The following is a 72,089-nucleotide window of genomic DNA, read 5'->3' on the forward strand; positions in this document are numbered from 1 at the left end:
TGAAGAAAAGAGAACCCTAGGATTCAAAATGCACACACAGGTTGCTGGGAAGGGGTAAGAATATGAAAAGGGGCTGATGTCTCTAGAAAAGAAAGACAAGAATTAAAACTTTAAAAAGGTAAATTGAGTGATTAATTTCCCATTCAAAAAACCAGTTTACTCCATTTGAATCATTGTGGAATAAAACGGAATTTTCTAAAATTCCAAAGGAATTTGGTAGTAGAAGAAAATATCTTTAGTTCAAAGGCCCTCCTAGAGCTCTCTTTCTTGCATCCCCCAGAGTCAGAAGTGTCACCAGCTTTTGAAGCCTGGTGTAGAGATCAGTCTCTCTGTGGCTTGTGTCACTACCTCCCCACAACCACACACACTTGTTCTACACCCAGGTCCAAGGCTTTACAGGTACCTTTCATGTTGATGCTCCACTGTTAGAGTTCGCCCTCTCCCACAATGGCTCAATCCAGTTTTCCCACTTCCTTCCTATGTAACCAGCACCTCAATTGTTACCAGGACTCCAAAATCCTTTCTTCCAGTAACTACCAGTTATTTTCTTTCCAGACCAAAAGCCTTTCTCCCAGTAACTCTCTCCCTGCAAAGGTAACTGCTATCCTGACTCAGAAAACCAGAGAATAATAAAATTTTATATAACTGATATAATATAGTATACACTCTTTACGTTTGACTTCTTTTGTTCAACTTATATTTGCTTTCATTTTTTTACTTGTAACAAGAGTTTGTTCATTCTCATTGCTGTATAGTATTCCATTATACTAATAAACCACAGCTTATTTATCCATTCTATTATCAGTGGACATTGGAGTTATTGCCACCTTGGGTTTATTAGGCATAGCGCTGCTATGAAAATTTTTGTGTATTTCTTTTGGTGAATATATGCATACATTTTGGAGGGTATATACATAGAAGTATAATTACTGGATCATAAGAGATGCAAAAGTTTAGCTTTAGTAGCTACTTCCAATCACTTGTCAAAGAGGCTGTATCCATATACTCTTTCACCAACAATGTATGAAAATTTCAATTGCTCTACATATTCACCAGCACCTAATATTTATCTGCCTTTTTTATTTTACCCATTCTGTTGTGTATGTTATGATATTGTACTGTGGTTTTAATTTGCATTTTCTTAATGATTAATGAAATTATTCACCATTACGTGTGATTACTGGTTGCTTAGAAATTTTTTGTAATATAGCTATTGAAATCTTTTATTAGTTTTTTAGGTTTCTGTCTCTGCCTTATTGATTTGTAGGAGCTTTTCATATATTCTGGAAATGCGTCCTTTATTAGACATATTTATTGCAAGTATCTTGGCTCATTCTGGTTCTTGTTCTTTTACATTCTTATAGGGTCTTTTGGTGAATAGAAGTTCATATTTTTAATATAGTCCTATTTATCAATTTTCCTTCATAGTTAATATTTTTTTGTGTCTTAAGAAATCTAGCTTACCCCACATTCATAAAGATATTCTCCCATGTTTTATTTTAAATTATTTTTTACTTTTTACATTTAGATCTTCAATACATCTGGATTTTTTAAATGATGGGAAGTAGGGGTGCAAATTTGCTTTTCTCCTGTGATATATGATTGACCCAATACCACTTACTGCACTACACTATCACCTTTGTCACTTATGGACTAACCACACGTGTGGCAGACTGGAGTTTCAGGTGATCACTCTCCCTACAAAATAAAAAATGGAGGAGGAGGGAGCAAGAATGGGAATGGGGGGACCAGGTAGGAGGCATCTGTAATAGTAAAGGTTACAATGGCGGTGGCTTGAGTTAGGAAAGTAGCAATAGAGAGGGAAAGGGGTAGGCTCATTTGACCTATGCTTTCAAGGTCTATATAATGGTATTAAATGCAAAGTGAGATGGAGGGAGGAATGAGAATGAGGAGGGCAATAGAAAAGCACTTTCATGTTTCTGGCTGAAATATTGAGGTGACAGCGATGCTGTTCATTGAGGTGAAAAAGAATTTTGATCATCTACGTTGATTTTTCAAGAATTTACATCTTCTGGACTAGAAGGTTCTTATACCTCTACTAATAACTTGTAGAATTATGACCCTTTCATAGTGCCCTAAATAAAGTCAAGAGAGGGTTAAAATGGTCGAATCAAGGACTATTAAATTTATCCTCATTCATTTTCATGGATAGCAAAGAAGAAAAGAAAGACAAAAATTAACATTATTTGCAAATAGAAGCCACTTGTGGACTACATTAGTACACAATTAGTCTGATCCTCAGCAAAAACTGATTGTCATACAAAGTACAAACATCAACTTCAGCATAGCCCTGGCTCACAAATTCTTTATTTGTGAGTTCTGAAAGCACAGCTCGAAATCTCTTGGAGGAATGTAATTACAACTTGAAGCATATCCATTCCTTTTAATTTCAATTGTACTCTGGAGAACTACCCTCCCATATTACCCTGCTACATGCATCACGGTCTACAGAGGCTTTTACATCCATGCTTGAACCAGGGACTATAATAATAATCCATTTCCCACTCGTATGCTGTGAGGTGAAAAGTACATTTAGAAATGGTAGGCTGAGAGTAATAATAATATTAATAATTGATGTGTCTGCAGTTCCTTTAATCTTTGAAACCCACAGCTAAGTTGTCATATCATATTATCTAAATTTCAAACAGAAAACCTTCACACTGATTTGCACATCAAGGTAAAGATGCAACTTGGGAAAACCTGAGGTGGTTTATTATTCAGTTGCATGTTCCACAGCCGAGCTTTGAGTGTGTGAAAAAGAGTTCTTTCCATCAGCCCTGGGACGGCCAGGTTTGGCCTTCAGGCTGATCATCTCAGATCCCGAGCAGCCTCTTCTGGGGTTGGGTAATGTCTGATGGCATACCCGATAGTTCTGTAGCCAATGAGCACGATGAGTGACGTCTGGCACCTGCTGCTTTGCCATTATGTGCTAAAGGCATTCAAAGAGATGATCTGCTGGAAGCAAAACATGCCTCTGTCTGTGGACAAGGGATGCATGGTGTGGTTGAATGAGTTCTTGTTTCAGTTGTTCAAGGATTACAGCAGGCATTTCTAAGCCAGTGGTGGTGAGGAGGTGGCTGGTGATGAGCAGAGGAGCCTAGAGGAGGGCTTCTGATGGGCCCCACTCCAGGCAGCAGCCCTGAATCTCTGTCTTTGATTCTTCTCTCAGTTAGGTTTGGTGGACGCTTTTAGTGGGGTCCTAGCTAGTTGTCAAGTGACTGCTTTAACAATGTGTGTACTTAGAGCTTCATCATTTTGAGATACTTGATATAAGAAGTTTTGATGAGAGTCTAAAACTATTTGCATTACCACACAAAAAATTGACATTACATTTTTCAATGAAAGAAAATGAAGAGCTGTTTATTTCAATATGTCGTCAACTGTTGTGAACTTTGAATGATTGATTTTCCTATCACTTATTTGGGCAAATTTTCTCTTCAATGTACACTCAAGAATTTAAAGAGATTATCAATAGAAAATCTTGATCAAGAATTGCATGTTAGCCATATTTATCATAAAATTTGATGTGAAAAATTATGTTCATATACACTGGTGTGGGTTGAATTATGGCCACCAAGAGGACATGTTGGAGTGGACCCAAGGAACTGAGGCACTTGCTGTGGCCACCAACTAGCCCAGTTCATCATGACTTTCTTACCCTCACAGAGTAAGCTGCTGCTCTCAGAGTGCTGAGTGCATCTCCATCTCAAGCGCACTTAGTGAGTCATTCGCAGGGTCAGTCCTTGTCATGATTAAAATGTGAGCAAAGGTAAGGTTTGGGTGTCTGCCCCAAGGATCTTCTGAGAGTTGACAAATATTAATTTGTCTAGTGTTCAGTCAATCATGATAAATGTCAACCTAAAAATCTCCCTGGGAAAAACAGCCACACATCGAGCATTGAATCCATATACCAGGGGACTTGGTTCAACCTAAGGGAAGAATTCCCTTTCTTAGCCTGCTTTTGATTTGACATGACGAGTAAATGGTCAGTGTAGTGGGAACCAGAGGTAGGTGGAGAAATTCCTTTTTGCTTTGCTCTTTCACTTTTTCCTCACCTATAAATTTCAAGGGCTTATTCACTCATTAATTGAGTGATTAACTACAAACAATTATTTTATGTTATTGTCTGCTTCCAAGGTTTCCTTCTACTTTCTGAACTCAATGCTGAGTCTCCTTTTGGGTTACCTAGACTTCCTTCTCACTATAAAATTTTCTTATTCCTATTCCCAACCCATAGAAGGACCATGGAACAAACCTCAATAGCAGTTACTTACAATTCCATAACTAAGCAGATGGATCCTATTGCAAAACAATATCATGCAAATGGCCCTAGCCACTCCTCTGCAGCATCTTTGCATCTCACTCTTTCCTTGGCTTTCTCCCACCAAAGTTGCCCTGGACTGTGCTGATGCCTAAGCCACTAGATCCTCTTTCCTCAGCCTTTAAATGCCAGGTGGATATTCTAACAGAAGACTTATAATGTCAGTTCTCAGAATCTGAGTTTCTGAGACATGTTACTTACAGCTAGTGACCCTTTTTCACATACAAGACAAAAACCAGCCATCATAATTTGCTCCATCTTTCCTCTTCATTATCCCACCCTAGATACAACCATCTCTGCAGCTCCCCTCTGAGCCACCAGAGGCTAGAAAGAGAAGGTTCAACTTTTCTTCTTGTCTTACTTTTGTAAAGCTAATCCCTCTAGTGATCTGAATTGTATGCCACCCCACCTACTCAAAGATCAGGCTTCAACTCAACCCATTCTTCTCCAGCACCTTCTTTCTGTGTGGTTCCTTCCTGTTTGCCTTCAGTCCTGTATAGTTCTCCCCCACATTGGAAACACACATAGTCCTTTTCCTGGTCCCCTAGCCCATTTAGTTCTTCTCTTTCTTGTAATGCAAATTCTGAACACAAATACACTACATGCTTGTTGCTTTCCTGCCTTGACTCTGACCCTCCCACTACCACCACTGCAGAAACTACTCTCTCTAAGGACATCAGAAGCACCTTTTAGTCAAATCCAATAATTTCTTTTTGTTTCTTCTTGTTCCTCATTCTGTACTACCTATTATGGATTTGACAAACTTTTGTTGATACCATAGTAGGTAGAGTATATGTAACAGTCCTTGGATAATTTGAGCAGGAAAATTGGGATAAAGAAAAGGGAGTAGCCTTCCATGGAATTTAGTGGTTTAGTTACTGCTGCTGACATGTTTAAAAGGCTAGGTAGGCATTCATTATTCTACTTTTTGCAGCAAGTGGACCTATACTCTGGTCCTTGGAGTAGGGAGTTAAGACTTGTTTTGTTGTGTAAAATTGGGTGCCCTACCATAGCACCCTATGCCATGGCAGGGTGACCTCAACATTGACAATCTCCTTTCCAAAACCTCTACTCCCAGCTCCTGACACCCTAGGTCTCCAACTATCTCCCTGGCAGTTTTTCTTTTGTGTTTCACATCCTGGCCCCTCTTTTAGTTGGCGAAGAGTTTGGTTTCATACCTAAGACACTCCAGTTCTCATTTTCAGAACTGAATTGACCAGCAGACTGAGTCATAACGTAGTCTGGAACTCCAAGAAAATCAATCATTGGGATTGGAAGTGTCCAAGGGAGGGACACTGGCATTATGTTCTCCCCAGTCGATGCTTGCTGTGCTGCAGAACCTGCAGGTGCACATTTGTGTTGTCATCAAACTGAGAACTGGAGAACATCAAGAAGCTTATGAATCAAAATGACAAAGCACATGCTTTTTACCATTCATCCTCCCCAAAGTCCCATTGAAATGATAAAGAAATATAAAAATATAAATTAATAATTTCTAGCGCTAAAAAGTCAAAAAGAGACTATCAACAGATAAGAACCCTCGGGGGCCAGCCCCATGGCGTAGCGGTTAAGTGCGTGTGCTCCGCTGCTGGTGGCCCAGGTTCAGATCCCGGGTCCGCACCGACACACCCCCTGTCAGGCCATGCTGTGGCGGAGTCCCACATAAAGTGGAGGAAGGTCAGCACAGATGTTAGTGTAACTCTTCCTCAGCAAAAAGAGGAGGATTGGCATGGATGTTAGCTCAGGGCTGATCTTCCTCACAAAAATAAATAAATAAACAAACAAACAAACAAATAAATAAATAGATAAGAACTCTCAGAGTATTTTTACTTCAGTTCAAAGTATAACATGGATACTCCATGTAAAAAGGGAGATCCAGCTCTGGAGAGAGCCAGAGAGTTAGGGGTCCAGAAGCTGGAGCTTTGCCCCAGATAACTTCTAGCACTATGACAAAATGGAACCTCCCCACCCTAAAAGGAGACCAGCTCCTTCTCATTTTCTCCACTGATACCACGCTGGTCCAGTCATCTTCCTCCCTGGTCTGAATTTGCAAATACCTCCTAACTGGTGTCCCCACTTCAATGCATGCTTTTCTAAATTTTATTCTCCTCAGAGCAGCCAGTGATTCTATTAAAACATAAATAAAATTATGTCACTCATTTGCTCAAAATCTTACACATAGTAAATTCCAAAGTTGTAATAGTGACCCCCAAGACCCTACAAGGTCTCACCCAGAACAGGCTAATGGACTGTGTGGTTTTTCACTCTATCAGAACTTGCTTTAGACAATGAGAAGGAAAATAGCTAGTCTCACCAAGGGTTGGCAGACGTGAAGAAAAGGAGGAGATTGGAAAATTAACAAGAGTATGATTAAAATAATTGACTGTAGAATATCAATTGTATTGGGAGAGCGCACAGGGGATAGTGGATTGAAGTGACATGGGAGTTGCCCAAAATGATGACACGAGTTGGAGGGAAGTCCTGCAGCCTTGATTAAATGGGAAGTAGTGGGTAAATGGCAGCTATGATGAAAGGTAGATGGAGTTATGTCAGGAGGGTGCTTTGAATTAAAGGAGCTGGGGTTGTCCAGGGGCACGTAGTAGTAATGATCTGGAAGCATTGTTGTGGAACCAGGAAGGGAGTAGCTCTGACTCCAGCATGAGTGATATATGAAATTGGAGAAGAGGTGTGACTTGAGAAGGTTGAAAAGGAAGCAGTGTCTTCAAAGGTTACACTGGTTCCTTGAAATTAATGAATTGGAGGGGCTGTTTAGGAAAAGCATTGAAGAAACAGAGGATATTATTGTGGAGAATTAATTGTAGCAAATTAGATAAAAGCATTTTGGAAGGAGGCAAGAGATATATTAAATGTAAAAGCAAGTTTCAGAAAAGTGTGTATGATACAATACTATTTTACTTATATATACATATATATAAGTACATGTATACATATATGTCAAAGTATATAAGTATATAATAAGCATATACATATATATGTATATGTCAAACCTCATATCTATATGTGAAAGGATGCAAACACCAGAGTCCTAACAACAGATTTCAGGAAGGTTTCACTGTCAACAATATGTATCTCTGTATTGGTTTTACTTTTAGCGACTAGCATGTATTACCTTTGTGAGCAGAGTAAAGAAAATGGAATTTTTAAAAAATTACCTGAAGCACATCAGAGTAAATATGATTAAGCCTCTAACAAAGGTGGAGACTGTCATGGAGTTGTCACAAAATTTTAAGGAACAGGTGCTGAGTGTTACATTTCTAGAGGTATGCTTCTCTTTTGACTTAAAGGTTTATGGGTAAAGTTATTCTCTGGGTGGCAGATGAGTTTAGTGAAATTATCTTTCAAAGATATTTTATTTTATTTTTAAAAAGGTCAGGACATCACTCAACTTTCTGAAATGTTAATTTATCAGTTAAAATACAATATTTTTGTAATTAGAGCGTTCTGGATTCAAATCTTGGCTCCACTCCTTACTCACTTTGTGACAGTGGATAAGTCACTTAACTTTTCTAAACCACTGTCTCCTCCTCTATAAGATGGAGATAGTAATACCCACCTTTAGGTTTGTTGTAAGAATTAAATAAGACAAGTATGTAAAGTTTCCCATACAATGCCTGACACAGGCTAAGTTCTCAATAAATCGAGCCTGTTATTAGCTATTCCTACATGAGTTAACTCTGAAAATATCTTCAATATGTCAATTCTTTGTAAATTGTATTACATTTGCAAAAATTTGACAAAAAATGTAAGCAGAATAAAACTGTAATATGCAAAAATCTATGCAGTTTGTCAAGAAAATCATTGGTTTACCTCATTGATCATTATTACTGGAAGTAAGGAGATCTGGAGCTTACCAAAACATTGTAAAATTGGGCAAATGTTACCTGAAATATTCATGTTGGTATTAACTAAGTTAAAATGTATTCTCTTTATAACCTTTCTTACCACATACTAGGTGTTATAGGATTTCTTTCTAAAGAATTTCAAAACGAAACCAGAGACATTTTCAAATGTCTCATTTCTACTCAAGAGATTTTCTTCAAAACTGGAAGCCATAATTCATTGTTTATCGTCTGAGAGAAATTATTAATATTTCAAAACTTTCAGCAATAGAACAAATCTCCAAATCTTCAAATATTTCAAGGGCAAAAACCTACTCTTCAGGAGAGAAAAAAAATTCTGAAGAAAATATACCATGACAATTCAGACTTTTTTCTACTTCACTATAAGAACAGCACAAAACTATTTATTACTGAGTATTGGATGCTATATCACTAAATTTAAATTTATACTTCCAGAGAGCATTAATAGAAAAATTAAATAAACTTTGGAATTACTTCTGCAATGGAAGAAGCTATTTCATGAAGGAAGTATTTTACAGGCAATACAAATATAAACCCAAAACTGCAATTTTGCACGAGTGACATAAAACTCAAATTTTTTTGGTGATCATATCCAATACTTACTGGTTCTTATTCAATGTGGCTTTGGGAAAGAAAACCTGTCTCTGTCTCTTGGTATTGCTGACTTGGTCAATCACTGTATCAAGCATAGAATGAGAATTTCTTATTATATGCTGCCTGAATATTTCTTCTGCAGTGCTGTAGGGGTGGGCAGATAGAGATTTGATACTTTTATCTATGAAGCAGAAATTGGTAAAAAATGTTTATGGAAATTGAACATTTTGTCATACCAATTAAGAAAAAGAAAGGGGGAGGTGAATATAAGACAAGAACAAGATAAACATTAATAGTCTGCAAAAGAAGTTACCTGGATTCTAGAATTATCTTACATAGCAAATAGGTTTTCGCTCGATTTTCAATTAAAGTCAGTTGATATTGTCTGACTGATGCACTGGCTCCAAGGCTCAGCAAGAAAACGTCCAATGATTAATTAGTAATGTCTGTCATGGGTACAGATGACAAAGTGGAAACGTGCAGAGACGGTTCGCACAGTGATTCTCAAAGTGTGGTCTCTGGAGCAGCAGCAGCACCTGGGAACTTGTTAAATACAGATTCTCAGGCCCCACCCAGACCTACTGAACCTGAAACTCTGAGGGTGGGGCCCACCAATCTGTTGTAATAAGCCCTCCAGGTGATTCTGGTGCATGCTAAAACTGAGAACCTCTGGCTTAGAGTAATGCCAATCATCAAACTCCCTAGATTTATAGAATCATCTCAAACAGTAATTTTTTGTGTTTCTTAGCAGAAACTTCTCATTATATTTGCCATTTTAAAAACTTCGTTTTATTGTCTTTCAGTTTTCCCATGCTGTGTTTTATTAATCCTTAAATTCTAATTTAAGGCAATTTTAGAATGGGCTATACTCTGCTGGAATTTGACAGAGGTACTCTCTGGGAAAGTGTGATATTTTAGACTGATAGGCATTTCATATATTCAAAATAAAGGATAGTGTTGCAAAAAATGTTATTGGAAACTACAGAAACTGCCTGGAGTCAGGGACTCCTAAAAACTAGTGAAGTTCCTGAGATTAGGAGAAGGAAATCAGGAGGAAAAGGTTTTGAAGCACACGCAGAAAGTGGCTCCGGCCACCATGTATCCCTTGGTTCTCTATCACTCCATAACACACTGCCCCAAAACTTGAGTGCCTTAAGTAACAACTATTTTGCATGCTGTGGGGCAGGAATCGGGACAGAGCACAGCAGGAGTGGCTTGTCCTTCCTCCATGCGATGTATGCTGTGGCTGGAATATCCAATACTGTTCTCATTCACATCACTGGACCCCCAGCCAGGACAGCTTGAAAAGCTTCAGCCTGGCCAAACATCAGTCTCTCCAGTAGGGTGGAAAGGGCTACCAAATGGGAGGAGGCAAAACTGCCGCTTAAAAGATAGGCCCCAAACTGGCATAGTAGTAATGTCCATTTCAGTTCAAGGGGTTAGAGCAGTTAACTCCACATTCCAGTGGGGAAAGTGAAAAAGAATTTATTGCCATCTCTAATCTCATATACCAAAGTTTAAATTCTGTCTGTTGGAGGATCTTACTAAGTATTTTGAAAAACAAAGTAGAATCTATTTTACAGAAATCGCTTTATTGCCACATTGAATGCAATCTACACAATGAACACGTCAAGGACAATAATTGGGTCTTTCTCATCTTTGAATCCCTATTATCTAGTACTGTATCTGGCACACTGTAAGCATTTATAAATGGATGTTGAGAAACTGAATAAATTTTGTAAATAAGGGTGTATCAGTGTAGGCTAGCTTATGCTGCTGTTGTAGCAAATAACCCCCAATTCTTACAATCAGTCTGTCTCAGGAGAGTCAAAGCTCTGCTCTAAGTTGTCATAGTTCTGGAACCCAGACTCAAGGAAGAGGCACTCTTTAAGACATTGCTGGCTTTGTGGAAGAGGAAAAAAAGAACATGGCAGAAACCCAAAAGGCTCTTAAAGCTTCAACTGGAAATGGCGCACATCACTTCTGCTCACATTTCATTGGCCAAAGTAATTCAGTGACCAAGCCTGATATCAACAGGTAAGGAGGTGTGATCGTCTCACAGGGAGAAGCAATGAATATTTTGAGTAATAACATAGTCCATCATGAAAAAGATGTCTATGTTGATTATAGTACATTATAGTGGGTTTTATTTTTTCTGAACAATCACAAGATTGTAGAAACGTTATCTTTTATAAGGATTGTTAGCATATGGTTCTCATATAATACTGTTCCAGATGCTCTTTAAAAAGAATTACTGAGAAGTAGTTCCTTCCTTGAAAGAGGATAGTGACAGATAATCACAGCAGAACAAGTCTACTAAACTAGGACTCTGGTAGGTAGTAACAAGTTGCCAAATTGCTCCTAAAGGTCATCTTTTCGTTGAAGTTAATAGAAAGTGTATGTCAAGTCCAATAACATGGATTGTATTGACAGCTGCTTCCTGAAACTGAATTGTCTTGAAGGGCAGCTCTGCAACCAGGCTGGGCCACTTAGTGTAAACAAGTTGGTTTGATTTTTAAGTTGCCTTTATGTGATTCTCGTTTCTATGAATTCCAGCTTAGTTGTGAATGAAATGCCCAGAAGCCCGGAGGAAATATTCCACATGTCAGTTGGTGGCTTCAGAGGGGGTGGAAACTTCTGAATCACGTCACATGCAATTGATCTGAACTTTGCTGAGGCTCTGTTTTTAAATACATGTAGTGGGCCATTATTTTGGGATTTATCAACATATGATATTTCTTTCCCATAGGTTTGAAAATAATCTGATGGGCTTCAGAAAATCTTTTCAAAGGATTAGATGGAAATGCTGCATGTAACCTAGAAACACGGAAGATCATTAGTAAATTTCATTTCTTACAAGTGCAATTTACATTCTTTTTCATTTTCTGCCTTTGACCGCAAAGGCCACAATGCCTGGAAGGGAAATAGTCTCTCTAATTGCAGATGCCTGTGTCTGTCCCGTTACTTTCCTGCCTGAGTTGCTTTCAAAAAGGGGAAAAGCATTTCTGTCAGCCAGAGAACCGATTACTGCTCTGAAGTTGGTTGGCAGGTTAGTTTACAGATTAACATTTTGCGGATGCATATTTATGGCCTAGAATCCCAAGTACTCACTTTATAATAGAACGTGTGAGAGAGATGATAAAGTGGCACAACCCGGCACATTATCCCCATAGCAACCGTATCACAATGAAAAGTTACTGCTGGTGTAAAGGCAAGATGCTTTTCTCCTTGATGCAAAATATTGCCTTCAAAATCTGCAAACTGGGAAGGGGCTCAGAAGAGCTATTTCTCTCTCCATCTCTTTTTTTCTCTCTCTCAGCAGCTTTCTTTTCTCTTGCCTTCTCACCTTCCACCAACCTCTCTCTCCTCTCTTTTATGTGGCCATAAGTAACCAAGGAAAGTGGGCATCTTTTTTCTAGGCTTTCTCATCATCCCTAAGCTTAATGGCCATGAACACAGTTTTTAGTGATGCAATTATCAGAGAGCAAGAAGGACACCTCAGAACCGAGCAGACATCCTAAACGTTTGGGGGTTTTATTTCCTCTGGAGTGTTCTGCTCCTCCAAATAAGTGCTCTGACTAAACACACAGAAGTGTTTGCTGAATGATTGCTTTGCACATCCATCATTTGTCTGAGTGAATTGTTCTAAGCCCGAATGGGGGAAGCTTCCATTCATGCTGATGAAAACATATGATGTGGTCAGTCACATGTGTGCAGAGTGTAGGTGAAGGAATCTGATATTATGAACCAAGTGTTATTTCCCCTCCCTCGTACAAAAAACACATCTTTTCCCCTGGACAAGGTTACAAACTATTTCTGTGTGGAAAGATTGTCAGTTTCCCTAAATCAAAAGGCAGAAATTTCACTAAACTTGATGTAACTCTTCCATTAAGTACTGGATAGCTATTTCTCTTCTAAGTGTTTGGTTATTTCCCTCCTTTCGATATATTGGTCATTCAAAGTGCCCCCTAATTTCAGATGATGTTTTAAATCTGCTACTTTTGTCTATATTAGAGGAGGAGGGGAGGGAAAAGTCCCTTTACTGTTGTAACTCCATAAACGCATTTATAGGGGCTGGCCTCGTGGCGTAGTGATTAAGTTTGACACACACCGCTTCGGTGGCCCAGGTTCACAGGTTTGAATCCTGGGCATGGACTTACACCACTCCCAGCCATGTTGTGAAGGTGACCCACGTACAAAGTTTGGCACAGTTGTTAGCTCAGGGCTAATCTTTCTCAAGCAAAAAAAAAGAGGAAGATTGGCAACAGATGTTAGCTCATGGCTAGTCTTCCTCAGCAAAAAAAAAAACATATATATATACATATAAATGCATTTATATATGTGACTATATCTGTAGACACTTATGTCAGTACCTATTGATGATAACCACCAAAGACCTGCTCTTTTCTCTTTGCTCAATGCATACTCAGCTCCCCAGGCAGCCACTGCCGACTGATTAGAACTAACCTGTAACTTAAACATATTTACTATCCCTAAACAAGGCAATGCATTAACTTAAAGCAGCAATATAGCACTAGATCAAATTTCCGTCAAAGCCAGAACACAGTTAACAGAAGTTCAGCTACATAAAGAAAGTCAAAGTCTTTGTTACTAGATACAAATTCAGAGGAGTCTTGGAATGCAGCAATAAATAGAAGTGGCTCCTAATTACAGTAGATGGTGAGCTCCTCAAGGGCAGAGTGCATGAAATATTTATCTTCAGATTCCCAGACTCCCACTCCAATAACTTGAAATAGTTGTCCTAAATCAATGCTTGTTCAATTGAATTAAAATTCTAGAGTAGCAGACAAAGAACACAGCATGTAGACTATGTAGTCATTTAGGAAAGCAGGTGACCACTAAGATAGTCACAAATCAAGAGACCACTCTACTTAAAGCTATTGCCCCAGGGCCGGCCCCTTGGCTTAGGGGTTAAGCGTCCATGATCCGCTACTGGCGGCTTGGGTTCGGATCTCGGGCGCGCACCGACGCACCGCTTCTCCGGCCATGCTGAGGCCACGTCCCACATACAGCAACTAGAAGGATGTGCAACTATGACATACAACTAACTACTGGGGCTTTGGGGAGAAAAAAGGAGGAGGATTGGCAATAGATGTTAGCTCAGAGCCGATCTTCCCCAACAAAAAGAGGAGGATTAGCATGGATGTTAGCTCAGGGCTGATCTTCCTCACACACACAAAAAAAGCTATTTCCCCAGTTGCAACATCTGTGCTAGTCCTTCTTTTTCTTCTGCCAATTCAACTCCTTCTTTGCCATAAGGGTGAACATATGACCCATTCAGGTTAACCTTAGCGTTTTCCCCATGGCCACGGGGAAATGTTCAAGGAATAGGCATATAATCTAAGCAAGACCAATCAGAACACTTCACTGGAATTTTTCAAACTGGAGCATATCAAGAGAAGCCCTCTTTCTCCTCTGATCACTGAGCTGTAAGGATGGTAAGTCTGAAACATCCAGTGGACACACCTCCTATTAAGGAGAGAAAACTAGCATGAGATGAGGAAGCTAATAGAAATAATTAAGGGGCGAAGAGAGCCATGAGGGCATTTGAGAATCTGGTTCTCATTTTTCTGAACCCAAAATACCCCTGCCCTTTGTATAATTTGACTCTGCTGGCTGACACCTCCTTTTTCCATAACCTAGTTTGGGTTGTGTTTCTATTTCTTGCACCCAGAAGAGTCCTAACTAGTGTAGCCAACATTGCCATGGTCTATCAAGAGGTGCCGTGCAAGCGTGTGAAGCAATTAATCAAGCATGTCTAGAAGTTAGCAGCATCTGGAGAGCTTTTCGGGCAGGCTGGTTGCCAGACCAGACAGATGGGAAAGCAGGAAGCAGGACCTAAGCTGTGGGAATGAGACTCAAAGAGGGAACACCAGTGTTTGACAGGACTAGAGAGCAAGGCAACACCTTGAAGGGAGTGGTCTATCAAGCAGATTATCAAGAGAGTCGTTTAACGGCCAGGAAGCTGAGTTAGAGGCTTAGGCATATCTCAGAACAAAGCGAATCCTGTGCTATGACTGGGGGTTATGATGTCAGAGAAGGATGAAGAGCAGGATTTCTTGATCCTTTGCTGCTCAACAATTGACCTCGTTGTTTTATTCACGCTAGGGCCCAGTAACAGCACTGCACTCAGAGGCTAGGGAGGAGTCAAGTCTTGCAGAGGACCAAATGAATTCAGCTTTCAGAAATCTCGGCCCTGGAGCTGCAGGGTCCCTTCTTACAAAGTGAGAGCGTTTACATATTCATTGCAGCATTATTCACAATAGCCAAGACATGGAAACAACTTGAATGTCCATTGATGGATGATTGGGTAAACAAGATGTGGTATGTATATACAATGGAATATTATTCAGCCATAAAAAAGAAGGACATCCTGCCATTTGAAACAACATGGATAAACCTTGAGGGCATTATCCTAAGTGAAATAAGTCAGACAAAGAAACACAAATACTGTATGATTTCACTTATAAGTAGAATCTAAAAAAGCTGAATGTATAGAAACAGAGAATAGATTTGTGGTTGCCAGGGGCTGGAAGGGTGTGGAAAATGAGGAGATGTTAGTTAATGGGTACAAATTTCCAGTTATAAGAGGAATACGTTCTGGCAATCTAAGATATAACATGGTGACTATAGTTAACAATACTGTATTGCATACTTGAAAGTTGCTAAGAGAGTAGATCTTAACTGTTCTCACCATAACAATAACAACAACAACAAAAAATGGTAATTATGTGAGGTGAAGGATGTGTTAACTAACCTTATTTTGGTAATCATTTCACAACATCTACATGTATCAAATCATCACATCATACACCTCAAACCCATACAATGTGATATGTCAATTTTATCTGAATAAAGTTGGAGGGAAAAAAGTGAGGGCATTGATGGAGAAGGAATGGGATCCTGAAAATTGGATTGGGAACATATAGGAAGATCTTGATGAAGCTGGGGAACTTCAATCCCTAAATTCTGCTGAGTCCTTTGGCAACAGAAGTAGTCCTTCCATTCTATCCAAGGAGCTCAGCCCTCTTTTGCCAGAAAAATCTATAATGGCCTCTCCTTGTAAGGCCCTACTGATCCTCCTTAGGACCTACTCCCATGACCCTCTTTGCTTTCAGACTTACAACTAGACTCTCAGCAGGAACCAAAGTTTGAGGTACAAAGAGCTACCTGTGAGGAAATCAGCAGACAACTAAGAACTACAAGGGTTTTTGAATTTATATAGACAGAGAATATTTGTAGGAATGGACATTTAAGATGTGGGATTATGGTGGAAGAAATATGAAATTGGATCAGGCTATAATTATTGATATGGGTCCATTAAGCAAAGATTCTGGATTTAATATTTTAGCTCAAGGGGCTAGGAATGGGTCTAACAATTTTGGGGGGCAATTGACTAAAATATGGAGCCAATGGTGGTCTGCACTAAATAAAACTAAAATGCCAGAACTGCCTTGGTATCCTGTAGAAGAAAGTTTCCAAAGACAGGGTGCTTGAAGTGTGAGAGTGGGTATATGCAAGACCTGCTCACCCATCCTGGGAGGGCTCAGAGGACACACCTTTCTCCATGACTGTGAGGAATCAAGTGAGGCTTCCTTGAAAAGCTATATGGTGGCTCTTCTGTGTAGGTCATAAATTACAGTAGGAACCACTACCGTTGAACTGGGATCCCTAAACGCAATGGGAATAATGGGATCCTGGGATGTCAGGGACAAAGTGAAGGCACTAATTGCCAAGGACAAGGTGAATGTGGTTATCATAATGGACAGTGGAGCCAAAGTAGTAATCAGAATAGTCTGATTCACAGAGTTCCATGGTGTTGGCCAGCTGATCAGGATGTTCCTAGAAGAGAAATAGATGGGATAGACTGGGAGGGTAGTGGTGAAAGGAAATCCTCCCATCCACAGAACTTTGAGCAGTGTATCTGGTTGTTCATCTTGCCTGGAAGGAGACATAGCCAGAGGTATGAGTCTATATCAATTCATGAGCTGTGGCCAATAGTTTGGCTAGATGTTTAGGGACTTACAAGAAACACAATTAGAAAATTGGTGGCAAGGAGGTCTGGGGAAGAGATATGTAGATAGACCTCTCTGAGCAGGCATAGAACACGAAGATATTTGCGTCCCATTTGAACACTCATGGAAGGATGACCACAGGAGAGGAGGATTTTAATAAATAAGTTCAGAAAATGACCCATGCTGTGGATACCAGTCAGCGTTTTTTCCCAGAAACTCCTGTCATTATCCAATGGGCTCATGAGAAAAGTGGCCATGGTCGTAGAAATGGAGGTTAGGTATCATGGACTTTCACTGGTCAAGGTCAATCTGGCTATGGCTAGCATTGACTACTCAATCTGCCAGAAACAAAAACCAACACTGAGCAGCTGATATGGCACCATTCCTGGAGTGATTAGCCAGCTACCCTGTGGCACATTGATTACATTGGACAGCTTTCATCATGGAAGGGATAGCACTTTTTTCTCATTAAAGAGGCATTCTGGGTATGGATTTGTAATCCTTCTGCTATCTATCAATCTATCACCAGTGGATTTATAGAATGCCGTACCCAATGACATGATATTTAACACAGCATTGATTCTAGTCAAGGAACTCACTTTACAGCAAATGAAGTACAGCAATTGGCTCATGCTCACGGAATTCATTGGTTTTACCATGTTTCCTAGTACCTTGAAGCAGTTGGCTTCGATAGAACAGTGGTATGATCTTTTGAAGACTCAATAATGGTACCAGTCAGGTGGCAATACTGTGCAGGACTGGGGCAAAGCTCTCTGGGAGGCCATATGTGCTCTAAATCAGAGTTTAACACGTGAGGCTGTTTCTCCCATAGTCAGGATTCACAGGTCCAGGAATCCAGGGTAGAAATGGGAGTGGCTCTATCCACTATCACCCCTAGTGACCCACTAGCAAATCTGCTTCTCATCCCTGGACCTTAGGATCTGCTGGCCTAGAGATCTTAGTTTCAAGGGGGAGAATTCTTCCACCTGGATGCACAACAATGATGTCATTGAACTGGAAGCTAGGACTGCCACCCAGCCACTGTGGGCTACCATGCCTATGAATCAACTGGCAAAGAAGGGGGTTACTGGACTAGCTGGGGTGACTGATCCTGACTACCAAGAGAAAATTGGAATGCTAGCACATAATGAGGGTAAGGAGGAGTATGTCCCCCGAGGCATCTCTCAATACTACCATGTCCTGTGAGTAAAGTCAATGGGAAACTATAGTCATGTGTTGCTTAATGACCAGGATATGTTCTGAGAAATGTGTTGTTAGGTGATTTCATCATTGTGCAAACATCATAGAATGTACTTACACAAACCTAGATGGCATAGCATACTGCACACCTATACTATAGTGTATAGCCTATTGCCTCTAGGCTACAAACATGTATAGCATGTTACTGTACTGAATACTGCAGGCGATTGTAACATAATGGTCAGTATTTGTGTATCTAAACATAGAAAAGGGACAGTAAAAATATAGTATAAAAGATAAAAAATGGTATACCTTTATAGGTCACTTAACAAGGAATGGAGCTTGCAGGACTGGAAGTTGCTTTGGGTGACTCAGCGAGTGAGTGGTGAGTGAATGTGAAGGCCTAGGACATCACTGTACACCACTGTAGACTTTATAAACACTGTACACTTAGGCTACACTAAATTTATAAAAAAAATATTTCTCTTTCTTCAATAATAAATTAATCTTAGCTTACTGTAACTTTTTTACTTTATAAGCTTTTTAATTTTTTTCAACTTTTGACTCTTGTATAACAGCTTAAAACACAAACACATTATACAGCAGTACAAAAATATTCTCTTTCTTTATATCTTTATTCTATAAGATTTTTTCTATTTTTAAATAAATTTTTTTTTTTTTTTACTTTTTAAACTTTTTCGTTAAAACCTAAGACACAAACACACACATTAGCCTAGGGCTACACAGGGTCAGGATCAACAATATCACTGTCTTCCACCTCCACATCTTGTCTCACTGCAAGGTCTTCAGGGGCAATCACACACATGGAGCTGTCATCTCCTACAGTAACAATGTCTTCTTCTGGAACACCTCCTGAAGGACCTGCCTGAGGCTCTTGAAGGTGTCAGTCTTTTCCAAAACATGTTCATGGTGGTTTGCTTAGTTTGCTTCTTTTTTTTACCATAGGTTTGCTTGTAAGCAGATAATAGACCATGAACATTCCTTTCTATTAATGAAAACCTTTCAGAGTTGGCATCCATGTTTTCAAACTTTTTAACGAGCTTGTTGAAGTCTGCAAACCTTCTGCTAAACCCTTTGTTGTGAATTTTCTTGGGGGTTGTTTTTTTCCTCTGGAAGTTTCCTTTTCTCTTACTTCTTCCTCAGCTATGCATTCCTATTTCTGTTCCAACAATTCCTCATTAGTCAATTCCTCAGGAATCACCCTTAGGCGCTCCTCAATGTTATCCTCATCCACATCCAGGTTAAAGTTGTTTGCCATCTCAACCACAGCCTTGTAGATTTTTGCAACCTTCTCATTCTTAGCAAATCCTTTGAAGTCATGGACGAACCTCTTGAGTGTCTTCTTCCAGATGTCATTCATAAACTCCTTGGTGACATCAGGCCAAGCCAAGCAAGGTTCTTGATGTAGCCATAGTTGCTGTAATCCTTCCAGAATTGCATCAGTGTCTTCTCAGTGTTTCCTCAGTTGCAGCAATAGCCTAGGCAAAGGTCCTCCTCAGGTGGTAGGCCTTAAAAGCTGCTATAACTCCTTGATCCATTGGTTGGATCAAAGAGATGGTATCTGGAGGGAGAAACACCACTTTGATATTGGGATGAATATCACCAATAAAAGGAGGATGTCCAGAGCATTATCAACAATAAGCAAAATCTTGAAAGTATGTTATTCTCCAAATAGTACTTCTTTTTTATTATTTTTTTTTGTGAGGAAGATCAGCCCTGAGCTAACATCCATGCCAATCTTTCCCCCTTTTGCTGAGGAAGACCAGCCCTGAGCTAACATCTATTGCCAATCCTCCTCCTTTTTTTCCCCTTTTTTCTCCCCAAAGCCCCAGTAGATAGTTGTATGTCATAGCTGCACATTCTTCTTAGTTGCTGTATGTGGGACGCAGCCTCAGCATGGCCAGACAAGCCGTGCATCGGTGAGCGCCCGGGATCTGAACCCGGGCCACCAGTAGCGGAGTGCGCGTACTTAACCGCTAAGCCACGGGGCCAGCCCCCAAATAGTACTTCTTTATTTCACTGTCATAGCAATTGAAGAGAGCATCTTGGAAGAGGAGCTGGGTCATCCCTGCCTTCTTATTGCTCCTGTAGGATACTGGCAGATCCTTTAACAGCTTCTGTCACTTTGTTCTTGTTCTTTAAGATTGCAGCTATTGTGGAATGGAACATGACTGACTGGTGAGCAATAACCATCACTGATTTTACACCTCATAGTCCTTAATCACTTTTAATTTTATTTCCAGGTTAATAACTCAACGTGACCTCTTACTGGCAACAATAGCAGTAAATTTTGCACACTTAGGGGCCATGATGAACAAAATAACATGAGATTAAATCAAGCACAAGGGAAAATGATACAATCAAGAGACATGAGATACATGAGGCTGTTGCTGGCGTAACACACATACTGTTTAAAGTAAATTTTTTTTATTAGTAGAAAGAGTCACTCTAAAATAACAACAAAAAGAATAGTACATTGGGGCCGGCCTGGTGGCGCAGTGGTTAAGTTTGCATGCTCTGCTTCAGCGGCCTGGAGTTCGCAGGTTCGGATCCTGGGCACCAACCTATGTACCACTTACCAAGTTACGATGTGGCAGGTGTCCCACATATAAAAAAAATAGAGGAAGATGTGAACAGTTGTTAGCTCAGGGTTAATCTTCCTCACTAAAAAATAAAAGCATAATATAGTAAATACATAAACTGGTAACATGGTCCTTTATGATCATTAGCAAGTACTGTGTACTATACATAATTGTATGTGCTATACTTTTATATGACTGGCAGTGCAGTAGGTTTGTTTACACCAGCATCGTCACAAAGCACGTGAGTAATGCAGTGTGCTACAATGTTATGGCAGCTATGACATCACTAGGTGATAGGAATTTTTAAGCTCCATTATAATCTTATGTGACTGCCATCATATATGTGGTCTGCCATTGACTGAACGTCATTATGAGGTGCATAACTATACAACAATCCAATTGAGGAAGGACTGCTAACGGCCCAGACCATTCAGGAATGAAAGTTTGGGCATTCCACCGGGCAAAGAACCACAATCGGGTGACATGCGTCCTCAGGGCAAAAGATATATGGAATATGGATGGTGGAAGAAGGTAGTTATAACCAGCAGCTACAACTATGTGACCAGTGGCAGAAATAAGGACTATAACACTTATAAATATTTCTTTCTTGCTTTGATATGAATATGTTTGTGTCTATATTTGCATGAAAAGGTATGTATGAATACGTTTTTGTGTGCATACATATATGTATACATGAAATATTTTTCCTTATTTTATCTATTAACATATAGGTATGTTAATAATAGTCAACTTTATATCTCAGTATTTATGTTACAGGATATTAAAAGTGAATGAGAAGACTAAATGTCACCCAACAATTTTGCATCTTGTTCTGAGAAAAGGGTTTGCAGGTTTTTGATTGTTTGCAGACATTTGTATCATGTTTGGCAGATACTTGACTGTTCGTTTTCTTTATTTGGAAATTTAAGTATGGTTTAAGGATGTGTGTGCAAGTCGATAAGGGGTAGATATGATGGTTTTTTTGATGTGTCAGTTTGGCTAGGCAATAGTTCCCAGCTATTCAACTGAACACTTATTTAGGTGTCACTGTGAAGAGATTTTGCAAATGTAATTAGAGTCCCTAATCAGTTGACTTTAAGCAAGGGAGATGATCCTGGATAATCTTGGTAGCCCTTAAAGGTTGGACTGAGGCTTCCCCAGAAGAAAGGGAAGGAGGGAGAGAGAAAGAAACAAGAAATTTCACCTGTGGACATTTGGCTCATGCCTCTGGGTTCCAACCCGGCTGTGATCCTCTCTTCCTGAATACCTGCCTCTCAGAGTACAGAGTTTGGACTTTTGGACTTGCTAGCCAGTTCTCATAATGCCATAAGCCAATTCCTTGTAGTAAATAACTTTTAAAAATATACATATATGTGTGTATGTGTGTGTATCTCCTACTGGTTCTGCTTCTCTAGTTAAACCCTGACACATGTGGTTTGCAGAGCCCCACCCCCAGCATCACAGAGCAGATTTTAGAAGAGTGGGTTTAACACTGAGAGACAATAAGGTAGTAACCAGCACATGGAGCTTTACTCATGAAGGGTGGATTAGTCACTCTGTGACTGGAAATGCGAGTGAGCTTGGAGAGTGCGGGGAGATTCCTCTCCTGAGGAGTTTGGAGGAGAAAGGCCCAGATAAGTGGCTGCAACAGAAGTCCCTCAGCCTAGCCATTTAGGAGCTGCAGAAGTGCCCAGGGAGGCTGACTATGTGATGTGTGGCCTGGGAGAAAGAGCTCAGTGGCCAAAGGGCTGCGTGGTGGGCTACCAATAGTAGCCTGGTATTTCCAGGGGCAGAAACTAGCATTGCACAGGGGAACAGAGAGATGTCTTTTTCCGTCCTTGCTCAGGGAGAGCCATGGGGAGATAGCCCCGTGGTGGAGGAGATTGGCTCCCTGGTCTTCCTACGTCCTCCAGGCCAAGCAGTGTCCAGGGCCTTGAACTTCTTCCTAGCCCCTGCCATGCTGCTGGCATGATGGGGAGAGCAGGAACCACAGCTAGGTCAGCATTCATGGCAAAAGCTCTTCATAAAAGCAGCTTGTCTGAGCCCCAGCCTTACTGCAGCAACACTGCAGTAAGGACTGCCCTCGGGTAGCTTGGGAAACCTAGGCAAGATAGAAAGAATTAGGGGAATATTCTGGGAGTAGCATGATGTCTCCAGTATATTCTAGGACTCCCAGAATTATCATAATTTTATCCTGGTAACCTTAGTATTTTATAAAAAACAAACCAAGGATCTCCACTCCAGTAAGTACAAGGCCCAGACACGTGATATAAATGCAAGAAGTGGATCAGCTGTGGCCTCTGACAAACCAGAGAACACACACTCCATCCAAAACAGCCAACTTCACCCAGCTCTGCCTTATTGATGCCAAGAGGGAGTTTGGCCTATTGTTGTCAAATCTTCTGATTTACTTTTAAGACAAGCCAGAAAAACATCCAGACTTTGATGAGACATCTTCCAATATTTAAATGTACATCAATTTTTTTCAAGCACAATGTAGTTCAAAGAAAATACGTCTGTGGACACCTGTTTGCAACTTAGCTCTAAGCATTAGTGAAGTTGGAGATAAAGCAGGATTAGCTTAATCTCATTCCCTTTCCTTTCTTTTTTCTCTTTCCTGTCACTTCTGCCCTCCAAGTCTGTCTGCCATGTAATCCCTTGTTACTTTGGTTTCTCCACCTAAGAGCATTGACTGGCCATCTCAAACCATGTTACAAAGTAACTGAAAGGGGAAATAGTCCTCGTTTTAAGAGCCATGAAAACTCAGACAAGAAACCACACCGGCAAACACCAAGACCCAACACATTTGGTTTAAAAGGATCTAGTGATAAATTCAAATGGAGCTTGAAGTTTTACGAAGTATTTCTTGTTTATTTTTTGTGTTTTTGTTTTATGGTCTCTCTCCCAACAGCACCCAGCATCATGCAGATTGAAATCAGCTGTTAAGGGAAGTACTTAGAACACTCTTGAAAGCAATTATCTGAAAGTGCTTATTTTGATGTCGCTTCTTTGAACACTAATTAACAGCTGGCTTACTGAGGGTAGCTGTCAGTTCTCTCTCTTATCTGTGAAATGTGCTATCTAACCTCGGTTATACAAACCCAATTCAATCTGCAGTTAGCACTTTCCCAGATTCCTTCTGAAACACCGCTTCAAAACTGGATCCCCAATCTATCTGTGGGTTATGTTGATTCCAAAGAAAAGAACAGAGGAATTTTAAGTAAGACCCTCGCAGAGAAGATGAGTATCAGTTAAGTTACCTGCTTCCAAAATATTCTCTCCCAACATGAATTTGAATATTGGCAGATGTTTAAAGAGGATGAGCTATTTCAGACCAAGGAGCACAAAGGATAAATTTACCTCAGATAATGCTAGCAATAGAGAATAGGAGTTTGAAATGGATTTTCTAAAATGTGCTATGAATGAAAATGTCTTGTTTTTGTTTTGTGTCTGAATGTTTCCCCGTAACTAAAATCGAACACAAAGGAGTTTAAAAAGAAATCTGAACATTTCCCTGTGGGGGATTTTAAAAATAGATCACTGCTTTTACTAAGGAAGAAGAAAAAATAAAGTTCGGGGCTAGAGGTGTGAATTTTACAAGGTAATGAAATTCAAATCCAAGGAGACTAAGTCATGAAAATTATATCCTCCTTCACATTTCATAATGCATGAATACCTTCATTATAAATATTGATGAAGATTTTTCATAAATTATTTTCAGATTATGATGTTTCTAAAGATATTTATACTAATAATATTTATTAAATATAACAACCATTAAGCTTGTCACAAAGGCAAAATAAAACAGAGAAAGGAGATATGCATGCAGCTAATTCACGTAGAAACCAAATTATTCAGGGAAAGAGAGATTTTGAGATCTCCAAAATCCTCTCAACAGTTCCCATTGATCATATGCACCAGAAAATAGCTAATTTCTTCACTTTAATTTGCCTTTCTGTTTCCAGTTATGTTCAGAGACTGTCCAAACAGGCTGTGTTCAGGCAAATGCAGTATCTGATTCATCTACTGATCTTTGTGAGTTCCTTGGCCAGCAGAATGAACCTGCTGCATCCACTTGAAATCAGTGTGCAGACATCTGCATGCACCGTAGTTGGTTCCTTGTTTTCAATATGCCGTGTGGTTCCCATCATGGTCCTCAGTTAAGCTCAAGATGCTTAAGACACAGGTAAATGAGAAGCAGCATGAATTTTCTCAGTGAGGATGGAATAGTCAGGAAGCTTGAAGCTGTCTCTCCTCCTGTCCACTTACTCGCTGTACCTGTCTGTGAAGAGGCTCAGCATGTATCTCTGTGGAGAATAAAGCACCCCATGTACAAAGCCAAACGCTGCACTGCCTATGCCCCTGAAACCTGGGTCCAGCCCTCCTCAGCCCTTTGTCCCTCCAAGTTGTCTGAAAAGGACAAGTGAGGGCTGCCCAGCATCAGCACAAACAAGGAAATATATAGGTGTTGGGGGAGCCATGCTTGGGGCACTTGTGCCTCTTTCCTTCCTCTTAGCCTTGGGAACCTACAGCACAGGAAAGCAGTCAGCCCCAGCCTCGGCCTGAAGAGACCTGACATGTTCTGCGTTTTTCTTTTGGAACCCAGGCCATCCTGTTGGAGAGGCCACATAGAGAGAGTGACCATGTGGAGGAGAACCAGGGCACTCAGCTGACAGCCAAGACCAAAGCCCAGGCCTGTAAGTGGGGCCATCTTGGATCCACCAACCCCAGTGATACCTAGCCAACATCATTCACCTGTATTGTAAGCATCCTGAGGTTAACTGAGGTAAATCTTCTTCTTTGAGCTCCACATAAATTCTCAACTCATAGAATCATAAGCAATACAATTGCATTGTCTTGGGCTACTAAGTTTGGAATGATTTGTTATGCAACAGAGGCTGACACACGAAGATAATGTTATTTTCCCAAATTTCTAAAGATTTTTAAAAATCAAATGAAATAATAAATATAGATGCCCTTCTAAACTTAAAAGTAAATTGTAGAGAATTAGTAAAGTATAACTCATACTTTATATTACACTAATTTAAGACATCTAGAACTTTTACATAAAATATTGGCACCCTTCACAGTACTGAGGGCAGGAAAGGAGAATGGAAGCAAGGAGATGAGGTGCATATTCTAATAATTGTCATAGTAGCTATTATTTTTTGACCACGTGCTAAGTGCCAGGCACTCTGCTGGCCAATTCACAATGCCCCAGGGAGGTATGATACAGTGACCCCATTTTACAATGAGAAAACTGACTCTAGAATGAATGTATCACTTAACTTCATGCAACCAATAGATAGATGAGTCAGGATTATCTACTTATCTCAAGCCAAAGCTGTTTCCAGTGTTGAATGTTGACTCTGTTTTTTTGTAGCTCTTTCACAGGTGCTTAGTGACACAGCATCACTTCTGTTGAATCCTCTTGGACATGGCAAGTCAAATGCCAGATTCAAGGGGAGGGAAAATAGACTGCACTTCTTGGTCAAAGTGTGGTGTGTGTGTGTGTATGGGGATGGATGGATTATTGGCAGTCGTCTTTGCAGACGATCTACTATACCTTATTTTACACAGGAGGAAACTCAGGCCAAAAGAAGTGAGGGCACTTATTTAATGTCACAGAGTCACTGTATTGCAGAACTGGAGTGAAAACTCAGCTGTGAAAGCCCAAGTTCAATGGTGATATAGAGAGGATGGTGAAAAGACTTTTAGAGAATAAATAGTCAAAGGGAAGAGAACAGTCAACCTGAATAGCCCAGTTGGGGAGGGCTTTAGATACTTAGAAAGATCTACCATTTTTCAGTGGTTGGTGGTGTTGGAATAGAAAGTAACAGTGTTGCCCATCAACTGGTGTTACGGTGTTTACAAGATGACAACCTGTAGGATTTGGAATAGCAGGTCATGATCTCCAACTCCTGGATTCTAATTAGTACAGCATCATGGGCAAACTCCATCATTGCCAATGTCATTCTAGGGAAGTATTTCATTTAAATAATGTCTATTTTGGCTTCCAGAGATGGATAGTAGAATTTTATTCATCTATAATCAAAACAGCAAGTGTTTCCCAAGGTTTTGCACTTTATTATAATTACTCTATATGCTGGAAAGAAAATAAGCTTAAAAATGTGCTGAGATACAGAATAAAATTAATTCACAGAATATTAGTTTGGTCATCAAGCAACCATTACTCTAATTCTTTTTATTACTTTATTTCAAACAGACCTATTATTCCCAAAGAAAAAGCAAATGACTAGAAGAATAAGAGAATGGGGTCTCTAGCTTAATGGTCAGAAAATTCAAACAGGAGCCAGATGATCCAGGCCTTATTCAAAGACATTTCGAGTGAGCACCACAAAATAATTGAGAAGTCATTCTGAGTGCTGGCTTTATTGGCTACTCAATTGTATGTGTCAGTATTAGCCAGCTGGGCAGCCCAGGGTGCCACTGTGGCCGCTTCCTTTAAGAATGAGGCTCAAGATACCATGTGGAGGTAATAGAAAGATCTAGCTCTTTCAACTTTAGAAAATTATATTTCCTCTCCTCCCAAATCACCCCTGGTTAAGCAGTCATGACACACAGATTCTTAAACAGAGGTCTGATTAATTCTGGTGTGTATGGACAAAGGAGGTGTTATCTCTTTCTTTGGTTCCCAATCCCTTGGCATTAAGCTAGGACACTCAGATGTGTTTTTTATGAATGGATATGATTAAAGATGTGTGGATGCTCAGGGATCTTCTCACACCAAGCCTGGGCTGCTGCTGTATCTCTACCTACATAGCTTGTATAAGTAAGGGAATGTCGTGGTATAAGGTTGGATTTCAGGACATCATCCAATGAGCAAGAAAGCTCAGCTGACCACTGCAACCCAGCACGTGAGGGGCCAATCTTGTACTTTTTTGCTATCATCAAAAATAGAGACTGGCCTCTTATGTAGAAAAACTCTGTTCTCTGTTTCCTCTCCACACTGACACCAACTAAAAGGAAACTCTATTTCTTCCTCTATTCTCTCAACTCTACCCACAGAATACTTCTGTGTGTGGGGATTTTTCCCACACCAAGCAATTCTCCAGTTCTCTTCAGACACCAACCGAGTATCCTATAATTCAACTCTGACACTGTCTAGTTGGAGTTAGCATCAGATGCCACTGGTTAAGGTTAAGGGCTCAGTCCCACAAGCCTGACTTCCCCCCACACGCTCAGACACCAGTCTCAAGTAGTGGGTCCTCAGGTTACTCACAACTTCTGTCTGACTTGCCTACAAATCGGGGTTCCCACAACCTCCTCCTCAGTTTCAATGATTTGCTAGAGTGGCTAACAGAACTCAGGAAAACAGTTCACTGCCTAGATTACTGGTTTAGCACAAAATGATATAACTCAGGAACAGCCAGATGGAAGAGATGCATATGGAAAGGTACATGGGAAAGGGCACAGAGCTTCTATCCTCTCTTGCCACCCCCCCCACATCTCCACATATTCACCAACCAGAAATCTCTCCAAACCCCTTCGGTTAGGAATTTTATGGAGAATTCATTACATAGGCATGACTGATTCAATCATTGGCTGTTGGTGATGGAACGCAATACTCCCTACCTGGAGATCTAGAGTGGGTGAGTGGGGAGGGGGGTTGAAAATTCCAACTCTCTAATCACATGCTTTATTCCCCTGGTAACCAGTCGCCATCCCTATCCAGGAGCCCCCAGCCACCAGTCATCTCCTTAGCATACAAAAATACACTTACCATTTTGGAAATTCCAAGAGTTTTAGGAGCTGTGTGCCAAGAAAGGTGGGGAGCAGAGACCAAATATATATTCCTAACTACATCATACCTCTCAATGGCCCATCAACTCTAAAATTGCTCCATCAAAACCTGGGGCTTACTTCTGTTCAGATTAATTGCTTCTCAGATTTCTCCATTAAATGAAGGGCGTGTCTACTGGCTCAACTGCTTTACTTTTCCTTTTAAAATATACTAATAACTAAAGCTTTCCTCATCTTTACATTGAGAACATCTTTTAATGTTTAATGCTAAAAGTGTAATTTTAAAATTTTGAATATTTTCAGCTATACGTAGTTCTCACTTCCTATTTCTGTCTCCAAGGTCAATAACTTTGTAAATATTCTTCGAGGAACCCCCTATGCACACTTGAAAACAACTGTCCCCAGGTAAGTGCGTCCTAGAGGCCCTGAGGTGAGAGCCAGGTGCTGTGTGCTCGTGGCCAGTCTCAGACTTGTGGATAGGGCATCAATGGCTCAGAGTGGAAGGAGTTCTTAGAGCGCGGCCCAGAAGGCAGTACTACCTTGTGGAGGAAACAAATCCTTATAACAATGCTCCCCTTCACTGAATGTTTTCTACGAGCCATTCTGCTGTGTAATTTACATACATAATCTCAGTTCATTTTTACAACTTGGGAGGATGATGCCATCTCCGTTTAACAGATGAAGAAACTGAGGCTTACTGAGTCTAATAATCTATCCGCTGTAAAAGAGCTAGCAAGTAGAGGAACTGGGATTTAAATCCAGTCTGTCTAACCCCAAAGCGTTAAATTTCATCCTAAAAATAATATAGCAAAACAAAACAAAAAAGAAGTAGTTCAGTAGACTCTCCAAACCAGTGTTAAGAGTCAAGGGAGAATTTGGTGACAGATGAGAGTGAAGGTTTGAAGTGGAGGACAGGAGGGAGAGTCTGGAATAATCCCCCAGCACAGTTCTTGTAGCAGTTTTTAAAGTGTTTCTGCAGCTGGGACTCGGACAGAGGGCTTAACGGCACAATTTGAGAGTTAACAGAACCCTCAATGGCACCCACTAGCACAAAGCAGCATCCCTGCCCAAAAGGTACAGGAGATTGCACGGGAGATATGTGGACGTCTTCCTCTAACAAGTTCTGAAGGTTCTCCATCTTCTTTTGGGCCTTGCCACAGTTAATTTTTGCTTTAAAACCCTCAATTTTTGTTAACAGTGAAAGGAATTACATGCAATATATTCTTAAATCCCCCAAATCCACTTTAACAACAACCACAAAGAAAAAAAAGTGGACAGGGGGTTCTTACACCATAATACATTTTTTATTTATATAAATAAAATTTCATAAGATGATAAAAGAAATGATGAAACTAGAAATCACTGCTTTATTCTTGGAGAAGAGACATATAACAATAACAATAATTATGGTAAATAATAGTTATTCAGTACTTACCATGTGAGACACTGTCCTCAATGCTTTACACCGTGTCATTTATTCCTTTGTGCAATCCTGTGAGGTAGCTACTAGCCCTGTTTTACAAGTGAAGAAACTAAAGTTTAGTGATGGGGCCAAATCTTCTGATTCCAATAGCCATCCTCCTGTTAACAATTAAATTCTATTCCTGTTAGCAATACATATATCTCCTTTAGTGTTGGAAGTGGTTCTTCATGTATCTGTCTCTCTCTCTCTATATATCAATGGCTTTCAGAGATAAGGCTCATAGGGTAGACATATAAGTTGCCATCAAAACATGGCCTGGATGCTTGTCCCTTATTGCATTTCCTTCCATAGCAGTGCTTTGCAAACTTCATGTGCATATAAATCACCTAGGTATTTTGTTAACATGCAGATTCTAATTCAGCAGCTCTGAGATGCTGCCTAAGAGTCTGCATTTCTAACAAGCTCCCAAGTGGCTGGTTTGTGGGCCATGGTTTGAGTAGCAAGAATCTGAGGCTTTGCTTCCAAGATTCAAACTTATAGTGTTGAATGAATCCCGGGTGTCGCTGAGAGCCTCCCCACATTAGGTTATTGTGTAGGTTCCTGGGTGTTACACCACAAATATCATCAAGACATGGGAGCTGGGGCTGGGAGGACAGCACTCTCTGAGGGTACTTGTTCACAGCTGAGGAAGGGAAGATTTTACTCTCCCCTCTCTCTAATGGCAGCTACAGATTTGAAGTACTGTACTGCTATAAGCTCACATTAGAATGTTTACATCAATACCTGGCCCCAGGGTTATTTATGTTCTGTCGGGCTGGTGATTAAGTGCTATTGTAAGATTAAGAGTTCACAGCTGCATGGCTGGTATTGGTAAATAAAAGATTCTTGATGATGATTTTTAGCTTTTCCTGGAGGCCAAATAGAGACCAGGTGCCCTACATTGATGTGAATGGCAGCACAGTTCTGCTCTGTGAATGCTCAGTGAGGGGTGGCTACAGGCTTGCCTCACTTACACGGCTGTTGTAACTTATCTTTACATTGAATTTGTGTAATGTAAGTATAATTTTCCCAATGACTTACACTATGATTTCAGATTGAGCTTATATTGTTTTATATTGCTGTATAATGGGCAAGGAGCCTTAGCTTATTTTTTCTCTTTTCGTGTAATTAATTTTGTAACCTTGAGCAAACTGTCACCTTCCTTGAGAAAGAACATACTCAAGAGGATTAGCAACACAGTATTGCATACACACAACCACACACAGCACACGCAGCGCTAGGACAGTTTCCTTATCTGCTAAGTGGGGTACTCCTTTCCACCTTTATGAATCTGTAATACTGTGCTTCTAGAGCAGGGCTTCTTAAACTTTAATGTGTAGAATTTACTTGGAGGTCTTGTTATAATGCAGATTCTGATCTAGTAGGTCTGGGTCAAGGCCCAAGATTCTGCATTTCTAACAAGCTCCCAGGTGATGACAATGATGTTGTTGCATGGACCAAAAACAGGGAATGTTTTTTAGGGAAATAAAACTACTTTTTTAATCAGACGGTAATGATAGATACATGACACTATGTATTTGTCAATATCCATAGAACTTTATGGCACAAAGAGTGAATGCTAATGTATGGAATTAAAAATAATCATTTAGAAAGTTGGGAGACCCAACTACAGAATGTAAAAAGCCGAATTTTTACAAAAGAATCTGTATTAAACAACCTCTCTAAAGAGGGTGAGGGGAAAAGGCGCTGAACTAAATCCCTTTGGAAATGAGTAAAGTCTGTAAGACGAAAGGCAAAAGGAACTGTACATAAATGCCGGACTCTAGTTGATGAAGTTGTTGTTTCCCATGGGTTAAAAATTATGAAACTGCTATACATGTATACTGGAATTGACTAACTAAATAAATTAATGGCAGATGGTGGGAGCCAGATTTCTCACTATGGGAGTGGGAGTTTACAGATAAGCAAGGGAGGGATGCTAAAATGATCCAAAGAGTAATGGTTTAGAGTTGGAGGCATCAGTACAAACTCATCTTTAGCTTAATATAGAAACATATGTTTATTTACAGAAATATTTATAGATATATGTATATATACAGGTTGGTATACACACATATATTTCCTTACTCTATCGACTGAGAGCACCTGAAGCACTAAGACCCCAACAGCAACAAGCACACTTTGCACCCACGCCATTCTACAATAAAGAAAACCAAGGATCCTTGGAAATGGCTGATTCTGGAACTAAGGCAGGAAATATACAGCATAGCCTGGAGAACTGTGTAATGCCAACAAGCAAGGAAGTGCTAAAACAACAACAACCATAACAATATAATCCCTACAATCATGCAGGTATGTCAAAGGAGCACGGGAGCCAACTGAAAGAGCTCCCAATTGCCAAACTTGGAACGATTTGAGCAAAAAAATAAAGTTGTATTTGATTATAATTTAGAGTATAAAATAAATATCCATGATTCCATTCAACTTGCCAAAATCAAGTAATGTCATTGTGGGGCTGACTTTGATAAACAATTTGCCTTTATACTGAACTTTTATCTCTACTCTCTCTGTTAAGTAGATATTGGTCTCCCAGCGACTGATGCTTTTTGAACATAGACTCTGCTAATCTATCAGCCAATCACTCTAGAAGTTGGCTAGCTAAAGGTACTAAATTTGAAGATGAGTGATCATTATGCGGCAGTATCCAGTTCGGTGAATCCTTGCTGGTAAATGTTGTCCTCAGTCTTGGGCAGGTGTTCTCACAGAAGCACAGGCTTACAGGATATTATGGCTTATCCTTTGTAAGAAAGGGTAAATGATTATGTAAAACTAATATGTATGATAGTCCCCCAGCTCCCTATAACCCTTCTCTGCTTCTGTCTGGAAATGCTAATGCTTAAATGAGAAATTTCAACCAAATGAAACTCTTGGAGGGAACCATCCTTCTTCTTTATTGTGGCATGCTGAGATCTCCTTTATGGAATAGCTCAAGGAAGCAGAAGTAGCAAATCAGATACTTCTACCACCCCTGAGACATATTCTTTTCTTTTCTTTTTTTTAACTCGCCATGAATCTCAAGCAAATTATAGGCTTTGATTGGTCCCAACTTGAAATGAAACCCAGGAAGGTCAGGTGAACAGTCTCACTGGTCCAATTTCCTTCCATTACATGCAGGCTACATCCTTCCTATTTGGAAAGTGTGTTGATGATGTTTTGTCACTAATGATTCTGGCCTGCTGGGAATCTCTGAGGACAGCAATGGTTTTAAAGGTGGTTGTAATTGTTAGGCTGTGCTAATGCTCTTTGAGATCTTTGTTGTGCACAGCAGTTACCTAATACCCCCAATGCCCCTAGAGAATTAAACTAAAGCCTTCCTGTGCCATCTGGTGTATAATGTTTTTAAAAGGAAAAATGAACAAAACCTCTAGTATGAGGTTGCAATGCAATTACAGTTTAACCTAAGGAAGGAAGAAATAGGAGTGATAATTAAATCAGGAACAAATATATAATAAATGTCTTTGTACCTCAAACTCTGCTAGTGAGAAGGACATGCAGCGCTAGAAAAATATAGTCTCTGACCTCAGTGAACTCAGAATCTAGTGGGAAAAACAGATGCACAAAGGCAAACTGTAACACAATGAGACCAGGTGCTAAATTGTGTTTAGGTGAAAGGGACTAAGTGTACAGTTAATGACCTCCTCTCACCCAGAGGTCAGAAATCAGAGACACTCGACATTGACTGTTAATGTCTGTAAAAGCAAAAAAGACCAGGAAGTCTGTGAGTTCCCTCAGGAAATCCTGGGTAAACAAAGATTACAAACCAGGTTCCCCAAGCTCCCACCTATGAGCTGTGATTCTTTCCTGGAAATGGCTCCGGTTTTCCATGTCTCTTAATATCCAGTGGTTCAAGGAGAGGATATTGGTCTTGACAAAATGAATAAGCTGTAAATAGCCTTCAAAATAGTTAAGTTATCCATGCTCTTTCTGAATGTGGTACTCCTGGTGGCCTTTCTTGCTCCTTTTGCTATAACATGGCAGACACAGGATGGGAGCCCTACCACCCTGACATTAATAGTGATATATTAAGCAGTGACATTGGCAGCTCAGGACAAGCTAACTAATGCCTCCCAAAATGTCCACTATAGTTCCAAGCATTGGGGGGAATCTGGCTTCCTAGTCAATATGTTTTATGGCTTCATTGATAGAATTTACGATTCGAACTATAATTAATGATAAATTTATTCATTTATAGAATTACAATTCTTTTGACCCAGCCTTGGTCAAAAGAAACCTTTTTTTCCAACTAAAATGCACTTTTCTGATTACTCCAAAAATCAAGTGATGGTTTATTTAAATAACAGAGAACTTCTATTTTATTTACTTGGGATGTTGTATTGTCAAATATAGAGCATAGGCCCTCATGCTGATTTATTGATATTGCTATTTTATGTCTGAGATGGTGTGTGTGTGTGTAAACATGAAAATTAATCTAACTAGTTAAATTTAAGAAGTCCTTCCTGCTTGTTAACCCTTAAAGAAATTCCTATTTTTCAGGAGAATTCGTCATCCAGGGGCTGGAAGAGTTCGCTTTGGGCTTTGAAATTTTGATATCAGCCCGCAACATGCTTAGGAAGATATAACTGGAATATGACAACTGCTTTGTTTGTTTTTGTGGTTTATAGTGGTAAAAATGACTGAATTTACAAACTGAAACTGTACAGGAATTTATCCTGGGTCCATGAGCATTGTCTTGGAGAGCGAGATTGGTTTGGATCTCCAATTGATCTGTAGCATTCCTGGGGATGAGGCTGATCATAGCAAAATGAATTTATAAAAGGATTAAGTGAGTCTGATGGTCACTGGAGCCCCATGGAGAACAGCCAGACAGAAAAGATGGTGAGAGCAGCCTGGCTAGCCTGCTGTCCCACGTGCCCATGGGTTAGGAGCACTGTGTAGTTCCAGCTGTGGTGGGCATTTGGCCACTGCTCACCTCAGAACAGCAAGCCCACTGTCTGCTCTGAACCAAGCAAACTGGCCCTTTGGAGAGAACATCAGATGCCCACAGCTCAGTGCTCTCAGCAAATGATGTTTGATGGTGCTAAAGTTGGGGAATGAATTTGCCCTGAAGCATCAGTTGCTTTTCATTAGATGGGAAGAACTCAGCAGTGGATTCTCCTGCCGTCTCCATTGTCTCCCCATTCTTACTTCCTCAATTCCCCTCACGATGCTCGTCACCACATGCTGTCCATTCTACCTCTCTTTGATCTATTTGTGCTGCTACTGCCACTGCCTGATTGAGGTTGCCAAGAGCAGGAGATGAAACTGGAAAGTGAGGCAAGGGACATATCTTATATCGGGATCCCAGTGTTAAACCTCGAGAAGAGTCTTCGTATGCGTGTAGTTCATTAAGGAAGTACACCAGAGAGACCACTAAAGAGTGGGGGAGGCAGGACAGGGAAGAGAGGAAGCCAAGCAGAGGGTTGGTCTCAGGCACCGTGCACAGAGGGGGGAGCTCCAGCCCGAGCCCAAGGGAAGCTGGAGTGTAAGGTGTGCTAGCCATTGACACTGTCCTAAACAGATACAAACTTTGGCACCAGCCAATCATTAATTAGCTGCCACCCTAGTGGGGCACTTCCTGCTTTCTGCACCTGCTGGTCAAGTGGTTCCAGCAGCCTGAAGCAGGTTCTGTGAGGAACAGCCACAAGCTCTGGCCATGGAAAGCACATGGAAGCCAGAGAGGGCACACAACCGTGGTTAAATACTTGTCTGAAAGGATCCAGAGATCCTCAGAGCACTGACCGAGTCCTCCTTAGGGCATTTGGCAAAAGGTAAAAGAAAACAGAAGACACAAAAACTTCAATTTGTTAAGCTCTCCACTATGTGTGAAGCACTGTTCTAAATACTGACATACATTATCTCATTGAATTTCTACCAAAAGATCAACATTACTGGTCTCCCCATGTTATATATGAGAAGGGTTAGGATCAAAGAAATTAAATAACTTTCCCAATATCAAACAGCTCCTAGGCTGCAAAGCTGAAATTTACCACGCTCCTAGGTACAAAGTGTGCCTTCTTCTGCAAACACTCTCACATTACTCAAGATTTCCCAAACATCGTATGAATTTTGACACGTCTTTGCTTGGTGGGCCTTCTCTCGAATGCCCTTCCTCTCATGTCAACGTGCTAATATTCCTCTCCTTCATCACACCCTGCCTCCCTCCACTGTCAAGCGTGCCCTGATAGTGTTTCAGACAATCAGTCACTCCTTGTTTTGTACTTCTGCAGCTCCAGGTCATCCCAATGTGTGCAACCCTTTCACATTGTGTGGGAATTACACAGACCTATGTTTTCTCTGACATTAGACTACAAATTCCTTGAGGCTGGGGACCATGCCTTGTTCATCTTTGTAACCCTGGCAACAAACAAGCACCTGGCACACAGTAGGTGGTTAATAAGTGCTACGTTAAATGAGTCTTGGTATAGTATGGGAGATCAGTGCCCTTTCAATTGCATGGTAATCAGAGGGTCAAACAAGTGTTAGATTCACAGAGGAGAGAAATGTATTCTCATTCTGGGTTATTGAAGAAGGCTCCATGGAAAGCTTGATATTTGATGGAGATTTTGATGGTGAGAGGTGGGGGAAGACTTTTGGGGTGGAAATGGCAGAGTAGGCAAATTCAAAGCTTAGAAAATGCAAAAGGTGTTTGGGAAACAGAGAACTTTTATGTGTCTGAAATATAGGGTAAGTGGGAGCAGGCCAGGAAAGTGAACATGTTCCAGATCACAGGGAGCTTTGAATGCTCTGCTAAGTGGGATGGTTTTTATTTTGTAGACAATGAGGAGACATTGAAGGATCTTATTTTTTTTAATAAGCAAGTACATATAAAGTGGTTAGAATAGTGCCTGATACATAGTAGGTTCTCAATAAATGTTGACTGACATTATCATTAAGATTTTGAGCAAGAAAATAGAAGTAATTGTGACGACATGAATGGCATGGAGTGGACGGGCAGAATTGAGTGGGGAGATTGGCTAGAATGCCTTTATCAGCAGCCACAGCCTAACTCATGTCATCCGGACTTTGGTAGCAGACAGTAATGGGGGCAGCTGCTATATCCTCACAGAAGAGAAAACACTCACCATAATCCCAGAATTGCAAAACGAGCAGAGAAAACCAAGGATGAGGCCAGAAAGCACGGCCAGGCAGGCCACCCATTGGACTTGACTCCCTCAGCTCTCACACAGACCAGTGTGCATGTTGTACTGTGCACTTACCCCTTACTAGTGTTTGGTTCATCCTTCATACACCTGACTTAGGCTTGAGCATGGATTCTATTATAATTGGACTGACCTTGAGGTAATCCTTTCGGAATCCAGGGAGTGGGATCAAAGGTCTAGCAGAAATTTTTCTCATCTGTTCTTTCCTAATTGACATGAACAGCAGTTTTGGCAATACCATCTCCCCACTCCAAATCCCCACAAACCCATCCTCTATCCCCTACTCCCAAGCCCGTCCTCTATCCCCCCATCCCCAAGCCCCCCTTCAATTCCTCATCCCCCTCCAAGTCCAGTCTTAATCCAGGAAACCAAACTAGACTCTACCAAACAGGAAAGAAAATCTATGAGGCCTATGATTTTCCCTTTCCATAAGAACAGACTTCCCTTGCATAGCTGATGCTTCTTAGAAGCTTTCCCGTATCTCTCTTTTCTTTCTCTTTACAGCAGGCCTTGAATTTCCCAAGCCCTGTGGTTTGGAAGGGAATGACTTCATCCCCTTCTCTGGATATGGACCCTAATTGGTTTAAGCTAATCTTCCTATTCCATCTCCTCATGCAGTTATTGTTTTAGGAATGAGCACATGATCCAGTGTGGGCCAATCACTGACAACTCTTTCTCTTTCTGGCAGCATCAGATCAAACAAGCCTGTAGCCCCCCGAATGCCCGCGGCCACTGCACCACCACAGGAGGAAAGCATCATTGATGAAGAAGATTGTAATGAAAGAGAGAAAGCGGGTCCTTTTCACATTGCTTGAGTGCTGGATGAGGCCAGGCTTCAAGGCGTTTCTACCACTTTAAATTATAAGAGATAACACTAAAGCAAAACAAACAAGATAACCATCTGATAGCAATTTAGTTTTTGTTTATTATTGCTTGCAATCCCAAAGTCCTAACTCATACACCCTGAGATCTTCCTTTGCCTCAGCTGCTTGCTTGGATCCCCTGGAGTCTATTGTTGTCAACCCAACTCTCCTCCCTTCCAGCTGAAACACACATACTGGTGACAAAGAAGACATGTTTACAGGCAGCTTGGAAATATAAAGTTATGTGTGAGATGCAAATACCATAACAGCAACACTATCCTACCCGAGATAGTGACAATCCTGAGTCATCTGCTTTACGGTTAAAGAATGGATGATTTCCTCTGCACATTAAGTAAAACCTAAATGTTTTCTTAACTACACATAAAATTTTTCTTTTAATTTTTAAAGTTCCTCCCTTACAATAATGTAGTTTGATATAATTCTTCAGGATCGATTTAAACAACACGTAACCAATAAACAATGAGTTTAGCCAACAGGCTTTGCTGATCTGTCCTCCAAATGATGTGATAAGCTCAAGTTTGATGGGCAAATACAACTGCTGGCTAAGGGATTTACCCAAAGCTCTGCCAATGCCACTGCCACTGCCTGATTAAGGTTGCCAAGAGCAGGGGATGAAACTGGAAAACAAGGCAAAGGGCATAGATTATGTCAGGCTACCAGTGTTAAACCTGGAATCATCTAAACTTCAATTTTGAAGAGGTGAGGTTATTACTAAAGATTGCTCTCTGCTTTTGCATCCCTTAAAAACAAGTGAATGGATAAAAAATAAAAAGCAAGCTTAAACCTATTTTAGGGAAATAATTCATAAAAAGGCACAGAAATTCTCATAATGGAAGGATTCATTCAGCACTTCAACACTGATGACAGGCTAATTTGCCAACATCTCTCATTATTTAATTAGATTCTAAACCTAAGAAATGCTCTTCCTGAAGAGTGTTTATTTCTGGACCAGCTTCAAAATATACAGAACACCCATTTAAACCCTACCCTGATGGAGGAATACTAAATCTCACACTGCGAAACTCTCACCAGGACTAAACCCACCAAATAAATGACAAATCTGCTACTTATTTGGGGGAAGAGAAGTTTAATAGATTTAGCATTATCTAAGTAGAACCTCTTGGGGAAATAGAAAAATATATCCACATCATCCAGCAAAATTTTGTTCCAGGAAGTCTACCAGAAGTAGCTGCACTCTAGTAGCTAAGATGTGGGTTCTTGACGTTTTTTGAGACATAAACCCCTTTAATCATCTGGTGAAGCCAGTGCATCTCTTCTTAGAATAATGTTTTTAAATCCATAAAATAAAACACATGAGGTTATCAAGGAAACTAATTATATTAATTAGTCATCAAAATATTTAAAAATTCTTATACAGTAATATGTTTTCTTCTTTATTAGTGAATTCAATAAGAAGACCTAGCTGCGGGTCTGATGATTACTATAATTTCAGAGTGGTGATGCGTGTAAACAATATCTCATGAGGTTTGTAAAAACTCTAATGTAGGGCCGGCCCTGTGGCTTGGTGGTTAAGTGCGCGCACTGCGATGCTGGCGGCACGGGTTCGGATCCCGGGTGCGCATCGAGGCACCACTTCTCTGTCCATCCTGAGGCCGAGTCCCACATACAGCAACTAGAAGGGTGTGCAGCTATGACATACAACTATCTACTGGGGCTTTGGGGGCAAAAAATAAAATAAATAAAATCTTTAAAATGGGTAAAATATTAAAAAAAAAAAAAACTCTAATGTGATTTGACAATGTGTGTTTTCAATTGTGACAAAGTTACAGGTACTGCTAATACAACTGTGGGTTGTTATCCATACTCACAATGAAAGGAAATACTAAATTTCTCTTAGACATAAGTGAAAATAAAAATATAATAATTTTTTCCCCACCCAAGTTCATGGACTCCTGGAATTCCGGGTTAAAAACCCCTTGTTGTAAGGTCACAGGTTCTAGGATTAATATGCAGTGTTTCTAGCTTTGTGGACTTTAATCTTTAGGGGAGTCATGAATCCCTCAAATAATTGAATTAGAGCCATGGATAATTTACACATTAAGATGCACATATTCACATACAGCAATGTTTTGCATATAATCTGGTGGGGGGTCATGGAGTCCAGGTTAACAACTCTCGTGGTATAAGAGTAGGCACCTCCTCCTAGCTTGCTTATTAAACTGCCTAACCATAGAAGATGAAGATGATGAGGGTGATGAAGAAGATAAAGGTGAAGACTGGGCTCATTGGTAAATAGTAGGGACAGTAGCAGGCAAATCTAACAGATTTAGAGGAATCAGAAATTAATTAGAATATTCTGGAGGATTTCTTTCTGTGACTCAAGCAAATATAGTGGGCAGAATGCAGGTTACCTGTGTGAGACATTTACTGTTTTTACCTGCTGGGTGCCCATTTCCCTTTCATCTGATAATCAAACTTCAGTTTTTCTTTGGAGAACCAACTCCTCCACTCCCCACCCCCATTCTTAGTCAATGTTATTTGAAGCGAGTTGTCTCTTCCCTCAGCCTCAAAGTTGGGCTCAGGTCTGTCCAGTCAGAGAATTCCCTCTTCTTAGCTGTAGTGATTGGGTCAGACATTGGCTTGTGATCTAAGTCAGAGAGATGATACTCAATTTCAGGACTTTTGTGGAACATTTAAGCAAAAGAAATTCTCTTTCAAGTGGGATGAATGGGAGAAAAGACTATTGGCAGTCATTTTGCCACCATGAAGAAACAATCCACCTGAGAACGGAGATTAGATGGAGAAAAGCGGAGATCAGACACAGGGAAATCTAGAATGAGTCTTGAAGAGATCATTAGAACTCCTAGAGTTAACAGTGCTTGAAGCTAGATATATCCACAGATTCCTGTTACATGAACCAATACATTCCCTTCTTTTCCTTTGAGCCATTTTGAGTTTAATAACTGTCTTTCAGCAGTTGTTCTCACTAGCACATTACCCATCAGCCTTCCAATGAAAGAAGTGTGCAAAGTAGGCAGAGTCAGCAGAGATATCTTTTCTTAATAGCCGATTCTTAATAACCTCACAGAGCATGTTACATTTTGCAGATTATGTCTGCTAGCTGGAAGATTTCCCTGGTATCCCTATGCCCAACCTCCTCACCGTCCATCATTCCACAGGATCCAGGATTCTGATATGAGAGGAATATGGAACAGGGAGGGATATGGGCTCACCAAGAAGTTAGTGCATGAGTGCACGTGTGTGTGTGTGCACGTGTGAGATTCAAAGGCAAATAAAATTGCTTTTTACTATTAGTTCACATTACATATTCCTGTTGACCTATCCAGCTTTTTAATAGAGTTGAACATGTCACCTAATATCTGTAAATGATCAGAATAACATACTGACCGCAATATACTTAAGATCTTATTTTATTTCTTAGAGACTCCACAGGTATCACATTTTGAACCAAGAATGTACTTTGGGGGAGAGGGGGAAGTATACCTGAGATGAGTTGAAAATTTTGTAAAGTTCAACTAAAGCCACTCTGATATATTAAAGGCCCCTAAATAGACCAGCAACGACAGTTAAATAATCAAACCATTAGGTACAGTCATTCATTCTACAGATGTTGATTAAGCACCTACTATATGCCATCCATTATTCTAGGCTTAAGGGAAACTGTAGTTTAACAGTTCATAGTCAAGTTCTCTACTTTCACAGAGCTTCCAACAGCAAGGGAGAGAGAAAATAAGTCAGTAAACAAATAAATGAAGAAGAGATTTTCAGATAAAAATGAAAACAAAACAGGACGATATGATAGAGAATGACTTCATGGGGGGAGTGTCTGTACACTAAATTGTCAATATTGGCTTCTCAAAGGATGTGTCTTCTATTATCATAGATTTGTTTTACCAGAACAACTTTAATTCTCATTTTGTAAATTTTGTTGTAATAACAATATTTTGTTTTACAATGTTATAACAATAATATGTTATACAATATTGTATTACAATAAAATTTATTGTAATATTTACAATAAATATTATAAATATTGTTTCTCGTGAGAGTATAAATTAGTGCAAACATTTGGCAAAACTGTTTGACTCTATCTACTCAAGTTGCATGATTTCTGTCCTAGTGTGGGCTACCATACAAAATACAATAGATTGAGTGTCTTAAACAACAGAAATTTATTTCTCACAGTTCTGGCAATAGGAAGTCCAAGGTCAGGGTGCCCACATGGTTGGGTCTGGTGGGAGTTCTCTTCTTGGCTTGCAGACAGTCATCTTCTTACTGTGTTCTCACATGGTGGAGAGAGAGAAAGAGTGAATGAGTGCAAGCACTCTGGTGTCTCTTCCCAAGGGCACTAATCTCTTTATGAGGGCCCCACCTCATTATCTCATCTAAACCTAATGACCTCTCAAAAGCCTCATCTCCAAATACCATTGGGGGTTAGGGCTTCTACATATGAATTGAGGGAGTGGGGTACAATTCAGTCCTTAGCAATTTCATTGTTAAGCTATGGCAATTTTTAAATGCTTCATCCTCTGGTAGTATAGGCACCAATGGAGATTCCTCTCAACTTGTCTTCCACTTCACTCTCACTGGAAAATAACTACTGGGCATCTAACCATTAGGAAGACTACTACATGCAGCTTCTATGTTGGGGAAGATATTTGGAGTATGGTATGGCTTGGTTATAACAACAACAACATAATAGTAATAGTAATCATAACACATTTAATGCTTATTAAATGCTGAGCACTGTTCTAATCACTTTATAGTGAATTGTTTAATCCTATGAGGTAAAAGTAAAAACTTATGCCATTTCAGATATGACAAAACTGAGGCACAGAGATGTTACAGACTTGCTCAAGGTCTCACAGCCAGTGGTGACAGAGCCAGGCAATCTGGCTCCTGAACCCCTGGATCCTTGCTCCTAACTACTACACGTTACGGCCTTTGCCAAGATGCTGATGAACGGGCAGGCTGGTCCTAGTGAGGAATGAACATAGGTTCTGGGAGCAGAGAGATCTGTGTTCAAATCCCAGCATCACCATTTATGAACTTGGTGATTTAGGAAAATTATTTGATCTATGTGATATTTAATTCTCTCTAATATGGAGATAAAAATAACTACTGCCTTAGTTTGAGTTCCCCTAAAAGCAGAGCCCAAGATAAGGCCTTGGGTGCAGGTATTTTATTTGGAAGATAATCCCAGGAAGCAGCAATGAGGGAGTGGGGAGAATAACACAAGGAAGGTGGGGAAGCAACAGGAGAGTGTGTTATTAAAGTCTTACTGTGAGCAATGGGAGCCCGATTCCTCCATGACCTCCTGAGAAGAGTACAGAGTGCCTCTCAGAATTGCTCGCCTGAAAACCAGGAGACTGCAGCATTTATCCACTGGTTCTTGGTCCACTTTGGCTAAGGGTTGCCCTGGAGCATTAAATTCCTGCACTTCCAGGCTGCACTTGCAATCTTGGGTGACATCAGAGAAGATCCTGAGGTGGAATGGAGAGTGTGCTGAGGTGGGAGGTTGCAAAGGAGATGAATCTGAGCTGGTCCAGAATGCCCATTGCAGCAGTAATTTAAATAAGAGGTAGGTCTTGGAGATATGCCGTAGGGCACCAATCTGCTAAGGGTTAAGATTAGAGATGATACCTCCAAAGCATCTGACAGAGTGTCTTACTATAGCGGATAAATGCTACAGCCTCCCACTCTTCAAAGAGACCGATGGTAATTGGCCTATAACCGCAATTACCTATTCTTCAACTACCACCATCACATTATGTTTGAACAATTTGAAATTTATATATGAAAAAATGAGCTCTGATCCATAACTCATACCACATAAAAATTAACTCAAAATTCATCATATACCTAAATATAAAACCTAATATTTAGCTAGAATTTTATAATACTATAAAATTCTAGCTAAAACATAGGAGAACATCCTTGTGACCTGAGGTTAGGCAAAGGATTCATTAAAGAAAAAGAAATTGAACTTCATCAAATTTTAGAACTTTTTCTTTTCATAAGTCTCTATTAAAAGAATGAAAAGAGAAAATGTTTGCAAATCAGATATTAATAAAGTGTCCTGATTATACAAAAAACTCTAAAAACTCAATAAGAAAACAAGCAGTAAAATAATAGGCAAATAGTTTGAATGGATACTTTACCAAAGAAGATACATAGATAGCAAGTAAGTAAACACATGAAAAGTTATTCAACATCGTTAGTCCTTAGGGAAATGCAAAATAAAAGTACAAAGAGGGGCCAGCCCAGTGGCGCAAGTGGTTGGGTGCACACGCTCCGCGCAGCAGCCTGGGGTTCGCCAGTTCGCATGCCGGGCGCGCACCGACACACTGCTTGGCAAGCCCTTCTGTGGCGGCATCCCATACAAAGTGGAGGAAGATGGGCACGGATGTTAGCCCAGGGCCAGTCTTCCTCAGCAAAAAAAAAAAAAAAAAAGGAAAAAGAAAAAAAGAGGAGGATTGGCAGATGTTAGCACAGGGCTGATCTCCTCACAAAATAAATAAATAAATAAAAGTACAAAGAGATACCACTACATATCCAATTACAGTAAAAGCACTGTGATCACATCAAGTGTTGGCAATGATGTGGAGCATCTGGAACTTGCATACACTGCTGATGAGAGGTAAAATGATACAAACACTTTGCAAAATGATTTGACAGTTTCTTAAGTTAAATATACACATACTATATGATCCAGACATTCCTCTCTTACCCAAAAGAAATGAAATCGTATGTCCATACAAAGACTTGTGTATAAACGTTCAGAGCAGATTTAGCTGCAATTGCCAGAAACTTGAAATGTCCTTCAATAGGTGAACAAATAAATGAAATGTAGTATATCAATATCATGGAAAATACTCAGCCCTACAAAAGAATAAATTATTGATACATTAAACAACATGAATTAATCTCAAAACGATTATATTGAGTTTAGAAAGCCAGACAGAACAAGAGTATATACGAGTCTATTATGCACAATTTGTCTAAAATGCACACTAATCCATAGTGATAGATCAGTGGTTGCCTGGGGAGAAGGAGGTGTGAGAAAGGGGTTACGAAAGGACACAAGGAAACTTTTGGGGGTGATGGATCTGTTCACTATCTTGATCGTGGTGATGATTTCACGGGTGCATTCACATGTCAAAATTGATCAAAGTGTACAGTCTAAACATATGCAATTTATCATGTGTCAATTAACGCTGTTAAAAATATTATGATGATGAAATTTCCCCTGATTTAAGGATGGGAACATTGCCAACACGGCCTATTTCCCCCAGGTATGGTAGCTCTCAAAAGATAGGTTGTAAATGGCCGCCTATTTTATCTGCTTATAAGGTCACATTTAATATACCCCTCCAGATTTCTTATAAAAAGAATGCCATTAAAGATTGTTTAGCCTTGAATTTGCACACATGTTTATATTTATGCATTTGCCATTTATGGTCATTAATACCAGGTCTAGATGGCACTGTGTCTGAAGAGAGATTAAATTTTATCCTCATCTGTCTTCAGCAGACTGGACAAATACCTCTACTTAGAGGTGCTCTGTGCCTCTCTGGAAAGAAACATGCTCCTCAGGAAGAAGTGCACCCTTAAAAAGGAATCCTACGTTTTTAAAGATTTTATTTATTTTATTTTCCCCCCAAAGCCCCAGTGGATAGTTGTGTGTCGTAGCTGCACATCCTTCTAGTTGCTGTATGTGGGACTCGGCCTCAGGATGAACGGAGAAGTGGTGCCTCGATGCGCACCCGGGATCCGAACCCGGGCCACCAGCATCGCAGCGCGCGCACTTAACCACCAAGCCACAGGGCCGGCCCCTACGTTTTTAAAATAAAGCAAACACCAAATTTTTGGCATATGTTTTACGTGCCCCATGTCACATCCCATCACTGATCTCAGGGTAGCCGTGGTGGACGGTTCCACGCACTGGCCGTTGATGCCATCCCCTCTCTAGCTCACTTCTGTTTTTCTCTCTCAGGGCTTTCTCTAGATGCTAGGAAGCCCCCTTAACCAGTGACCTGGCAGGGGCCAGGATTGAGAGGGATTTAATGCCCCTGCAGGCAACCCTCAATTATTGGAGCATAAGGGTTGACAGAAAATGCTACCTACATTTTGCATCCTACAGAGGGGAAATTCTAAGACATATTCTATGTGATGCCTCGGAAGTATCCCGGTAAGACTGAGTCCCAGCGCATAGTGGTAAATAAATAAGGTATACACTCTGATTGCCTTTGATAGCTTCTCTGTTTCCTTCTTACCAATTTCTCATTCTTGCTTCCATGAATTACCTCCCAAATAAAGTTAACTACGTCTCAGTCCTTGTCTCAAGTTCCAGTTCTCATCATTACTACCTCAGAATCTGCACTTTAAAACAGTGACCAAGTTCAACCTCTAGATTGTGGGTTGGTCTATAAAAGAAGTTGAGCAAGGAGCTTTGGTAGTAGAGTGGAGTATTCTTTCAAAACCCTGAGGCCTGAAAGAAATTTTGATATTTTTCCTTTAACTTCTTAATCCTTCATGAAGAAAATTTTGACATTCTAGTCACAGGTTAAAAAAATTGCTTGAGCAAGGAAAATGAGGAATAAATATTTGTATTTAAAATCAGGACCAGTTTTGTAAGAGACTTTCCAACCAAACAGGGCCCTTTGGGTTCATTATCATTTGACAATCAATGGCACAAATACACATGAAATCATTATCTGCTTAGAAATCATATTGCAGTGCCCCAACCTGGCATGTTGACATTACAATCCTCACTACATACTAATATGTCTGTTTCTGCCTCATATATTTACTATTTATTTTGCCCAGAAGACTCCTGTTATCATCAGATACAATTTCAAAACTAAAATTTAGATGCCGAGTGTTAGTCTAATCTATTATTCAAGATAGAAAACATTGCTGTCACAATACATTTATGATGATCATTGATTACCCTTGAGAGAAATGGGACCATAGAAGAACATTTAACAATGTCCAACTACTTCTTTTGATACCTAAATGAATCCTTTTATTTGACTGATAAATCATTATCCCCAAAAATGATGGCAGTTATCTTTGTCAGCTATCCATATATAACAGATAATTTAAATATAAAGCAAACTTTACTTAGAGTATGCTGGATCATTATGATATTTGACATTTCATTTACATAAAATTCCAAAATTTTGCTTATTTAAAAAATACCGTGAGGCCAGCCTGGGGGCATGGCGGTTAAGTCTGCACACTCCACTTCAGTGGCCAGGGGTTCATGGATTTGGATCTCAGGTGTGGACCTACACACCGCTTGTCAAGCCATGCTGTGGCAGGTATCCCCCATATAAAGTAGAGGAAGATGGATACGGATATTAGCTCAGGGCCAATCTTCCTCAGCAAAAAGAGGAGGATTGGCAACAGATGTTAGCTCAGGGCTAAACTTCCTCACCAAGAAAAAAAAAAAACATCATAAGGAAAGTTATATAAACGTAGAGTAAGAGGTTGGGTGAGAGAGATGAGTAAAATGAAAGATGTTTACATCATTTGGGTGATGGTGTACTCTAGTATTTCTCTGTTTTCTGACATGGGAAAAGTTGTGATTTGATTGCTAATAAGTGAAACTTTGTATCCAGTCAAGCTTCAAGGCTAGGTATTCCAGAAATATCTGCCCACAGTTCCAAGATTATAATCATGAGACATTAGTCTTGCCTTTCATGTGTGTCCTAAAAGAGAGCAAAACATGGTGGTTAAGAGCCAGAGCTTTGGAGTAATACATAGATTCAAATCCAGGCTCTTCTTCTTATTAGCTACAGAACTTTTGGCAAACTACTTAACTCTCTGAACTTCAATGTCCTTAGATCTAAAATAGGATTTATAATATCCATCTTACAGGGATATTGGGATAATTAAATGAGTTAAAGTCTGCAACATGCTTATAAAATGACTGGAAAATAGCAAATATTCAAAAATTCTGCTGCTGGCATGAAAGAGCAGACATTACTAGACTGTTATTGGTGAATTGTGTCCCCCTTCAATTTATATATTGAAATTCTACCCTCCAGTACCTCAGATTGTGAGTACATTTGGAGATAGGGTCTTTTAAAAAGTAATTAAGTTAAAATGAGGTCATTAGAGTTAGCTGTAGTCCAATACAATTGGTGTTCTTATAAAGAGAAGAGATTAGGATATGGACACAGAGAGAGAAGACTGTGTGAAGACACACGGAGAAGACGGTCATCTACAAACCAAGGAGAGAGGCCTCAGAAGAAACCAATCCTGACAAACCTTAATCTTGGACTTCTAGTCTTCATAATTGTGAGAAAATAAATTCCTATTGTTTAAGCCATGCAGTTTGTGTTATTTTGGTATGGCAGACCTAGCAAACTAAAACACTGCCCAATGACTACAAGTAAGTAGAAAACTAGACAAATAAATGAAATGACTGCATTGGACAATGGGAAGCAAAAGAAAGTGAACCTTGAAAGAAGGAAAATAAAAGAGTTGAGCCCATTTGTCACCCTAGCTTTCCACCTGAAGACACTTTTGAAAACCCAGGGTAGGATGGGGAAACATAAGCAGAGCACAGTGATCTTTCTGAGTTCAGGAGACAGAGATCAAAATTTAGGGAGTCTGTGACGTATAAAATTTGCCTGAGCGGAGTACCAGAGAGAAAGGATCTCTATAGAGAAAGAGCCCCAGAAATCTGCAATCAGATCCCCTTAAGTCTTTGGCTGAAGACTAAACTGTGAACATGGAGGATAAAATTTCATGAGGCCAGAACAACTACTAGATAAAGAACAACTTTCAGGCAAAGAACAGCTACCAGACATCTGTAACCTGAACAATTTCCACAACTCACATGAGGCTGGCCAGCCAGAGTGGTGAGAGCTCAGTGAATGCCCAAGGCATTTAGTGGAAACACCAATAGGATCACACCTTAGTAATAGGGGTAAATTAGCTCTAGAGAAGAGCTTGTCCTAAGAAATCTTAAAAACAAGCAGCAAAGAATCAGACAGCTCGTTAAGTGACATCCTAGAAAAAAATCAGCACTCTCTGAAGGAAGACAGCAAATTCCAGACCCTTAGTAGTCTAACATTTACAATGTCTAGCATCTAATAAAAATTTACTAGATATGCAAAGAAGCAGGAAAATGTGACCTATAACAGAGATAATAAAACAGTCCGTATAAACAGGGTCCAGAGATGACAGAGTTAGCAGACAGGAATGTTAAAACACCTGTTATAAATATGCTCAAAAATTGAAAAGGAATTATGATTGTAATGAAAAGAGGAATAAAGATATAAAAAAGAATCAAATGGAACTTCTAAAGCTGAATATTACAATATCTGAAATAAAAATTTCACTGGACAGACTTAACAGCAGACTAGATGCTGCCAACCTCAATGAACTTGAAAACATAGCAGTAGAAATGATCCAAATTGAAGTTCAGAGAGAAAAAAAAAACTTAAAAAAATGAACAGAGCCACAGCGACCTTTGGGACACACATATATAATTGAAGTCCCAGAAGGAGAGTAGAAAAAAGCATTAAAAATATTTGAAGAAATACTGACCAACAACTAACAAGTTTCCAAATTTGCTGAGAAGTATAACCCACAGATCCATAAACTCAATAAATCCCAAGCAGAATAAACACACAGTAAATGTTACCAAAACACATCATAACCAAATAGCTGAAAATCAGTGATAAAAAGAAAATCTTTAAGGCACACAGATGTCAGAAAAAAAACACACTATATACAAAGGAACAAAGATAAAAATAAATGTTTACTTCTCATCATAAAAAATGCAAGAGGGAAGACAATGAAGCAACCTCTTTAATATGTTTAAAGGAGGGGAAAAACCTCTCAACCTAGAATTCTATATTCAGGGAAAATATTCTTCAAAAATCAAGCCAAAATAGCAACCTTTTCATGCTAACAAAAACTGAGATAATTTATCACTAGTAGACTGTCACTAAAAGAAAGTCTTTAGGTTGAAGGTAAAATGATATTAGATAGAAACTCAAATCAATGAAAAGGAATGACTAGCACCATAAATAGCAATATGTTGTTAAATACAAAAGATTATGATCTAATTGTTAATTTCTTTAAAGATATTTGTTTAAAATAAAAATAATAGCAACCTGCTGTGGGATTTATAATATGTACAGAAATAAAAAGTATGAAAACAATTGCACAAAGTGCTGAAGAAGTGGCATGATTGAATATCATTGTAGTATGGGTTGTAAGTGAAATAACACACTATTATACGAAGGTAGACTGTAATAGCTAAAGAAATACATTGTACATTTTAAACTCTAAAGCAACAATTAAATCATTTTTTAAAAGACATGTAGCTAATAAGCCAACAGAGAGGATTAAATGCATTACTAAAAATAAGCATTAATTCAAAGAAGACAGAAAAAAAACCAGGAAAATAACAAATAAGACAAATAGAAAAAAATAGTAAGATGGTAGTTATAAACCCAACTTATCTGTTTATCTACATATTTACATAGATATCTATGTAAATCATTTAAGTAGTCCAAATAAAAGCAGAGATTATCAGATTGGATTAGAAAGCAAAACCCAACTATAGAGTTTCTATACAAAATGTATTTTAAATATATTTGCACAGGTAAAAAGTAAGAGTAGAAAGTATATACCACACAAACTCAAATTATAAGAAAGCTGGAATGGCTATATTTCATTCCAATCTAGAGAAAGTAGACTCCTAGATAAGGAATATTATCAGAGACACAAAGGTATATTTTATAACAATAATAGACTCAATTCATTAAGAAATCATAATAATCTAAATGTGTATGCTCCTAAAACAGTATTTTAGAATATGGGAAGCAAAATCTGACAGAAGTGAAAGAAGAAATAGACAAATTGACAATTCTATTTGAAGATTTCAACGTTCCTCTCTCATTAATTGATAGAAATAAGTAGACATAAAATTAGTAAGGATGCAGACTTGAATAACCCTATACAACCAAGTGTACATAGTTAATATTTTTAAAACCCTCTACCCCAATGACAGAATATACATTCTTTTTCAAGTGCACATGAAACATTCACCAAGGTCGACCATATATTGGCTTATAAAACAAGTCTCAATAAATTTAAAAGTTTTGACATCACACAGTATATGTTCTTTGACCACAATGAAATTAAACTAGGAATCAGTAACAAAAGGATATTTGGAAAATCTCCAAGTATTTGTAAATTAAACTGTATAATGGAATTTAAATAAATCTTAAAATTAATGATAACAAAAACATAACATATCAAAACATTTGTGGAATGCAGCCAAAGTAGTGCTTAAGGAGAAATGCATTCTAGCAAGAGCAGAGGGGAAAAAAAGAGGAATTACAAATATCAGACTTGAATGAGGGACATCACTACAGATCCTACGTACACTTAAAGTGTACACACAGAGGGAATATTATTCATAACAAGTTATTCATAACTTTATGCTAATAAATCTAATAACTTAGATGAAATAGGCAAATATTTTAAAACACAAAAATTATCAAAACTGAAATAAGAAGAAATAGAAAATATGAATAGCTCTCTATTAAAGTAACTAATTTAATAATTAAAGTCTTTCCCACAAAGAGAACTCCAGGTCCAGAGGGCCTCATTGAAGAATTTACCAAATATTTAAGGAAGAAAGAATAGAAAACAGAGGAGGTTAGAACACTTCCCAAGTTATTATATGAGACCGAAACTTGACAGATTGATTATAAGAAGATTAAATTTCAGGTCAATATCCCCCAAGAACATAGATACAAAAATCCTTAACAAAATATTAGCAAGTAGAATCCATAGTGAATAAAAAAGTTAACATATCAAGAACATGAGGGTTCTATCCTAGGAATGCCACATTAGTTTATATTTTAAAATCAAATAATGTAATCTATTAGACTAACAGAAGAAAAAAATAAAACCATCCTATTACACAATAAATACAGAAAAATTATTTTATAAAATTTGATACTCGGTGAGGGTAAAAAAGTAAATAACTCACAGAAAACAGGATATAAAAGTGATAATATTCCCCAAAATTCATAATCTCAGTATATTCATGAGAAAACATCAGACAAACCCAAATTCTAAAAAATACTTTACCACAACTGTCTAAAAGTGTCAAGGTCATGAAAAACAAGAGAGACTGAGAGAATTATGGATCAGAGGGAACTAAGGAGACATGATGACTATACGCATGAGGTATCCTTGATTAAATTCTAGAAGAAAAACGAGACATTCTTAGAAAAACTGGGTGAATCCTAATTAAGTCTCTATGTAGTTGATGGTATTGTACCAAAGTTAATTTCTTGCTTTTGATAAATGTATCATGGATATAAGATGTTAACATTAGAGGAAGATAGGTGAAGGATAGAAAGTAACACTTTGTAAATCTTTGCAACACTTCTGTAAATGTAAAATTATTTTTAAAAAAATTTAGAGGCATTGAAAAGGAAGATAAAAACTATCTTTATTCACAGATGACATGATTGACTCTGAGAAAAATCTTTAAAAATCTACAAAAAAGTCACTAGAACCAATGTGTGAATTTAGCAAGTTTGCAGGATCAAGATCAATATACTATTAGCAATGAACAAGCTGGCATTAAAATTTTAAAATACCATTTGTAATAGCATTGACATGAAAATACTTAGGAATAAATTTGATAAAAGATATGTAAGACCTATACACTGAATATTGCAAAACATTGCTGGAAGAAAATTAACAAGATCTAAATAAATGGAGAGATATACCTCGTTCATGGATTAGAAGACAATACGTTAAGATGTCATTTCTCCTCAATTTATCTGGAGATTTAACGCAATACCAAAACATTCCAGGAGACTTTTTTATAGGAATTGACAAGCTGATTCTAACATTTGTTTGAAAATGTGAAGGACCTAGATTAGCTAAAACAGCTATGAAAAAAATGAACGAAGATGGAGAAATTGCTCTCTATGATTTCAAGATATAGACATAGCTACAGAAATCAAGACAGTATGATAGTGGCATAAATTTAGACAAATAGATCAATAGAACATAATATAGAGTCCAGAATTAGACTCGCACATATATGGTTGATTGATTTTTTTACTAAGATGCAAAGGAAAGTCAGTGGAGAAAGGGTAGGTTGTTCAAGAAATGGTGCTTGAACAATTCAACATCCAAAAAATGCAAAAAAATTAATATTCATTACATTCCCATTATAAAATAAATGTCATGGGGATGTAATGTACAGCGTGGGGACTATAGTTAATAATACTGTATTACATATTTGAAAGCTGCTAAGAGAATAGTTCTTAAAAGTTCTCATCATAAAAAACAATTCTGTAACTATGTACGGTGACAGATGTCAACTAGACTTACTGTGGTGATTATTTCACAATATATACAAATATCAAATGTTTGTTGTACACTTGAAACTAATATAATGTTGTATGTCAATTATACCTCAATAAAAAACTAATATCCAAAAATGCAAAAAATAAGCCTTGATTCATACTTTAAAGCATACACAAAAAATAACTCAAATAGATAATAGACTAAACGTAAAACAAAAAAACTATAGAACTTACGAAAAAAAACAGTGGAAAAAATCTCTGTAATTTTAGGTTAGGCAAAGATTTCTTATATGCACAAAATCACAATCCATAAAAGAAATAATTTATAAACTGGACTTCATCAAAATTAAGAATTCTCTCTCTGAAAAACATTCTTAAGAGGGTGAAAAGATATGTATCTGTAAATCACATATCCGTTAAAGAATTTTTAACCAGAAGATATAAAGAACTCTCATAACTAAGTAATAAGAAAACAAAACACCCAATCAAAAAATAGGCAAAAGATTTAAAGATATATAGATGGCAAATAAGTACTCAAAAGACGTTTACCATCATTAGTTATTAGAGAAATGCAAATTAAAATAATAATGATGGGGCCGGCTGGTGGCTCAAGCGGTTGGGTGCGTGTGCTCCGCTGTGACGGTCTGGGGTTCGCTGGTCCAGATCCCGGGCGCGCACCGACGCACCGCTTGTGAAGCCATGCTGTGGCAGTGTCCCATATAAAGTAGAGGAAGATGGGCATGGATGTTAGCCCAGGGCCAGTTTTCCTCAGAAAAAAAAAAAAGAGGGGGATTGGCAGATGTTTGCTCAGGGCCGGTCTTCCTCACACACACACAAAAATAATAATAATAATGAGATACCAGTAATATCTATTACAATGTCTAAAAGTAAAAGGACTTGACTATACTAAGTGTTGATAAAAGTTTGGAGCAACTGGAACCTTCATACAATCTTGATGAGAATGTAAAATGGTGCAACAACATTGGAAAACAGTTTGGCAATTTCTTAAAATGTTAAGCATACACCTATCATATGATTTAGCCATTCCTCTCCTGGGATTTACCCAAAAGAATTGATAGCATATGTTTGCATAAAGATTTGTACTCAAATGTTCATAGCAGTTCTATTTGTAACAGTAAAAAACTGAAAACAGCCTCGATGTCTATCAACAGCTGAAAGGAAAAACAAATTGTATTATATCCATAGAATGGAATATGACTCAACAAGAAAAAAAACAAAACTATTGCCTACATGCAAAAAAATAGATGAATCTCAAAATAATTATGCTGAATGTAAAAAGCCAGACCATGAGAGTACATAGTATATGATTCTATTTATGGAAAATTTTGGAAAATGCAAACTAACCCATAGTGATAGAAAGTTAATCAGTGATCGCCTGCGAATAGCGGATGGGTTGATGAGGAGGGGCAGGAGGAAGAATTACAAAAGAAGCTTTTGGTTGTGAAGCATTCATTTGGTTCCTTACATTCATTGGAGTGATGATTTCCGGGTGTATACATATGTCAAAATATCAAATTGCATACTTTAAATGTTTTCAGTTAGTGTATGTCAAATATACCTTTAAAAAGCTGTAAAAATGACACATAAATGTTAGCATAGTGGCATAGAAAACTGTTAAAATTTTGGGTGGTCAGATTGGGTGGTACTTATTGATCTTTATCAAATTATACACACTACCTAAAACCATGAAAGTTACAAAAATGGGTATATGCCATTTGTATTATCCAAAACAAATAAGCCTTTAGACAGAAGAATGCAGCTAAAAGAAGGCAAAATAAAGGGATTAGCTGATTTTGGCAATCAGCTAAATAAACAAATTAAATAAGTAAGTAAATAAATAAATAAATAAAATAAGCAAGCAGGGTACTTGAGCTCAATTCTAGTATTACAGTTCCCAAAGTGGGAAACAAAAGTATATAAATTACAAAAAAAAGACACTAGACAGATTAATTTTCTTTATGGCTTCATTGTTAACGCTGTAATCAGAGAGGACAAATTAGAAGGGGAAAATTAACATCAGACACTCCAGATTCTCAGATCTGACATGCTCTTGAGTTTTCAGAATATTGCACTTGGGTCTGACGACTGTGATCACCATCCTCATCCAAATAAAAGGCATTAAGTGCCTATTTGTGTGGAGTAGACACTGAACAGAGAGCATGTTGATCTCTGCACACAATTGTTCCGATCCTCTAGGGATTTACTGTTTCTGAGAACATGTATAAAGTCAAAATTGAGTAGTCTTGTCAAAAAAACACCTGGAGGGCCGGCCCTGTGGCTTGGCGGTTAAGTGTATGCGCTCCGCTACTGGCGGCCCTGGTTCGGATCCCGGGTGCGCACCGACGCACTGCTTCTCTGGCCATGCTGAGGCTGTGTCCCACATACAGCAACTGGAAGGATGTGCAACTATGACATACAACTATCTACTGGGGCTTTGGGGAAAAAAAAGGAGGAGGATTGGCAATAGATGTTAGCTCAGAGCCGGTCTTCCTCAGCAAAAAGAGGAGGATTAGCAGGGATGTTAGCTTAGGGCTGATCTTCCTCACAAAAAGCAAAACAAAACACCTGGAACTGGATATGTGGCAGTGACTTATCTTTCCCCTGGCACCCTTAGGTCAGTGTGGGGCATCAATTTTGAGACAGATTCATTGGCTTTTGACAAAATGATGCGTTTATATGCATTTAGTTAGAGAGGCTGCCTTCATTTTAACATTTTTCTTTTTTGCTCATGCTTTTAGCTAGATGTGCAAATAGCTTTTCCAATCAGCTTTGTATTTTCTATGAATACTGAGAGCAGTAGCTGATAAACCTGAGGCAAACCCAAGGATTTTTAGGAAATCTGTAGACTATACATGGAGCATCTAGAGGGGTGGGACAATGTATCTCTAGTAGCTACCATATTTCCTGGTACATGGTGAACACTCCATGAATGAATGAATGAATGAGTGGATGAATAATGAATAAAAGAAATAAGAAAATGTATTCATTTTTCAGAAAAGTATACTTCCACTTGAGATATATGTATATTTATGTGTCTGAATCCTAGGTGGTTTATCATGTCTATCAGTTATCTGTTGCTGCATAAAAATGTACCTACAAACTTAGCAACTTAAAACAACATTTATTTTTCACACAATTTCTGTGGGTCAGGAATTCAAGAGTGGCATAGCTGAGCTGTCTAGCTTGGGGTCTGTCATCAAATATTGCAGTCAAGATGTCAGACAGAATTGTCATCATCTGAAGGCTTGACTGGGGCTGGAGGATCTGCTTCCAAAATAGCTCACTCACATGGATATGAGTGATTCTGGCTATTGGCAGGAGGCCTCAGTTCCTCACCATGTTGGCCCCCTCCCTATAGCTGCATGAGTTCCTCATGAAATGGCATCTGGTTTCTCCAAGAGTGAATGGTCCTGAAGAACAAGGTGGAAGCTACAATGATTTTTATGACATAGTCTCATAAAGTGACACTCTTATTATTTCTGCAATATTCTATTTGATGCATGGGCCAGCTCTATTCAGTGTTGGAGCAGACTACATAAGGATATAAAATAGCAGAAGAGGAGAGTCATTGGGGCCACACTGGAGTCTGGCTAGTACACTATGCTTTGGATTCTGTAAAGTGTTTCCCTAGCTATTGTAGCATTAACATATAAACACTCCTTCAAATTTGGAAAAGCACCATGCTCATTATCACCAAGATTGTGTGCCCTCAGTTTACCTGTCTCTATTAACTAAAGGTTATTTTGATAGGTGGCCAACAAAAGGAACCATTACAGCTTTATCTGAAGGATAATGAATCTATGTAGCTGATACAGTTGGTGTTCCACCCCGATCCCCTCCAATCCGGACCCCTTTTACCATTTATATGCATTCCTCTCCTGATGTCAGTTTGGTTTTGCTTTTGAATGCCTGCACCCGCAACTCTCTTTGAAAGACTACCCTTGGCTACAGCCACTTCGCCTTCACGCATGGAGAGCTATAAGTGCCTTGGATTTTATGTCCCCCTGGGGCAGTTTTTAGCCAGGGACTAGCTGATATGGGGGTATGAACTCCCAGTTCACTTGTTTTGGGTTAGAGACAATTAAGAGTAACTTAACACTACAGGTTCCCCTTCAGGATGAGACTGAAGCTACTCTCTGCAGAACTTTGCCTAGTGTCACACCTTTGCTCAGCTTCTTCCTCTTTCTGTCCATGCTTTCCTTACTGCCTGGTTTCTCCTGAGATCCCCGCCCAAATAAAGTACGTGTACATGAATCCTTGCCTCAAGCTTTGATTCTGGGAAACCTGACCTCGGGCAAATTAGATACTTACAGTCACAAGAAATGGAAAATTCAACTTAAACAGGTCTAAACAATAAAAGAGTTTCATTGGTTCAGATAAATAGGTAGTCTTACACTAGGGAAAGTTTCAGTGATCACTGATGACATGAAAGACATGGTTTCTTTACGTCCCTATGCCCTCCCGTATGTTTCCTTTTCAAGCTGCCTTCCCTCATGGTGGAAAATGTCTGTAGCAGTTCCAGCCTTCACAGCTGCACATCATCATCCATAAGAGGAAAGGCTGTCTCTTATGATTATTTCTTTACGAAAGCAAGGATAATGTTTTTTTTCAGTTTTCTCCCAAAAAACATTTCCTTGTATCTTTTTGACAGAAATTGGGTGATAATTAAGCAATCCCTGCAGCCCGGGAAATGACCTGGTCTGGGTTATCTGAACCAGTCACTATGACAAGGGAAATGGGGTTAACTGATAGGGTTGGTCCCACTAGTGCCCACCTCTGATTGAGGGTGGGGTCACCATATCCACAGGACAGACACCTGAATGTCAACTGGTGCCCTGTTAGAAAGTGGGAATTGGGGAATAGATGCTAGGCAACAGATGAAAGTGCACTCTGCTCTACCTTGAAGTCTTAGGGACTGTTTAATGACCTTGGTTTTCGAATGCAAAGAATCAGGATCTCAACTCCAGAAGGGCACATGGACTCTGCTTCCAAAGTTCTACCATGTTAAGGTTACTCAGGTCCAATCACTTTTGCTCTACATTTCTTCATTGCAAACTTTAAATCCCTCAGAGAGCAGCTCTGATTGACACAATTTGGATCAGATGCCCAATCACCATGCTTAAAAGAGCAGTATCATCCAGTAAAGACATTGCTACTGCACTACATGCTGAGGCCACCCCTAGAAAAGGCAGCATGGCTGTTGGAGAGGCAACTCCAATGCCCTTAGGGCTAGGAAGTTCATTAGGCCCTGACTGGATTCATATTTATTCTCAGGGCTGTATTAAAACCATTAGAGGGGCTGGCCCCGTGGCTTAGCAGTTGAGTGTGCGTACTCTGCTACTGGCGGCCCAGATTCAGATCCTGGGCGCGCACCAACGCACCGCTTCTCCGGCCATGCTGAGGCGGCATCCCACATACAGCAACTAGAAGGATGTGCAACTATGACATACAACTATCTACTGGGGCTTTGGGGGAAAAAAAGGAGGAGAATTGGCAATAGATGTTAGCTCAGAGCCGGTCTTCCTCAGCAAAAAGAGGAGGATCAGCATGGATGTTAGCTCAGGGCCGATCTTCCTCACACACACACAAAATAAAAACATTAGAAGCCCTGAGCTCTGGTTACCATGCTTCCCCAGTCATCACGTATAATTCAAAATGAAAACAATTCTAGCCATACCATCAACGAAAGGAGAATTGATAAAATTGTATTTCCCATGATCACAATTTCAATGCTTTTTTTCTTAAAAAATTTTTTTAAAAAACATTATTAGTACTCTAAGCCCTCATTTAGTGTTCTTCTTCAGTGATCCGACAGGGATCACTCTCCTGAAGTTTACCATAGAGTTCAAAATCAAAATCAATGAATATGGTAAATAAATAGGGCAGCATCAATAGGCAGATGCAGGAAAGGAAAGAGTGCAGTCTCATACGCTGATATTATTGAAGGATACTGTAGCAGACTCTGCCAATGCCGCACCCTAATCTCATCAGAGTTTACTGTTTCCGTATACACCAAGGACTTCCTACTGCCAGCACCAGAGACCCTATGGCTGAGGGCTTTCTCTGGCCAAAGAGGTCTACTCAGCCTAAGCAGTGTCCCCAGGAGTTAATGCCCCTAGGAGCAATCCTCAGCCAACAGGGATGTGATGAAGGATAAATACTCCACTTCTCCTGTGGCACAGCTCTGAGGCAATTCAACATCATCTCCTAGAGTTTCCCAATGAGATTGAGCCTCAGTTGATCAAAGTGGCTTCTTCCCTTCTCTGACTCATTCCCTCTTCCCTTCAGGTGCTTGTAAGGATCCCTTCCCAAATAAACCACTTGCAGTCAGATCAATATCTCAAGACTGTGGGAACCCAACCAAAGACAGACAGACCCCAGGAAGAGGCTATAACCAAGGGGAGGCTGTGGCCTGGCCACTTTAAAGCCTCACAAGGTGCCATTTCCTAGATGAATTGATAAACTCAGTCTGAGACTCAGCTATACAGATAGAGAAACCAGACTTTCTCAGTTCATTGGCATGATCAGTGTTTTAGTGTTCAACTTCTCCTAACTAAGTACTCATGACTAGTGATTTCATGCCAGAAATTCACTGAGGACTTTTACAGTAAGACAGAGTTTGTTCTGGGAATCAGTATGCTTTTCTTTTCTGTTGATAGCACCCCATCAAGGTGGCTGAAGCTCAGTTAAATAATTAGAAATTTGCTAGGTTGGCACTGATATAGAACAAAAGGAAATGGATGTTTGTGGAGCTATTTATCCAGGTCATGGCGAGGTCTGATGAACCTGCTCCACCCCACAAAAGAGATCGCCCTTGACTGATGGCCAGAATTCTTGTGACCCCCGGTTTATGGACTCTTTCAATGGTGGACTGTCAAGTTGGCATCTTTGAGCCTGGTTTCCTATCGGAGTTACCCCTTTCAACAGAAACATTCCTTCTCCAGACGGAACAACCAATCTACCACCATACTCCCTGGTCAGTCTCCCCTCCATGGCATGGGCTTCTTTGATTTTCACTCTTAGAGGACAATCTTCTTTCCAAATATTGAGTGGACCCCTCACTATTGCCTACAACTTTTTAAAAACATTTTTATATCTCATTCTCTTCCAAAAACAACTTAAGGTAGCTCACAATCATGAGTAAAATACCACAAGAGAGAAATTAGAAGAAGGTCAGGAGAAATATAGGTAAAATCTGGAAAAGTGTCACAAAATGGAGCTAGGAATGAGGTTAAAATCAATACTACAGGCCATTTTAACTCTAAATTTTCTTAACACTGGGAGGGATTAAACCTACAAATATAAACCCACCAGTCGGAGTCCCAGTAGTCACAGCTCCTAGATACCAACCGGTTCTCTACCGGGACACAAGGTCTTTTGCTCAGCCACACAGGAGCCTCCTTCAAACTGAAGGGAGCACATGTTCAAAGGGCGTACAAGCTTTCCTGCCACCTGGAATCAAAGTAGCAATAAGCAAAGCTGTTGTTCTCCCTTCCCTTCCCCAACCCCCTCCTGCCAACAAGAGACAGAGTCAGAGAGATGCTGGGAAAATAACTAGACCTGGTGCTCCCTTTGTATTTTCAAAGGCCTCCACCTCTGTCAGACAGTAGCTGAAGCCCTTTGTCATTTGAAAAGAATTAAGCTGAAAAATATGAATGGCTTTGCCGTTGTTCAAACTAATGCAGACGCTTCCACCTCCCCCCCTTTCCACCAGCCCCTTCCTCATTTATTTTCCTGGCGACAATTTTCAGAGCTTTTCTCTTTGATTTGCTTATAATGAAATTCTCTAAGGGGAGAACAGAGAGGTTTTCAAGGGGGATTGTAAGCTTGGCAGACTCCGGCCGCTTAAACTATTTTAATTAAGTCCTAAATGCTTCAGAGAACAGAGCACACCGACAATAACAAAGAAACAAGAGAAGGGCCTCGGCTTTACCATCAGCGAAATAGATAAAACGCAGTAGCACCATTCTGTCCAATACAAATCTTCCTTCCTTTATTTCTCACGCTGTGCTCATAATGGGCATGTCCTGGGTGGTTTTTTTGTCATGTGGCCAGCGGCAGAGCTGTCCAAGACGCAGCCTCTTCTTTCTCGTCTCTGGGATATGAGGTCTTTGCAGGCTGAAATGCCGACTCCAGCTTTCCTTTGTTGTTCCAAAAGATAACTGCGTTTCAGAGATGCACAGAAATCTTACCTTGCAGGTCAAGCCAAAAGCTTCCTGGGTCCATTTGATTTCCACCACACGATCTGCTCAGGGGCTGCGGTGACCGAGGGGCTACATTTTGACACTTAAACTTAACCATTGTTCTGCTAAAGTCGCAGTTATTAAAACTATGCTCAGTCTCTGAAGTTTAAAAGAAAAAGCAAGGAAGTGAGTTTTATTCTGAATGATTGGTTTAAAAATGTCGAAGCCATTCTGAAGGGCTTTGAGATAAAGAAAGGTGTTTCTTTAACAAGCCTCTGTTTTCTTAAATTCTCCGTTTCCCACATCTCTACAACTGTGGTAAGGCCAGTACCTACCGCATAAACCTGCTATGAGAATTAAAAAAGAAAATAAATGTAAAGTGTTTTGCACAGTGTCTGACACACAGTAAGCACTCTTTTAGTTGGTAATGTTTATTAGTAGCATTTCCGTGGTTTTTTAATGATCGTTTATTGAGCACGTATTCTGTGTCATGTACTGTATTAAACACTTTTTTTGTACAATTATCTATTATCCCCATAAGATCACTGAAAAATGGGTTCTACAAAGTTTGCCTTTTTCTGATTATAGAGTAATACATATTCTTTGTAGAAAATATAAGAAATAAAGAAAAATGTACATAAGAAAATGATCCATTATCTCACCACCCAGAATTAATCACTCTTAATCTTTTAGTATGTTTTGTCCCATTTATCGCCCTTATGTATAAAATGTATATACTTCACAAAATTGGACTCATACTGCAAATAAACATGACTTCCTATATTCATTTAACTCTATAGCATGAGCCTTTTCCCAGGACATTTAATATTTTTGAATAACATTAGCTATTGTATGTGCCATCAAAAGGATGCATAATGACTTATTTAATATTCTGCAAGGTAGCTATTGTTGTCCTCAGTTTTTGGATGGGGAAATTGAAGCTAGGAGAGCTGAGTGATGTCCTGAGGCAGGAGTTTATGGGGAGCAGACCCAGGAGCCAAAACCAAGTCTGTCGGGCTGCAAAGCAGATGCTCAATGCCTATATGCCCTTGGTCCACCCTGGAGGTCACCTGAAGACATTCCTGTACATGCCCATGGCTTCCTGCAACTCTACCCGAAGGTGCTCTCTAGCTGGAGGGAGTGTACTTAGCTCTGCAGGGGACGGAAAATTTTTCCTCTACCCATCTTAGGGTCTCCACTGCGGGCCCTGTAACAGAAAACAGGGTAACAAGAAAAAAACAAACAAGTTTAGTAACACGTGTATCATGCATGGAACACGTGCGAGTACCCAGAGATGAGTAATTCAAAGAGGTGGCTTAGAACTCTGGGCTATATAGCATCTTCAACAAAGAACAATACATTTGTAGAGGACAAAGGAAAGTGGTTTTAGGCTTCCAACAGTGGCAACCTGTGGGAAGGTAAATATATGAGAGGAAACTAATGGAGGAAGGTTTGTTTGTAGATTCCTCTGCTGCTGTCTCTAGTGAAACACGATTTGTATCCTGCCTTTAGACAGAAAAGGGGGAGGGTTAAGAGAGCTTTTCCTGCTTATTAGTTGCCTTCAGTTCAAAATCATTTTTATGTGAAAGAAATATATTTTGGGGTAACATACTCTGGTTTCCTTCAGCTCCTACGTGTCACAGCCTGGAAGTGGCTAGAGTGAAGGCCCCAGGACTAACCCTCCTGGGTGGGATGGGAATTGCTGACTAGATACCTGAGTTTCCTCAGCCCCAGTGGGAAACTCTGAGGAGAGCTTCCCACAGTCCTTCAGAGGACCCCCTGTGGGATTGAGCTTCTGTTGCCCACGGTGGTACCCTGCTCATTTGTGCATCCCTTATGGCTGCCCTTCCTCCCTGTCTCCCTTCCCCACTCCCTCACAGCGTTTTCCAAATAAACAAACATGAACAAAAACTCTTGCCTCAGTGCCTCCTTCCGAGGGGTACTCAAACTAAGATAATCTCAGGCACACCAACATTCAGCATTCCTCAGAGTTTCTTGGTGATCTGCCCATTCAAATACTCCTTTGTCTATCTTATCCTTATGCTAACAGAGGAATCTCCTCAAGGTGATCATAACATTTACAACAGTGATAACTTTCATGCCTGTATGCTTCCTAGCTTAGAAAGTTCTTTCATATGTTATTCCATTTTTTTAGTTTCAGTCTTCATAAAAACCTATTAGATGAGCAAGTCAGTTCTCCTTAGGGCCATTTTATAGATGAGGTAAAATTGCCCCAGAGTCTCAAAGAGAGAGAATGATTATTTTGTACAATTTCTTGATGAATCTCATTACATACAGATTCTCTGCTAAGTACTCTTGGATTGTTCCATATTTCACAGTCTGGAATAATAATGAGCTATGATTGATTGGCAATTGGAAACAAAATAAATAATAATTAATTAATTAAAAATAAATAAGATGCTTAAAATCCTTAATGCGGTTAAGTTGCAATGTTTTTCCCGTGAACTCAGTGAATTAGTAATACAGTTTAAATAACAATGAGTTTAACCTTATCTGCTAAAAAAGGTTGAATAAAATATGAAATATAAAAGGTCACAGTTTTAAAAGGTAACTGTCTCTCCTCTTTTTTATGTACATTCTTTCTGTCTGACAAAACATCTTCTTAATGCTAAGTGGGAAATGTGCAAAAGGAACTTCATTCTGTCTGGAAGATTTTGAATCGACAGCATAAGATGGAGTTGTTTTGGACAAAAGTCTGAGATTTCAATCTCAATAAAACTACCATGTAGGAGGTATTTACACGAATAAATAACTCCACAATCATATCCCTCACACACGCAGAGCTCTGATCTCTTCTCCTCTTGAGGCTGTTCCCCAAACTCTCTGTGCAGCTCTCTACTCCTTTTGTCTTAGGTTTTCAATCTTAGAGAATCCATCACTCCCATTGCTTTAACTACCTTCTTTGTGAATTTTTTCTTAGTCTAAAACTCAAAATCTCTGTTTTATTCAGACTCCAATCTCTTATCTTCAACTACCAATGGGAATTTTTGTTTAGCTGTCCTAGTATGGCTTCAAACTCCATGTATTTAAAAGCTAATGTTTGGGTTCCATTCCAACATCACCCTCTATGTCTATATCCTTTTTTACTCTAGAAATCTTGCCTCTTCTTTGGCTCCTTCTTCTTTGTTCTGTATTCTCAAAGACTAATTGTTATCATTTTTCCCATTCAAAATGGGATCCCATTGCCACGAAGTCATGAAATCACATCTGCTTGAGTTTCCCCAGCAGTCTCCCTCTGTCCACTCATCTCACCCCCTTTCTCTGCTTGTACTGCCACTCAAAGCACCATCAGGGCATTCCTCTGCACCAAATCCCCCAGTGACAACCTTTACCAAGTGTAATTTCCTCTGCTAGATTCTCAAGACCCTTCTTAATATGGCCCTGTTTAGCTCCAACTCTATTCTTTTTTATTCTTCTATGTGTACTTTCTATTTTGGTCAGTGTCCAAAGTCCCAGAGATCTTTGGTCTTTCAACTCACAATTTTTTCATTAGTTTACACAGGGGCACAAAATATGTGCTCTCTGAAAGCCAGATTTAGTTCCTCTTCTCTGTTCACAAAGTGTCTGATACAGTGTTAAGCACAGTAGAAGCTCAACAATTATTCACTGACTCATTAAGTTTAAAGGCTAAAACCTCATTTTTGAGAGTAAGTGCATATTGCAGGTGCCAACAAACAAATCCATTATACCAGCATCCTAGGCCATAGAATGTTTAAATTTATACGAATTATATTCATTAACTCCTTCTTTGTGCTTCTGTTCTTGTGGCCATTATAGCTGATGCATTGCCTCATAGGCTGAGCAGGATCCTTACAGCCCACTCCCCAGGCAGAAATACACTGTTGCCCAAGCCAAAGGTGTGGCAGCCGGAGCACACAAATTCCATGCTGCGCTGGGTTGACACAGGATCTAATGGGTTACTCCATACTCTCTGCTCATACCTAGTGGCTTCATTGGATATTGCTGGGGAACCTTGAAGAAGGGAGGGAAACTCATTGTCTTCTCCAAAGAGTGGAGTTGGGGTGGACCTTGCCTCCTATGCCCTGTCACCACTCAACCAAAATCTCATCCTTGCTCAGTCAAGCTCTTTTCTCCTGACTATAGAAAAAAGGGAAAATTCATGTTGTACCAGGAAAAAGGAAAACAAAACAAATACTGCATCAAGGTTCATTTTACAAGTTAAACCCCTTATAGATGAGTCATGTGTTGCTTGAATTTGACCACTCAGAAGTAAGGTCTCAACAGTAGAGGTGAGTTTGACTTCCAAGTCAGTGGTTCTCAACCCTGGCTATTCATCAGAGTCGTGGAGTGGAGGATTGCTTTCAAAAATACCGATGCCTGGGCCCAAATAGCCACAGATAATGATCTGGGAGCTCAGGAGAGGGGCCCAGGCATTTGCATTTTTTAAAAAGCGCCCCAGGGAATTCTGATGAGCATCCAGGGTTGGAAGCCATTATTTTAGAAGTAGCAACATGTAGTAGATATATGTTTAGGTTTCTTTCTGTCTCAGGAGTCTATGATTTGACGGGATAAACCAAGTACTATATTAAAGAAGGTATGCCTAGGCATAAAAACCTGGCTTGGTGGAGAAAGTGTATGTTCTATAGCCCATATCATTAATTTTGATTCTCCCACGTAGCAGACTATAATATAGCTATATGCTTAAGCTACTCTCCTTCCAAAGGTTAAAGGAAATAGACCTGCCGGCTGACATTGACCCTATGGATTCCGAATGGCCACAATTTGCAACACCTATAGACCTCCCATCTCAGAGCTAAAAAATATTTTAAACTTAATTAGAAACATTCTCTTCAATCTTTTCATGTAGGAAAGATTCAAAATTGAATCAACATGTAAATTAGGAAAGATTCAAAATTGAATCAACATGTAGGAAAGGTTCAAGTAGGAAATTTGTCAACAGGACAAATTCAAAGGCCGTCCACTCAAAGGAAACTGACAGATTTATAATGAGGGAGAAAAACCATTACTTTCTCAAAATAGGAAACTCCGTAGGTTCCTTGTAATTCCTGGAATGTTTATCATTTTCTTTTGTGTTTCCTTGCATTTTCCTATTCAGATAACGTTTAAATTTTCACATGGAAATGTCAGATTTTATCACTAGTCCACCCACTAACAAAGTTATATGGAAACATTTTGATCTTCCACAGAGAGCCTTTATGCATTTTTGCCACTACCTTTAGTGTGTTTTCAATTTAAAGCATCACTAAATGAGAAGTTTTCACTTTGAAATAGATGTGATCATGCTTAGAAACAAGAGAAGGTGTTTGTTTCAGAATTTAGCCGACTCTATGGCTGGACTTGAAAGTACACTGCTAGTGATACTCTTGGGAGCATCTTTTATAAACCACTCTTACCCAATAAATGGAACTTTGGTGCCTTGATGTCTACTGATTTAGGATAGACTCACAGGAAGGAAAAGATGTATTTTCCACTTCAAAATAAAGCCCCAAGGATCTGAAACTCCATGTAAGATAGTCATTCTGTTGGATTAATTTGTGGCTGAATTTTAAACAGTTAAACTGTTCATAGTCATTTACACCATAGTGTGAGCTAGTTCGTTAGCCACTTTCTGCTGTGATTGCCAGCTGTTATTTTCATTTGGATCAGGGAGTATGAGATGGATCGTGTCATTTCCAGGATATATCAAATTTATGTGATGACCACTGGCCCCTAGGAGAAAAGGCAGGAATTCCACTGTAGCAATTAAAGACATCTGTCTGGGCAGTGAAGTAGGGCAGGCTAGGGCTAAGAAAATTGTTCCTCCAACAGCACTAAGAAATGATCTGAGATGCAAATACATACATTTAGCCTCAAACTTTTCTACCCACCTACCCACCAACTGGAAACAGAAAATTGGTGAGCTCCTGGAATCCACCCTGGATTTCTGGGATTCTCTGGGTGAATTTTGAAGGTCCTTTTCCCCTGTGCTTGACTTTCCTTTAACCAGTTTTCAACTGAACAATAGTAGTGAAGTGGGGAGAGGGAGATGTGGAGTGATTTTTCTCCAGGCTGCCCCCTACCTTGGGATAGTCCTAAGCAGAGTGATGGGTTTGGAGTGTGAACTCTTCCCCAGGTCTGACTGGGGGCATCCTGAAGGTCTGAGCAACCAGGAAGTCAGCAGGAAGTCTGGGAGCCTGGGAGAAGATGACTAGACGAGTTCAGAAAAGAGAAGTGGGCACATCACCTGCAGAATTCTCTCTCACTGTGGCACCATCCTTATCCCTCTCACCCAGGTTGACCCCTTGGAAGGCATCTTAGATTCTTCATTTGCACAGTCAGTCACCAAGCACAATCCGTGTTTCCTGAACATTCCAACAATGGCTTCTCTCCTCCCCAGCCCTACAACACTTCTCCATCAGAGCTTCATCACCTCTCACCTAGGCTTTGATGGTTTCCTTCTACCTGACCTCCCAGGCCACCAGTCCTAGTCCCTATAAATCCATACCCCACAATACAGCCAGTAAGGTGTTCTGAAATGGTGACTTTCCTTCCCTAAAAGCCTTCAAAGATGTTCCCATCACCCTGAGAGGATTTCCCTAATTGCGGAACCCTTGCCACTGGCAGCTCTGAGGATGCTTTTAGAGACTCATGGTGACAGTGTTACCTCATGTCAGATTCCACAGCAGCAAGCCCGTTCCCTTCCCAGCTTCGTCTCCATCCTTCTAAGTGAAAAGTTTGCCATATGTGCTTGATGGCTTTCACACTCCTCAAAAACCTACTGATTTCCCTTTTTAGCCAAGAGACAGTAGGCTCAGAGCCTTTGCAGGCAGAAGTATCTAGCAAGAGTTTACTAAAGTAGTTCGTTTTTACTTTACTTGTTTCACCATTATATTTATGGCAAATGATGTGGGTTATTATTTACAGTAGTAGTAGAGGTTTCTTATAAAGTAAGTTTATTTAAGTTAAAAAAAGGTAAGTCAATTTAAAGAAAATATTAAGTTAGATGTTACAAAAGAGACATTGCATTACTCAGATCAGGCAAAAATTGTGAAGGTAATACTGATTGAAGTTTGGAAAACACTGACCCCATGGGATACAGTCCATACGGCTTAACATGCCACTTAAGGCCTCTAGTATCTGTTTCCACCTCCCTCTCCAGCCATGTCGATTACCTTCTCATCCTCCCCTCACTGTGTCTCATCACCTTGTAGGATACCTGGAGCCCTGCCCTCTTGTGTGCAGTCACTGGGCCCCTGCCTGGATTGAGTGCTCTGGCCACTCCTTCTCGCCTGGCAATGACTTCCACATTCTTTCAGTCTCAGCTCAGTTTTCTGCTCCTCCAAGTACTTCTCCTGCAATACTCTCTCCCTACTCCTGTCCACTGGGATAGCTGGCCTTTCTGGATTCATTTATTCTTCATCCACTATATGCCAGACCTCCTCCCCCCACTCCCATGGAACATGCAGCCTAGCGGGGCGAGACCCCCACTGAAGGAATGACATGATTGCCATGTAGTACAGTTATTGCAATGCTGACAGTAGCTAACATTTATTGAGTGTGTATTATGTGCCAGGCACTCTCCATATATATAGTATCTTAAGTAATCTTCACAGTAATAGTACAACAAAAGAGGTACTATTAATATTACTATTTTACAGATGAGAAAACTGAGGCGTAGAGAGACTAAATAACTTTCTCAAGGCCACAGAAGTACAGACAGACAGCAACTAACAATGCCAAGGAGGCAGTGGAAAGGGATACTTTTCGGATCTGTGCTCTTGGTTCAAGGCATATTTAAATGTAAATGAACCTGCTTCATCTCTAACATTTGCTAGGACACATCAGGACATGAAGGTGATCAGAGACCTTGTCTGAAGCAGGAGCCAGCATGCCTAAAACTCTTCTCTCTTCTGCCCTGGCCCTGGGAGGCAGCAACCATTGTACTTGTGGAGGACCTAACAGAGCAGAGCACAAAATATTGTCTGTGAGCATAGCAACTGGACACCACGGGGGTCATGGTTGTAGAAGCAGATTACATTTCCCTCAGATTCTAAAATGACTTTGTTATCTGTAATGTAGTTTAAATGCTCACTGCTTTAAAATAGCAGTGTTTTAGCTTGCATATTATCTCGTTTCTGCTCACATCTACCCTGCGAGATATGCTTTCCTAGCCCTATTTTACAGTTAAGAAAACGGAGGCTCAGGGAAGGTAAGCCCCTTGTTCAAGAACACAGATCTGCTGAATGCTAAGAGCTGGGGCTTGAATCTGAACTTTTGGTTACAAAAACAACACTTTTTATTTATTTATTTATTTATTTATTTATTTATTTATTTATTTATTTATTTATTTATTTATTTATTTATTGTGATACCAGATTTGCTCCCATAATGAATAGGTCAGAGTTTTGTTGTTTTGTATTCACGTTACCTCGAAAATGACATGCCAGTTGGCTGGAGATGATTTCCAGTCCATGATGGTGTGAGAAAAGAATAGGATTGTTAAAAACAAATCCTAGGCTTGATATCTCCATGAAGCCACAATTCAATAAAATATTGGCTCTCTCTAATGGTTGTGTCCAGACTGGAATCATTGTGGGGCATCGTCAAAGTTGCCCACAGGAGCTAGAAAGGATTTCTTTCTGGCATAGCCAGGCACCCTCTCTGCTTCATGATCTGTCAGGCTCAGGTCTAAGCTTCAGCTCCCCACTGGTTTCTCTTCTGCTGCTCATTTACCATCATCAAGTCCAATTCAGACAGCTGGACCACTTGCAGTGTCTAGAGTCCCAGCAGCTGGGCTCTGTGCCACTAGCTTCAGACGGTGATGCAGAAACTGAGCATCACCCATGGGCAAAAGGCTGGTGAGGATAGAATGCTGCCTGCATGTGGTGCATCACAGGACACAGAGCCACTCCCTCCATTCTGCCTGCCCACCACCACCTCTAAAGATGGGCTTATGTTTCCATCAGGTTGACGGAATAAAATTGACGGAATAAATGATGCTCTTTGAACTTGATCCCACCCAGCTTTGTCTCCCACCACATCCCCATGCTTTAGCCACACCAGGCTCCTCCCCATTTCCCTGAAAGGTTCATGACTCTCATGTCCTCATAATCTTTAGCATTTCATGGTCTAGAATGACCTGCTCTACCTTTTCCACATGTAAACCCTGCTTATCCTTAATCCTCAACTCAAATATCACCTTTCTGGGGAAATCCTCACCATTTCGCCATCTATCCCTCTCTGAAATTCCATAAACTTCTTAGTTTTGATATCACATATCACAAAAGTTATAAGCACTTGGTTTAGAATCATATAGGCTCAAAACCCAGTTCTTCCAATGACTGATAATAACATTGGGAAAGTTTTTAATTGCTCTGAATGTCTCCTCACTCATCTTAAAATGGGAATAATAATAGCTTCCTCAAGAGGTTGTTTTGGAGCTAAATGACTTGTAATGACACGTATATAGCAAGGTACCACAATGTAGACAAAATACCATAACAATTAGTTTTATTTCTTTTGCTACAAATAAGATTTCCCACTCCATACTTTGCAGAGCAGTTACTTGGATGCATGTCATACATTGATTGCAGCCTCAGTTTCCCCAGTGGGTTCAGTCTCTGGGCCACCCAAAGAAAGAGAATGGGGAAGGGGAGAAATGATGGGGACATGGAGACTGAAGCCAGCACAGGTTTTTATTTGCCATCTTCCTCCCAGCAGAAGGCTACTGTAGACGCACCAAAGCACTCCCCTTCTCCAGGCTGCAGTCATTTAAGCCAGAACATGCATGAATTTCTCAGTACAACAGCTTCCTCCTCAAGGCCTCTGATACCACGAGGAATCTGAGACGCCTGGTTCTTGTCCCTGCTTTCTGACAAAAGGTTTGCAACTCTGGTTTTTCTCAATGGGTAACCATAAAGACTCCACATCTCGTCTCTTGGAACCCTCCCAAAACGAACATCTTGGCCTTTCCCTTTCATGGGCTCTAATTTTAATTCCCAAGACCCAGGAACATAACTGGGAGGCATTCCAGTGGAAAATTTTACTGTCTCTCTCTGTAGACATAACTAATACTTACATAGAGCTTACTTGTGCTAGGTACTTTTTTGAGCACTTCGCAGACATTAACACATTTAATTCTCATAATGATCATAGGGAGTAATCTTTATTATTATTCCCATATTACAGATGAGGAAGCTGAGGCATCAAGAGGCTCACTTACCTAAGGTTGCTCAGCTAATACGTGGCAGAGGTAGGATTCAGAACCCATGATTGTAATCTCTAAGCCACACCTCCCAATGGATAGACAGATGGAAAGTCAGTCATACAAAAATGGGTAAAGATTGATTTAAACTCTCTTTGAGACTCAGTGGCAGTTCCATTTCCCCTTAGAAAATTCTCCTAATACCTACCCATCCTCTCCCCCAACAGTTTGTGTGCCGTCTTTTGTCTTTCTTCTCTTATCATTCTGGATCCATCTCAATCCTGACTCTCCACTAGACTGTGGGCCCTAGAGAACAGACCATTTATTTTATTTATCTCTGCCATACCAGTGTCTAGCACAGCGATATTTGATGAATGAATGAATAAGTGATTGAGGCTATGT

The sequence above is a fragment of the Ceratotherium simum genome, chromosome 5, assembly GCF_057802395.1.
Source record: "Ceratotherium simum simum isolate JZ-2026a chromosome 5, ASM5780239v1, whole genome shotgun sequence".
Classification (NCBI taxonomy): domain Eukaryota; kingdom Metazoa; phylum Chordata; class Mammalia; order Perissodactyla; family Rhinocerotidae; genus Ceratotherium; species Ceratotherium simum.